Source organism: Silene latifolia, chromosome 1 (genome assembly GCF_048544455.1).
Source record: "Silene latifolia isolate original U9 population chromosome 1, ASM4854445v1, whole genome shotgun sequence".
Lineage (NCBI taxonomy): Eukaryota > Viridiplantae > Streptophyta > Magnoliopsida > Caryophyllales > Caryophyllaceae > Silene > Silene latifolia.
In genome coordinates this window covers 183079590-183151678 of record NC_133526.1, presented here as the reverse complement: position 1 = coordinate 183151678, position 72089 = coordinate 183079590, and the positions used below count along the sequence as shown (strand labels likewise).

The 72089-nt window shown below is 36.0% G+C and overlaps 5 protein-coding genes across 8 annotated transcripts; 2 read left to right on the top strand and 3 right to left on the bottom strand.

The window, feature by feature from the left end:
- Window positions 1-7382: 7382 nt before the first annotated feature.
- On the bottom strand, window positions 7383-9933 carry LOC141613115 (pollen receptor-like kinase 4). The gene is made up of 2 exons (XM_074431855.1): window positions 8872-9933; window positions 7383-8765 (listed from the first exon to the last, which is right to left on the bottom strand). The coding sequence occupies exons 1-2, from the start codon at window positions 9566-9568 to the stop codon at window positions 7567-7569; spliced, it is 1896 nt and encodes a 631-aa protein (XP_074287956.1). The 5' UTR covers window positions 9569-9933; the 3' UTR covers window positions 7383-7566.
- Window positions 9934-11652: 1719 nt separating this feature from the next.
- Window positions 11653-17808, bottom strand: LOC141613103 (uncharacterized). Of its 2 annotated transcripts, none has more exons than XM_074431843.1 (7): window positions 17239-17808; window positions 16423-16567; window positions 15370-15630; window positions 14508-14589; window positions 13524-13717; window positions 12468-12745; window positions 11653-12140 (listed from the first exon to the last, which is right to left on the bottom strand). In XM_074431843.1, the coding sequence occupies exons 1-7, from the start codon at window positions 17481-17483 to the stop codon at window positions 12134-12136; spliced, it is 1212 nt and encodes a 403-aa protein (XP_074287944.1). In that variant the 5' UTR covers window positions 17484-17808; the 3' UTR covers window positions 11653-12133. The 2 variants fall into 2 exon arrangements, with proteins under 2 accessions (XP_074287944.1, XP_074287947.1); XM_074431846.1 differs by having other exon boundaries at window positions 12451-12745; window positions 17239-17794.
- A 6187-nt stretch (window positions 17809-23995) lies between these two features.
- On the top strand, window positions 23996-31450 carry LOC141588531 (uncharacterized). Its single transcript, XM_074409969.1, has 8 exons — window positions 23996-24290; window positions 24410-24618; window positions 24667-25200; window positions 25306-25486; window positions 26335-26965; window positions 27424-27768; window positions 27859-27998; window positions 31395-31450. Exons 1-8 carry the CDS (start codon window positions 23996-23998, stop codon window positions 31448-31450), a joined length of 2391 nt encoding a protein of 796 aa, XP_074266070.1.
- Window positions 31451-35829: 4379 nt separating this feature from the next.
- On the top strand, window positions 35830-43587 carry LOC141613099 (uncharacterized). The gene is made up of 11 exons (XM_074431837.1): window positions 35830-36284; window positions 36661-36757; window positions 37480-37566; window positions 38228-38341; window positions 38980-39150; window positions 40325-40815; window positions 41812-41911; window positions 42007-42066; window positions 42327-42419; window positions 42820-42939; window positions 43035-43587. Exons 1-11 carry the CDS (start codon window positions 36259-36261, stop codon window positions 43353-43355), a joined length of 1680 nt encoding a protein of 559 aa, XP_074287938.1. The 5' UTR covers window positions 35830-36258; the 3' UTR covers window positions 43356-43587.
- A 493-nt stretch (window positions 43588-44080) lies between these two features.
- LOC141613088 (histone acetyltransferase HAC1-like) lies at window positions 44081-57786 on the bottom strand. 3 transcript variants are annotated; one of them, XM_074431826.1, is made up of 18 exons: window positions 57394-57786; window positions 56226-56266; window positions 55920-56098; window positions 54908-55019; window positions 52771-53080; window positions 52165-52590; window positions 50265-51934; window positions 49839-50135; window positions 49472-49750; window positions 48885-49013; window positions 48585-48785; window positions 48332-48474; window positions 47910-48222; window positions 47435-47574; window positions 46812-46890; window positions 46329-46721; window positions 46022-46239; window positions 44081-44652 (listed from the first exon to the last, which is right to left on the bottom strand). In XM_074431826.1, exons 3-18 carry the CDS (start codon window positions 56090-56092, stop codon window positions 44541-44543), a joined length of 4995 nt encoding a protein of 1664 aa, XP_074287927.1. In that variant the 5' UTR covers window positions 56093-56098; window positions 56226-56266; window positions 57394-57786; the 3' UTR covers window positions 44081-44540. The 3 variants fall into 3 exon arrangements, with proteins under 3 accessions (XP_074287927.1, XP_074287930.1, XP_074287925.1); XM_074431829.1 differs by lacking the exon at window positions 56226-56266 and having other exon boundaries at window positions 57394-57777; XM_074431824.1 differs by lacking the exon at window positions 57394-57786 and having other exon boundaries at window positions 55920-56244.
- Window positions 57787-72089: the final 14303 nt, after the last annotated feature.

Here is a 72089-nt window from a genome sequence, read left to right as displayed (position 1 = left end):
AGGTTTGGGGGAAAGTATTTATTTCTGTTGTGTGTGAAAAAAAATCCATAGAAATTAAAAATTTTAAAAAAACACAAAAACACGTTTTTCCTTTGTTTTAGGTCGAGTCTTGGTGAATTGAATAACAATGATGTTAAATTGCATTGTTTTTGCATTTGAATCTCAAATAGTTGTCCATGTACATTATTTTGACTCGTTAGCCATGAAAACAAAGCTCATAATTCAAGTCTTTACCGTATTGACATGCCTTATATTGATTAGATTTGACATAATTACGTTGGTAAACTACTTAAATTCTGAGGTCTATAGAGCTTCCTAGGCCAGGATCATCAATAAATTGGTCTCATTGTCAATTAGGCTTGAGTGTGGTTTCTCTTTGTGGAATGTGTAATATTAAATTGCATAAGTGTGACATTGATTTCTTGATACTTTTATTGCTTTCATTTTACTAAGTACATGTGGAGAGGCGATTCTTATCGTTTAAATAAGCCTTACATTACCTTTTGTTAGCCCGTTTGAACTCTTGTAGCCAATATTAATTACATCCTATGAGCTACAATCCAAGAATTTGCCTACCTTTTTCTAGGGACAAATAGCTTGCTTGTTTATCATGTTTATTTTGCTATTATGGTTGGGTTGGGACTTATTGTTGTCATGTGGGTATAGCAAAATACTTTTAGCGATTGTGTTGTATCCTTGTGTTGGAAAAAGAAAAATATGAAGCAAAAGAAAGAAAAAAAAAAGAAAAGAAAAAAAAAATCGAAAAAAAGAAAAAAGAAAAGAAAAGAGATTGCTTCGTTTGGTTTTGTCAAGGATCAAAAGGATGGTTGTTAGAGTCTAATGCATAGTTGGAGAGTAATTTATTAGCTCTCATACATTGTAAAGTTGAGATCATTTCTCTAAGTTGGGTTCATCTGTTATTTTAAGATTTGGTTTTGGTTAGCGCTGCGACTACCGTCTTAGCTCCACATATCCATAACGTGCTTTGGCACAAACCATTTCTATCCCTTTAATCCATTTGCCACCCTTATTGTCCTTGATACATGTACTTTTGTCTGCATATGGTGATTGCATATTAGTTGGGGAAATTTCTATCACATTAGATTGCATGCATGTTTCATAAGTTGAGTGAGTGTTTCTACTTCTCTCTATCTTCACATATAACTCACCCTTACAATACTTATGAGTGCATGAGTGAATCCGCGAGAATCCGACTAATTTGTCTTGCAAGATCGAAAGGTATTTGGCATTTGTCTATAGTATGGTGACCTGAGACTTGAGCTACGTTTTCTATTTTCCGTACCTTTGAATTTGTTTTATTGGTACACTTTAGTCATTACTTTGTTACAGATATGGTAGCTTGGGATTTGTATGTGCATTAAACAATAGCTCTGAGTTGTTTATTCGCCATTTGTATGTTTGCCTTTTGTATTGTGTGTTGCTTTGCTTGAGGACAAGAAAAGAGATGGTTTGGGGGAGTTTGATGAGTCATAATTATATACATATTTATGCCTCCCCTTAATTACTTTTGATACTGTTTTCGTGCTAGTTTATATCATTTACATGCCTTTTATGTTAGAATGTTGATACTTCCGCCTTTTGATGTTTAATGCAGGAATGATGCATTTGAGGAGCAAAGGAATGAAATGGGCATCGCGGAGTGAGCATGAAGGGATACACGAAGCATGGAACGAGAATCCATAAGAATGAAGGAAGAGAAGTTAAGAAGAAAACACGAAGAAAAGAGCTTCTTATTACAAGTGCCTACTTTGAAGAGCCATATCTCGAGTTCTACAATAGATTTTCAAGTGATTATAATTGGAAGTGAAAGCCTATCCTCTTAGCTTTCCAACGCCATAAAAATCGCTTGTTTCTGACAAGTAACGAAGAAATGGCGGCCGTTTGAAGTTCAGTGCGCGAAGCAGGAAATTGGTGCCTCGATCGAGTCAAGCTTGGCTCGATCGAGGAACTTCATGCTCGATCGAGTCACTCTCGACTCGATCGAGGAACCAACCTAATCAATAAACTTTGCAATGTCGAGAGTTGGGGTATCTGGGAATTGGTGCCTCGATCGAGTCAACCTTGGCTCGATCGAGGAACCACTAGTTTCCGCAATATTCCGCAAATTTCCTTAAGTCGGTTATGACTACTATAAATACCAAAACTCGTACTCTAGGTTATTTTTGTGCTTTTATTTCAGTAGTTTAGTATAGCTACCTTAGAAAACTCTCTCAAATGCTTAGTTTAGTTTAATTATTGTTCGGATCTATTGCCTTTAATTACGGTATTGTTCTAATCTTTCTTCAATTATTATTTCAATTGTTTGTTTATCTTTATTATTGTTCATCATATTTTCCATTACTATTATTGTTATTCTTTCTATTATGCGTAGCTAAATTCCTCATCTAGGATGAAGAGGATCTAGGTTAATTAAAAGGGGAAAATTGATTAATTGTTAAGGAAATCATATAAGTTGTCGTTTGATTGTTGTTCTTATTCTAGTTAATTGACTTAGGCCTGAGTTGTTAATTAGTGTAGCGAATTAATCCTTTCACCGACCGGGTTAGAATTAATATAGGCTGCGATAATCAAATAGATTGTATCTAATTATAGCGACCACATGTTAGAATCGATATAAAGGGCATAATTGAGTCGACCGATCTTATGACCTTAGATAACTTGGTAGATCTAGCAATTGATTAATAGACCCCATATAATTGACCTAGTGAACCGGAAATCCTAGACTTTTAATATCATCGTTTAAACCTCTTTTTATTACTCGCACTTAGTTGGTTAGATAACAAACAAAACAAACCCCCAGAAAACGGTTACCTTTAAGACAGATTTAAATATAAACAAACTAGATAATCACCGCCTCCCTGTGGATTCGACCCTGACTTACCGCTAGCTATTTTGTTAGTAGTAGTTTATGTTTACTTTGATTAAGGTGGTATGACTTTAGCCTTATCAAAAGCATTGGGCACCCACGCTCTTGGTCGGAAGAGTTGCTCCGATGCTTTCAAGGAATTGGTAAGTATTGTTTATATTGCTTTTAAAAAGTGGTTAATATATATGATTGACAAATATATACTTGATTTTACTTGTTTCCATAATAATTTCAGGGTCGAGAGGCCACCCCCCATAAGATGTTCATGAAGACGAAGAAAAATAAGAAGGGCGAGTGGGTTAACCCTCGAGCGGCTGATATTGAGGTAAATTCTTGAATTTAATTTAATATTTATTTTTATTACAAAGAACGATAATCTCTTTCTTATAAAGATAGATATATATATATCATTTCTGACGATTTTCTATTTTTCCAGCGTGATTTCCAAGAGGAGATGAGTCAGCCATTGCCACCTGGACAGTCTCGCGACGAGATTCGGGCCTACTACAAGGCTGTAGGAGGCTTTGACGAGAAGAACCGGATGTTTGGGACAGGAGATACAAGGGCCCAAATATGGTATGATCTTCCTCCTAACAAAGCTGGCCGACGGTCTTTATCTTATGCTCCTAGCATGATTTCACAGCTTTCCACCCAAATGAATGATGAGCGATCCGCTCGAGTTGCTCTTGAAAGACAGGTTCGTGAACAGGCTGAAGAAATGGCGGCAATGAGAAAGGCTTGGGCTGATATGCAAGCATCTCAACCCCCAAACACGTGTTCACAATTTACTCCACATAGACGGGATGACTTTGGGGGTGGTGATGACGGGTTTGGAGGTACTGGTGGTAGTTTTATTAAGCCTATAATAACTTAGAGCCTTAAAGTTAGAGCCTTTAGGTTAGAACTTTAGTTTAGTTAGTATTGTCGTCTAGTAGGGAGTATGAAAGACATGGTAAGACAATTCTCTTTCGTGTTTAATTTGTAAGACAATGTACAAATTTGACTATGTTTTTATGTAAAACAAGTTGCGTCTCCTTCTCTTTTGTTGTCTATTGATTCCCGCATTAGCGGTCGACGTGAAAATGGATTCCCGCTTGGCGGTCGACGATTGGATGTGTTTTGCAGGTTTTGTTTATATTAGAAACGATGCAAATAGGCATCGTGGTCAAGGGCAAAGAGTCGTATTTGAAACGATGCAAAAACGCATCGTGGTCAAGGGGCAAAGAAGTCTTTGTTTCCATTCCAGTTTTTTAATAAATCTGGCGGAAATTCCGTCATTAATTTAGAAACACTGACGGAATTTCCGTCGCTGTTTTTCTTCATCATTTTCCCAGAATTAACAGAAAAATGCCACGTGTCTTGAAACTGACGGAAATTCCGTCAGTAAAAAAGAAATCTTGACGGAAATTCCGTCACTGCCCACTTTTTAATGTTATTTTATCAACTAGACTGATCTGCCACGTGTCTAGAAACTGACGGAAATTCCGTCAGTAAAAAAGAAATCCTGACGGAAATTCCGTCACTGCCCTCTTTTAATGTGATTTCAGAAAATTACGTGGAATGCCACGTGTCAGATAACACCGACGGAAATTTCATCGAAATGCAAAAAACTGACGGAGTTTCCGTCACTTTTGACCTAGAAATAAAGACGGATTTTCCGTCAAAGATCCGTCGGTATTTTGGAAAACTGACGGAAATTCCGTCAGTACAGGTATTTTACCGACGAAATAAGTCGACCACGATTCTGACGGAATTTCCAAGAATTGAAATACCGACGGAAATGCCGTCAGTATGGCCTTAATTTTTCCGTCAGTTTCCCGCGTTTTCGTTGTAGTGATCATGATAAAAAGTACCCAAGTTAAAGGACCATAAAAAGGGAACAATGGTACGTAACAAGGGAACAACGGTACGCAAGTGATTAAAGATAACGAATGTAGGTACGTAACAAGGAAACAATGGTACGAAATTGATTCCAACTATGACGAAATAATTCTTTACTATCATCCTCTGATATTGCGAGATCACCTTCCTTAGATGCTATCGAATCATCTTCAATATTTTTCATATGTTAAAATTACAAGGAAAACAAATTAGTTTGTAAATAAAAGTTTTAAACCTAACAAATAAATCATTCAATAATACCTTCTACTTCTATCGAATCGTCATATTCTTCCATAGTCATCGTCGTTTCTTTGTGGATCTCATCTACTACATCGAAATTTAGTGATTTATAATTTTTAAAAACTGATGCATGAAATGATCGATTTCCATTACAAATAATACAAAGTAAACACAATAATACAAAGTAAACAAATCCATTGCAAATGATGGACTGTGTTCCTTGTAAATTGATTAAGAATTTTTAAAATGGAAGTAGATGTAAATGAAGAACGTGGAAGATTTTGAAAAAAATATTCTACAGTGTTTTTAGGAAATTGGAGATATGGTAAATGAGTAAAATTAGGAATGTCTTTCAATAAGGTTGTACTGCCGAAATTAGTGGATAATTTAGCAATAATTAATGAATTAAATTAATAAGAATTAATATATTATAATATGGTATTATTTGGATCTAATAGAGTACTAAATGGGCCGTCTCTCATTAATTTATTGAGAGGCGGTCTCTCCTAAGTTTTTGTGTACTTTCTATTGACTAACCCACTCCTCAAACTAAATTCTTCCTTATTTTAAATCTTACCACAACATAGATTATTTCACAACATGTGTCAACCATTTTACATTTTATCTTAAAATATTTATAGTTGAATTTCGTAATTTATTTTCGCAGTACACATTTACTCAACTCGGTACTTTTTGGTAATTAATTTCCATTTACAAACCCTTGACTTAGAGAGAATAGTGTACTGCATCCAAAAAAGAGAAAAAAAAAACAAAAAAATTAAAATCACGCAATACTGCATTCACGGATTCACCACCATCGCGACTACCACCGTTCAACTCCACTATAGGCACACTGCCGAATTCCTAACCATTGGCCGCCACGCACGCTACCACCTTCATTCCTCCCCGTAGTACCACATGTCCATCATCCCAGACATTCCGCCATTCACCCATTCAATGTCTTGAGGTACTACCAAGTCTTTGCCACACCACAATCTCATCGAATAACGATTTTGGTGCAACATTTTCTAAGATTTTGGCCCAATTTCATCAATAAGGGCTCAAATTTCGTTGAAATTATATATTATATAAACGGAAGTCTTTAAATTCATGGGTAAACCATAGAGATGAACTTGAGATCTTTGAAATAAAGGCTGCTTTAGAGGGTTTTTAATCCTTCTGTTGCTATCATTCACGCCGGCCGCCAGCCACCAGCATCCATGGTTAGATTACACGGTAAATAATTGAAAGGAAAATAATTATAACGGGAGAATGAGGGAAAATGAAAGGGGTATAATAGTCAATAGTGTACTATACGAATAAAATGTGTACTACGAAAATCAACACCCAAAAAAAATTTGTCTCCATTTTCCTCCCCTTCATTAAATTTTTTATTAGAACAAAGTTTCAAGTAAGCGTCTTGATAAAACCTGTGCATTGCACGGGTCAGAAAACTAGTTATTATTTACAAACGTACAGTAAGTTAAATGTCGATGTTACACCTAACTTTGAACTACTGAACAGGTCTTAGCGTAATGATTAAGATTGAGATATCGTGACAATGGGTCACGGGTTAGAATCTCCCCCCTTCCCCCTATATTGTACTGGCTGTGCGCCTCATCTGACACCAAAAAAAACCCGACCTTGGACTCTGTATTTTCAATTTCTAAGTTTGATTTAAAAATCACAAAATATATCGTGACTGAAGTAGTTTGAAACCTATATAACAATAGCATCTTCATAAAGTAATCTTAACATGAAGGCACAAATTGACATTTTCTTCTGATGATAATGTTAATTTCTATAATTTCTAAATGCTCTAACAAAAAAAAAACCTTATTTTTCTTCTTTGATACTCCATCTGTCTTTATAAATATCTCACAAACTATACTAGTAGAAGTATGAAAGTATTTTTCAATGCTAACACACAACTATTTAACTTTTAGTGCATTTCGCAAACAATTTTGTTTGTGACATTGAATGTGGCGAGAAATGATAGAAACAAAGGGATTATGAATAATTGGACAGAGATTTATTTTCAGTTGGGCCGAGTTTTCATTATGTATTTCAGATTCCCGTTGTTTTGTAACGGTGATTTTAGAAAAAATTACTAGCAAGTACTTTAGTACTAAATAGAAAGGTCTTATGATAAATCCTAATATATGGGGTAATTAAGCAGTTTTTAGTGAATAAAAGGGTATACGAGTAGAATTATGTGCTAAATAGGTTGATCGAGCATTATATTAACATAAGATGGTTTCTTAGAAGACTAATAGATTAGTCTCAGCTTAAGGGTTATCGAATTGGGGTACCCTAAGATTGAGAGTCGTTGAAACTTTGATTTTCCGCAAAGGGTTCAGAGAGATTGATTATGACTAAAATACACTAAATAACAAAAACTTTACATATAATCAAACAAAAAAGGAGGAGATATATTGTTTTTTAAAAAATATACATACAAAAAAAAAAAAGTGAGTCAAGCAAAATTTACAGGTTTTAGTTTTGACCAAGAAGCCTACAATTAATTTATATTTGAAATTTGATTTTATGATATAGTTTTAAGATTTCTCTTGTATCTCTTCAATTTTCTCAACAGCATCTTTGATGCTCCATCTTACATCTACATCCTCATGACAACAGTTAAACCCAATCTTCAAAAGTTTTCTCATTTCATCATTCCCACCTTGAGGACTTCCCATCTCCTTGTCGAACACGTCTTCGCCCTTCTCCTCATCACTAGCTATATCATTAACCCATGCTACTAGATTTTCACCCTTTACATTTCCAACTGCAAGAAAGTTTGTAGGAAATCTTCCTGTTAACACTTCGAGTATGAGAATTCCTAAGCTCCAAACGTCCGTTTTTTTAGTAATGCGACCATGTTTAGCATACTCGGGGCACTTGTAAGCGACCATTAGATTTTGAGCTTGTTCTTGGTTGATCAATGGTAAGAGGGCGTAGTCCATGAGAAGTGGTTTGTATGAGTCGTCGAGAAGTACATTTGATGATTTTAGGTAACCGTAAGGAACAACTAACATTGGGAGCTCACTGTAAAGGTAAGCCAAGCCTCTAGCCACTCCTTGGATGATTTTCAGCCTTGTTGCCCAATCTAGCCCTTGATCCTTGTTGGTTCGATTACCATGTAGGTGACTTGCAAGAGTGCCATTGTCAACAAAGTCGAACACAAGCAGCTTCTCTTCTTTCCTGTAGTAATAAGCAACTAAAGCCAACACATTTGGGTGCTTCAACCTGCCCATCCTCCTGATATGCTCATGGAAGTCTTCTCGTCCTATTTTGTTCATCTGCCTAAATCTCTTCACTACCAAAAGCTCCTTCGAAAATATCTCCACCTTGTAGGCAGACACAAAGTTACCGCTTTCCAAAACCTCTGCTGACGCCGTCAGTAGGGCTGACAGATCAAACACCTTCCTGTCATCTCTCACAAAATTCAACTTTCCGGGCTCTGTTGACCTCTTACTTGTGGTTTTTGGCTCTTCGCTTGGAGGTACGTAAGTCTCTTCAAGCTGATTTGCATCTTGAGACGCCAAAGACTCCTGTTTAGATAGGCCGCCCTTTTGTTTCTTTCGACATACTAATAGGAAGAGTACAATCAGCATTAAGGTTACTAGCGCTAGCAGCACAGCTAGCGCGATTATAATTGAATTACTTGATGATTTGTTTTTCGACCCTTCGGTTCCTGCACCACCCTTGTCACCGGAGCATGGCTCTAATGGTGGCCCACATAACCCCTTGTTGCCTGCATTATTTTATTAAATGAAAGATAGTAAGTAAGTCGTGTATGAAACAGACCGACCAATCCTATATAAGTTTTTGGGCAGTTAAATAGGAGGATGGCATTTAACCTGACACAAATTTCGGGTTTAAGTTCTTGAGATTTGGAGGTAGGGGACCATCCAATTGATTGTTGGCCATGTTAATGGCTGGTAATGGCTTTTGCTGAAAATTCGGAATGCTGCCATGAAACTGGTTACTCTCTAATTTGGCCTCCACAAGGATAGGCAGCGCGGCGAGAGATGATGGTATTTTGCCAGTTAAGGCATTGTTTGACAGGATAACCCTCCTCAGTGCATCCATTCCAGCAAACGCGTCATCAGGAATATCCCCGGAGAAATCATTATTAGAGAGATATATTGATCTCAGTTTTATTATACGACGGAAATCAGGGATGGGACCCTCAAAGTTGTTGTTCTTGAGGCTAATGGTTCTGAGCTCCGGCAATTGAGAAAGCGCATCAATGTCGATTTTTCCACCTAAGTGCATGTTCTCTAGCTGTAATCCCCACACCTTGCCATGATGACATATGACTCCTAACCAGTTAGAGCTGTTGCCTGTGCAGGGAGGTTTAGAAGGATCCCAGTTTGGAATAGCCTCATTATGGCTAAGGGATGATTTGAACTTGAGCAGGGACTCTGTCTCGGTTAAACCACTCGCCTGCGTCCCTCCGTATGATAATGCCAAAAGAGAAAGGATGACAATTACAAGGGTCCTTGTCGATGACGGTGGTGGGCGCACAAGCGAACCAAATGCATGCGCGCCCATGAGTCGTCTCACGGGTTTATATTTTTGTGTCGTGGTCGATGGCTACGATCGTATTGTAAAAAGTCTTTCAGGCTTGTGAATTTGTAAGAAAAATATTTGGTTAATTTCCGCCGTGTTTATATGTTATCTATTTATTCCGTGTATGTTTTGTTTTTATTTCGTAGTTTCTCCTCCGATATCGATATTTGATTGTTGGAAAATGGCATGCAGACGTGCAATGCCATCAATAGTACATGGAGTTTTGGAAAGCTAAAGGAGGTAAAAATTAATTAATAAAAAGTATATAAAAGAAATAAACAAAAAAGGTTTAAGAGGGATTTAGTGTATTTTGGTCAAAAATGGGTGGCAAAGGCTCTTGGCTTCGCAAATGGTAAAAATTGCCAGTGCATTTTGTCTTGTGAGTTATGAATTATTAGGAAATTTTGGATAATGAGTTATTTCGAGACCGATAATTAAGGTATACTTCATATCACCAAAATTTTATTATTCCTTTGTTTTCTCCATGCTAATTATAGTAATGCTATTTAGGATATCGCAAGATTGTGTGGTGATCTTAATTCACAATGAGGGGAAAATATCTCATTAAGGTTGAAATGTACTCTTCTGTCACAATAATGCAAATAATGATTGAGACGGAAAGAGTACGTAAGTTAGCAACATCTACCCAAAGAGTGGGTTTTCATGTACGATCGTGTTAAATATCGTCGACACTTTTACTAATTATCGTCGACAATTAACACATCTTTCCAATTTTGCCCCCCATTAACTTCCCCTTGTCTCTCTCCCCCTTATCTTTCTAAAACAAAAAAAAAGACGGTTTTTTCGAGAAAAAAAAAACGTAATTTAATTTACGAGCTTTTCGATTAAAACGGTTTTAAACATACGGTAACAACGATCAAGTTAGTAACGGTTTTAAAAATATTTTCGTCCAAATTTTTTTTTTTTTTAAAAAAAAAAAAATTCCGGACGAAAATGTTTTTCATCCGGAAATTTTTTTTTTTTTTAAAAAAAAAAAAAATCATTTTCTGACTTAGATTAATTTTTAACGTGGTAATCGATAATCACTAATCCGTTCTAACAATAACGATACTATTCTAAACCACCTTAAACTACTAACTAATTACAAATTTTTAAAAAATTAAATTAGTTTAAATTACTTGTCGTCGATTCCTTGAATTTGGTGGCGGCATTGAAGCGGTGGTGACGGAAATGTCGTATTTGAAAAAAAGATGTTAAAATATGGAAGGCTTAGAGTGAGGGGTAGATTAGAAAAGTAATTAAAAAATGTCGACGATAATTAGTAAAATGTCGACGATGTTTAGCAGGTTGGATTGTCCTGTTTTAAACTAATGACATGCAATAATCGAAAATTATACGGAGTATTCATTTTCTCATATAAACTGTGCAAAATGAAAATAATGAAGCAAATTTCGATTGATTTAGGAGGACTCGAATTTTGAACATGACAAATACTTCGTATTAGATTATTTGCATTAATTACTCGTTGATATTTTTAGTTTAATTAAGACGTAAAAATGTTGCTGATACTTGTTGGGAATATTGGAGTATTCGAACAATACTGCAGTAGTATGAAAGTAGTATGGACCATAGTCGAGAGTCCAGACATTTAGCTGAATCATTTTTGGGGGTCGTAGACTCAGTGTCTTGCTGAAACCGATTTTGATTTGTGGATTTTAAAAAGCGGTAGGTAAAACAGATGATTGGAACGGAGGGCATAACAAATACTCCTTCCATATCGCATCAATGGTAACATTGACTTTTTCACACTTAAACGTGAATATCTTTAGTTACACATTATTAAAATTTATAAAAAACTGATATTCTTATAGAATTCATGACGATAAATCAAACAAGATCTCACATGACTATATTTTGTTTTATAGATTAGGAATAATATCGAAGATTCCCTATGACCATGAATAATATCAAGATTCTCAATGTTACCATTGGTGTAGTATGGAGGGAGTATAAATATTTCATCTTTTGATTATAATTACAGCTGAGCGCTTTCAGACTTCGACTTCAAATAGTCAAATAGAAAGATCTTCACATTACAAAGAAAGTACACAACATATTTTATGGTTAACTTTTTACTTCACTTTTACACTTTACACTTATCTGTACCATGTTAGAAAGTTAACGCAGTAAATAAGATGTTACTACATGTTTTCATATATCTATTATGACGTATGGAACGACGAACAAAAATAGAAAAATAAAAGGCTTGTGATAAGCGAAACATTGTTCTCCTTTCTTAAGAGGTTACAAACTTAACTTGTTTGGAGTCCTTTTCCAGAGTCACCATGGACTCTTCTTTCCATTTTGAAAACAACGAGCACGACTTTAATACCTCATCTGCCATGAACTCATGAAGGAAGTTGGAACCAACGTCAAGCACCATCTTCATCTTTCTTCTCGCTGATAAGACATACTAATACCCTCAGCTCCTGCCATTTCCACTTCTACCTCGTTCCTCTTTCCCGGAGCATTATAGGACAGATTAAATACATCGGCTAACTTGTAAAGTCATTGACGGGGTGGTATTCATAACCTGAAATCAAAACTGATGACCATCAAAATTGCCCTTGGTCCCATTGTTTACACCAAAAAAAAATGTAGGCGTTTTAACCAATTCCTACAAGGAGACAAAGTTCGAGCTTTATTCTGTCCGCATGACAATTCAGCCAAGTTTCAAATGAAAGTCGAACGGGTAACCTGTCCCAAAATGGCAAGACCACAAAACCTCTCCTTTTCTTTCTCGGATTTCTCTCCAGTTATATACAGACGCGTTGAGGTGGCTTACTTAAGAGGAATAGAGAATACTCCGAGTACCAAGTAAAATATATTGCATTACTCCTTACATAAATTTGCATGTTACCTTTGCTGGTTCGGACCAGATGACTGGCCTCGCTTACATAATTTCCTCAAGATGAATGAACCCGCAACTTTTGCACCCAAACTAGTATTGCCATGAGACAAACAGATAAGGCTTCCTAGAAGAAGTAACCCATTGGCAACCATTTTCTTCGTAGGCTTCCTGCAGACTTTCTGCAATTTGGCTCCACCCCCTTCTCGTTCGACAGAGATGGACTTGCTGCTTGCACTAATTAAATCAACTGAGCCTGCTCTGCCTACAGCATCTAGCTCTGGTGGGACCTACATCCAAAGGAAATCACTAAATTCTAGCTTAATATGACAGAAGAATAGATAGCATTAACATGATCTCGTCTTCTCATAAACAATTACAACTAGATCTCAGGCAAGCTAACTTGATCCAGGATTCGAATTAACCCGAACTAAACAAAACTAATCAGGCAAGAGATGCAAATTGACTTGATCCAACCTATTCCTGACCAAACTTTGTTAGGCCTCAATATTGACCCGATCAAAACAGCCTTATCTGAAAATGACCCGCAACAAGAACTAATTTAAAATGTACCTAATGTTTTGCACAGGGGGAAAAACCCCTGAATAAATACAGCCCAAATAAGACCCAATTGCTTAAACCATAACTGCAAACTCAAAATTGACCTCAATCAAACTAAATATATATTTGTACACTGGAAAAAGACCCAGGCCCGATACGCCCGTAGTCGAAATGCATAAAAGAACTGAAATAGCCAGATCCATACCCTATCAGAAATTCAGAATGACCTCTTTGACAGGTATAACTAACACCACTAAGTTAAGTACACATGTCACATACAGTTAAAAAAAATTGGTTGAGTTCTTTGGGTGGCAGGCTGCTACTCACATATACGAATATACCAATGATAACGTTTTCACTCCAGCTCCCAGAAATTAAATGACCGAAAGGTAGGAAAAAGGCCAACCACGAAGAATCACAGACTATAAACAAGGAAAACGAAAAAAAACATTAGAAAACTGAAATTTCGCATTGCGCTTCTTGTGATAATGAACATTTGAAATTAACCTTCTGCATAAAAGAGACAGCAGTGATAGCTGAAGTTAGCCGGTGAGGGGATGAGGTATACTTGCGCAAAGCATCGTCCATCTTACACACATAACTCCATATGCCTTTTGCAAACGCCAACTTTGCCATTTCCACATTCAAACCAGCATCTTCTTGGTGCACCATTTTGATTTCACAGGCATTTCTTCCAGGTACTGCACTAATACAAATTTCACAGGCATTTCGACTCCATTAGAAATAGAAATAGACATTCACAAGTATAACGAAATAAGAAAATAATTATAATAATAATAATCCACCGAAAGCTATGGTTATTTAGAGAGAAGAAAGAGCAATATATTTGCATTAAACACCATCCCTAAGCTGAAAGGCTGCATGCTGAAAGGCTGCATTTTTGTTACCTGGTACAAGGTAAAGATGTATGCATAATTATCACAAGAAGTAACCCGTGGTTCGCTGGTTGGACACTTGGACTGGTATCTTGTGACTTTGAGGCCAAAGGTTCACTTCCCCTGTACCCTTCCCCCATTCTATTGTGGTTAAGGCAGTTCTTAGTCCTTAGTCCTTACTCGAGCAAAAAGGAAAAACCGATAGTGTATGACTAAGGATAAGGATAAAAAAGGATGTAGTAAGAGAAAACCTCAATCATCCTATCGTGGTTAAGGCAGTTCTTAGTCCTTAGTTTTACTACCTCCATCCCCCCAAGTTTATTATCACCATTTGTATTAGGCTTTTAGTGGTAAAACAATGTATCTTTGAGCATTCATTTTTCTAAATATATGTAGATCAACAAGGTACTCAAAAACTTATCGTGCCATATCAGAACTATTTTCATATTATGATCTATTAAAACTTGTAAGTTGTAACTATTGTATATTGTGAGAAAATATGATCAAAGTCAACAACTTCTATGTATTATTATGAAATATCAAACCACATCTTACTGACAGCAAAGATAAACAAAAACTTTAGGAGTGCACTTGCCTTGCCTTATCCTCCATCCAGATCGGAAGATCGCAGCACGTACATACTTCCTTTGTCTTGGTGCCAAAGGGTGCTCACATTCCTAATTCAGGGCATAGCCACATAGGCATTAGGCAGCATATCTCAGGTAGAGGGTAACTGGTTAACTGTAACTATACAGTTGCACAGTACAAATCTCAATGAGCTCATAGCAAATAATCAACACAAATTACTTTCGGTAGGCAAGTTTAAATCCTTCCCCACAGCCCCTTGCCGCCAAAACTGCAGCAGTCCTCGAAACAGAAAAAATATACTCCCTCCGACCCAGACCAAAGGTAACATAGGGCAAAATGGAGATTTTAAGAAAAGGTGAAAAAGGAGGGGTAATGAGGGAAAAAAATAGGTGGATCATGTAAATGTGGGTTTAATTGTGGATTGGTAGATGGGCCATGTAATAGCATTTTGTGTAAATATCAAATGGGCATAAGGACAACTCGGTAATGTTCTAGGCAAAATAAGGAATGTTACCTTTCGTTTGTATCGTCGGTTTATAGTAAGTATTACCTTTGGGCTGGGTCGGAGGGAGTATTTGATTTTATAAATAATTACTAGCCGATCAATGTTAACACTTGCAAAAGGAACTATCACTTTAATAGAACTCATATCAAATGCATTGTAGGCTAATTAGCTACATTTTGTATAGGTACTTCAAGACTAAGGACAATAATAGCTCAGAACGAGATGAACAGAAACGTAGAGGAACATAGAAAGAAGATTGTGAGAAAGCATTTAACAGAAAGTGTAGCAATGTCATCACTGCTCAACAGCGCCTTCTTGAAAAGCCATATCATCATTCTAATATGATGACATGGATGATGCTCACCTTTGTGAAGCAGTAGAATGTTTTATTGATGCCTTCCCAGATTTTCCATGCCAAAACATATTCTCTAGGCGTTAAAAGAGGAAATTTCTTTATCGTCCGACCAACCTCAATGCCGGTTCTTTTGTCAATCTGCAATTGCTCATGGGAAACAACTGTCTTATCCCACTGTGTTCTATACTCACAGTCCATGTAGAAGTCTCGCAATATTTCAGGAGAGCAATTCTCAAACACTGTCAAACTTGAGTATTTGAGTGGGCCGTCCTACAAAATATAACAAAGAAATAATAGTCAATATAATCTAAAAAATATGCTGACAAATAATGCAAAGTCAAACAATTCATTCTAACCAAAAATATAGCAAATACAGAAGGTCCGAAAGGTGGGACTGAGAAATGAAATGGTCACACAGATAAATAAAAGATTTCAATCTACAATGAAGCTCCACTGTAAACATGAGCATTGGTGAAAGGGAAGCCAAATGGACGCCATATACATTAAAATAAAGAAAATGAGAAAGAATATTCTTTGTGACCAAAATGTCCTCAAAGAGGAAGTAGTAAACAAACTGTGAAAAAGGCCTGTGCAGAACAAACAGAAGCCAAGAAGTTTCAGAATACGAGGGCCTTAGTTGCCTATCAAATCCTACCCAATTCGACAGATGGAAAATTTACCTTGATCTTTTTGTTTGATTTTTACAAAATTATTTTCCATCGATTTTGACATCATTTGTAAATGTCAACTTATAGATAGACAAATCAACTTGTACAAATAGCATATCCTGTAATCAGTATGCTCTCATCAAAAAAATAAAATACAAGAACCCCGAATATAAAGGGGGTCTCATTTTGAGAGTTAAAACACCCACTATCCAAAAAAAATTAGAAAGTATAGAGTAACCAGTCAAGTCAGCCCGTTTGTTGACAGAAGGGGAATACAAAGAAGCAATTAAACCACGTGCATGTCAAATGAGTAGAACGATCCAGATTTTAAGCAGACAAGGTGCAAAAGTAAAGTATTTTCTGATGCATCTCAATAGTTACACAAGAGACTTACCTTAGGTCTGCAGCATTTAGCTTTGTAGAATACAGAACCATTACTTTTCTCGATGACATTTTCCCATGTCTCAGTCTCGCTCACTTTCTCATCCAAATTGTCGATCAAATATTGCAAATCACCATTGGATACAAGTTCTGAAGTTCTGCATATGAAGCACAAGGTCTTTAGCATACATAACTGAAAATCTACCAAACAAATGAGAACATAGATAATATTACAAAATACAATAAGCTCTAAACTATCAAGCATAAGATAATGACATCTGTCGAAGCTAATATTTATTATGCCATATAAAGCACGAAGCTAACTATTGTCAAAGCTTAAGACAAGTTACATGGAAAATTAAGGTTTATCATTCACTAACAGCCACATAATATAATTCCTCTAAACTAACTACAATTCTCACGTCTTTCAGGAGTATTTTTCCCCAACAGAACGACGACAAAATCGACAAAACTTATCATTTCCCTGTTTGATAAAATAGACTTAACTGTACATCACCAGCATCACCAATCCCGAATCGAGCACACGATATATTCATACACGCTAGATTCTCATCCTTCCTACTTACTGGTTAACCCAACCAAATACCCATGTAATAACAACACTCAGACTCTCAGAGACTGTTTTCCGAATTCCGAATGACCCATGATGAAAATCGTCTCGTCAACTAAAAAAGAACACATATTTCCAACTTTCACAAATCATCAAATAACATCAAAATTCCAGAAACCCAGAAAAAACAATCATCATCATCATACACAATAAAAATTAAATCAAACAAACAATCAAACCAAAATCAGCAGAAGATACCTGAAAGAGGAGAGAGAATTATCATCAACATCATCATTAGAAGAAACAGAAAGAGGCGAAATTGATGAAGAATTAGGGTTAAATCTAGCAATAGAAGATCGAAAAAGAGGTAAAAGAAAGTTGAATAGTAAATGGTATATGAAGATGAAAGAGATTGCTGCTACTGTAAACCAACCTCCGCCATTGTTATCCCTCCATAACTCCATTGGTGATATTGTCAACAATGGTGTCACAATTTTCGCCATTTTTGTTGGGGTTTTTGAAGCTGGTGAAGATGAATTAATGATCAAATGAAAAGGGTAGGAATATATGTATGAGGTGAGGAGAAATTGGGAGAAATAATTATAGGGTTTATGTGGTGCTTAAAAAATCAAATTGATTTAATTAATTTGGGGGGAAATTAAATTGGAGGGATGGTGATTGGCATGGTGACTTGGTGAGTGAGTGATGGGATTACACCGTTGAGTATTCGTTATTATCGTCGTCTCTCTTTTCAAGTAAAGGATAATGTCCTCAAGACCTCAATTCTAGGTAGCACTATAGCACCGAAACCGATACGCACATCTACGGATACTGTACATGACAAGTTTTTTAAGTTTAATAAAATATAGGGTTTTTTTATGGGGTACCCCTCAACTATTGTCATTTCTAAGTTGTACCCTTACCTTTTTCATATTATTGATTGTACCCTTAAACTCTCGTATTAATCAATCACCGTGACCATTAGTCTTTAATCCGTAAATAGATGACGTTAACTGCTCACATGGAATGTTGACTTGGATTGGGCTTGATGACATGGCTATGACTATATGAATAAATAAATGACTACCTCTACACATTTCAAACCCTTCTCAAACAACACCCGACTACTCTTCTTGCTTTGATTTCTTTTGATTGGGTTTTAATTGATGCAAGCTTGGGCTCGGATTTGGATTGATTTTGATGCCACAACGGTACTCGATTGTGATGGCGGCTAACCCGTGGTTGCCGCGTTGGACTGTCTTCTGGGCAGCTCGTATGGTGCGGCCAATGGTGTCAAAGTCGGGTCATCGTGGCTCAAATTCGGTGGTTCAATGGTGGTTGGCGAAATGGGTTAAGGTGGTGGGTTAATTGGTAATCATGGTGGTATATAAAGGATGGATGGAATGGTGGTTTTGATTAAAAGTGATGGTGAAGGTAGATGAAATGGTTGGGGTGAATTGAAGAGGTGAGGACTGAGGTTGCTGCTGATCCAAGGAGGGCAACTCTGTGAAAAAATGGAGGGAAGCATTTGGAAAGTCAACTCATCAATCCATGTTGGCACTTAACGTCCTAAGTTAACGGATTAAACACTAATGGTCACGGTGAATGATTAATACGGGAGTTTAAGGGTACAATCAGTAATATGAAAAAGGTAAGGGTACAACTTAGAAATGTCAATAGTTGAGGGGTACCCCATAGAAAAACCCTAAAATATATATGCTCGTAGTATTTTATAGTCATAAAAGTATAATTTTATTTTTACAAAAATATTTTATATTAAATTTTAGAGATATTATACATGGTAACCTTATGTTTTTTCGTTTTCTACATGTCAACCTCATTTTCACCAAAAACGCTTTTGACTGGTCATAACTCACAACCACGAGTTCCGAAAACGACGATTTTTTTCAAATCAAAGATAATAAAAGCTGTCAATTTGAAAAAAACAAAATATCACATTCGGAACTCGCCACAAAGAGGTACGGTCAGTCAAAGTTTAAAATTTGACTGACCGTAATTCTTGCCACAAGTTCAAAAACTGACAATTTTTTTCTAGATCAAAGATCTCGTAAAGCCGTTCAATTTGAAATAAGAAATCGACGCTTTCAGAACTCGTGGCTGTGAGTTATGGCCAGTCAACGACGTTTTTGGTGAAAATGAGGTTACCATGTAGAAAACGAAAAAATATAGGGTTACCACGTAGAAAATCCCATAAAATTTAAAATAAATTACGTAAATAAAAATCTAATGGTTGGATAAGTAATAATCAATATCCCAAAAAAATACATAAAATATGCATGTATTCAAAAGATAATCATGGTTTTTATCAAAAAAGGCATGTAAATTATATCATATGATCTATATTATGCTGAGTTGAAATATTCTCGAGTATATTTTTATATGAAATTATATGAATCATATATTCATAATTATCCGTTAAGTTAGCTCTTATCTATAAAACTTGTCATGACAATAAGTTAGATGATAATTTTGTAGGTTTTGACTTTTGTGTTGGTTATTTGGTAGGTGGTGCCATGGTGTTACCTTAGTCAAACTTAAAAATGGCAAGACCTATTATAAAAATGGAGAATTTGGTCATTCGCTTCATTTTCAGAACATTCACCTTGTTAAAATCGCGATCCGAATCGTAGAATTGAAGTTATTAAAATCGCGTTTTGAATCGTAGGATCGTACGATTTTACGATCCAAAAAGTGAAAAACGATTTAAATTGTTGTACGATCGTTTTGGTGGTAGGATCGGTGCAAGATCGTTCAGGGTCACACATAATCGTGTAGGATCGATGGTAGGATCGTAAAAGACTTACTTTGTGTTACAAATTTGTGAGTTGGTTGTTTTTCTATGCTTACAAGTTACAACTCTAAATTAAAGATATACGTAATATATTGATATGATTATTAAGACTTTCATGTCATTAAATAAACTTGTAACATTATATATCACAAATTATACCAAATTGTTCACGTAAACTTGTTTATCCAAGCTATTTGTAGGATCTTACGATCCTCAATTCGATCATACGATCTGATTCTACCACCCCCTCTCCAATCCAAAGTAAGATCTCGATCCTGACAACATTGCATCCACCTAATCGTTTTAATTCATTTTTGACTTTTGTGTGTATAAAGAAAGTCACATCAATAAACGTGTACTGATCAAATTCAAACTCATGTTATGGTTATCACTTTTAGACCTTGCCATCAAAGCTAGTTAATATTTACCCCTATTACCCTGATATGTTAGTGTGGTGTACTAGAAGTTAGTAGAGGAGAGGGGGGATTTGAACCTACAGCAAGTCTTGATATAGACGGATATATCCGTCTATAGTAAGAGACGGGTCAAATACTCTTAAAGTGGTGACATATTTGGGCTCCACCACGCAAGTTGTTATCTGTCTTATGCTTAATGTGGTATGTTACTTGGCCCGTCTTTAGTTATAGACGGATAGTTGCCGTCTATAATGAGATTTTGTGTTGAACCTAAGACTTATTGGTATTATACACATTTGTCTTAATTTTTAACCATTAGACTAAGACATGTTCAGTACATTTTAACATTATTTGAATTTGTTGTGAGTACGTCTTAATTAACTCTTGTCTCTTAACCGAAGAGTGAAGATCGTCTTTAAAACAAGAATTTGTGTAATTTTGAATCAACATAAACTTCTATTAACATAATTATTTCTCCTCCGTCCAATGAATAGTTTACACTTACTTTATTTTATGAGGTAAATAAAATAAAGGTAAATTATTGATTGGGAGTCTAGGACAGAGGGAGTAGTATTAAGTTCACATGTAAACCTAAAATTCGAATGTTACTCGAATATGACATATTCATTATCCAAAACTCCTGAAAATTCATTATCCATATAACTTAGCTTGATGTGGATGTAAATGGAAATATTCATGCCTATGGAAACATGGAAAGGTATTTTGGAAGAGTGTGAGCCACAAGTGGTTTGTTGTTACTAGCAATTGGCATTGGTGCACCACATATTGATCACAAATAGATTCTTTTTTTTTTTGACAACGATGATCGTTGATCACAAATAGATTCAATACTTGTGAGTGAAGGGAAAGTAGACATGAGGAAAACAACAACTAGTTTTGCTATAGACGGATATATCCGTTTATAATTAAATACGGGTTAACTAGCTTAAAAGTGGTGACATTTTTTGCCCCACCACCTCACTTGTTGCTTGTCCTATTAGAATATGGTATTGTATTTGGCCCGTCTTTAGTTATAGACAGATATGTGCCGTCTATAATGAGATTTTGTGGGAAAACAAATACGGAGCAAGTGATTATAGCAGTAGAGATTATCTATCCCACTTTTATGTCTCATCTTATGTTCCATCCTTTTAACATCACACTTGAAATAATAAAAATGGTAGTATTATATTTTAAAGTGCTAATGGGTCATTAGCAGAAGTAATGAGACACAAGATGGGACATGAAATGTGACAGATGATCCGCTCTGGTGATTATAGTAGTATTAATAATTGTCAAATACCGAATATGTCTTAATCTTGTGGTTAAAAGGGAGGTGTTGTGCAGTAATGTTGTCAGGATCGGGATTCTACTTTGGATCGATGGGGAGGGTAGGATCGAATCGGTAGAATCGGATCGTAGAATCGCAAGATTCTACAAACTCACTAAATATAATTTTTTATTTGGTAAAAACATATAATTGAAAATCAAAACACTTATTTATTAATATTTATTCATAAAATATTGGTAATTAATGATTTTAGTATCATTGTATGAACAACTTACACGAAATTTAGGTTTTACGGCGTCATTATATAAAACTATATATTAATTTATTTTATTATGGAATCGGATCGTAGGATCATAAAATCGTAGGATCGTATTATGATCCCATCTCTAAAAAATTTCAAATTAATAGGATCGTAAGATTCTACAACTATGATAAAATCGTAGGATCCAGGATCGGTCAAGCATTTTTGGATAGTAAAATCGTAGAATCGTTGGATCGAATCGCGATTCTGACAACAATAATGTTGTGGACAATAGGTTTGAAGTTTGAACCCATCGCTCCTCTAATGCAACTAAAACTAAGTGCGGTCTTTGTTAGAATTTTTTTTTTTTTTTTGTCAAATACGACATTGCAAATTACTTTTTTTTTTTATTACATTCATTTTTGTACTTCTTATTCCAGTAGGTTTTGGTCTTTTGGACATTTAATTAGGATAGTTTTTATAACTCTTGATATATAGTGTAGAGCTGATCAAGTGATGGTCGACCCGCTTGGCCCGTCCCGCTTAGCCCGCTATTTAAGCGGGTTTGGACATTAAAATATATTAAATTATCAGGTAACGGACAAGGAAAATAGGCCCGCTATAATTAATGGGCGGGTATGAACTAAGAGAAATGCCCATGGGCCGGCCCGCTAGGCTCGCTTTAAAAAAATGTTTTCCAATTTCTATTAATATTATAACTTCATTAACATAAAAAAAAAATTATTACAACAATATGCTAATTATTTTCTTAGATAAATTTAAGCAAAACGAAGTTGAGCCTAAAAAAATCATAAAACTTATTTTGTTCTTTATAATAGGTAATTTTTTTAAGAAAACAATAGAGTTTTTTTTGCGGAATTACTTTTTCACACATGGATTTTACTTTTTTCACATACTTTTTTTCATTATCTTTCCATATAATACAATTGCCACCTAAAACCTAAGAAAATTAACTCTTATAACAATTTTCCTAAAAACTAATCTAATTGATTTAAGGAATTGAACATTGGATCCTAATTCTCAAATTAATGAAGGAATTTTCTTGTTTATCGATTATTACTATTATTTGTTGAGTTTTATTTGATTAACCAAATTTTGTTTGTTTGTTAAAGGATGAAATTAGGGTTTGTTGATAATTGTGTTAATTAATCAAATTGGGGATGTTGATGGTTCGTGGTGGCTTGCGTGGTGGGTGGTGGAGAAGAAGGTGGTAATTAATCAAATTTGTGATAATTCTTCAAGTTGATGGAAGTTAAATTACTCAAAACAAGGGTTAACAAAATTGGATTAGCCAAGATCGCAGGATTCCAAATTATCTTTTTTTTTTTCAATTTGAAATACAAAGATCAATTGAAGTTCGCATATTACGATCTATAGTACACAATTGAGTTTTGCATATAATGATCTGCAGCATAAAGTTCAACCCCTGGCCTTGTTCACTACGAATCATAATTGAATGGATATTGCTACTCCACGATTGGTTGTTCTATAATACTACCGTTTTCTAAGTCTCGGCCGAATATGGCTTACTCGGCCGAGTATGGTAATACTCGACCGAGTATACTCTATACACGACCGAGTATCCGGTCTGACAGATTTATTTCCGCAGTTTGATTAAAGATGATTAGAGTTATAAAACGGGATTTACATTTTCACTTTTACTTTTTACAAAACCTAAACCTTCAAATGTAACTCTAATCACCTCTAATCTCCCTCAAGATCGTGGATTGTTCGTGAGTCTTGTTCATTCCTCTCTTGCGTCGATTGCGTCGGTAAGCCTCTAGTTCTACAAGTTTTGTCAGTTTGTCTTTTTAGGATTTACCCTAGTTTTGTAATTTGGGGAAAAAGTGAAAGAATATTATCGATATTCTTAGAATATTCGGTAATATGGTATATACGTAATTGGAGGAATGTAAATATTTGAGAAGATTATTTTGTTATACTGTTACCTTTCTTATAGGATTTTGCTTGGACTAGAAGATTGTATTAGGTTGTATATATACGTAAATATGAATTAATAAGACTATCGAGCTTTTCACTCAACACAAAACTCTCTGTTTCATAGTTTCACATGGTATCTCGAGCAGTTTTCGATCCAAATTTCTAAATGACTGGAAACGGTGAGAAATCTGACAATAATAAAAACAAAAATATGAAAACCATTCCCATGAGTTCACCATTATACCTTCATCCATCGGATAGCCCGAGTCTCTCACTTACACAAATCGTATTTAATGGAGAAAACTACGAATTGTGGTCAGACGCCGTCAGAAACGGTCTTTGATGCCAAGAATAAATTGGACATAGTAGAGGGAACTTTCAAAAAATCGAGTGGTGATGAAGGAGAAGACAACCTCGAGTCGGTGGCTTGGAGACAATGCAACGCCATGTTGAAAGCATGGCTACGGAATGTTATAGATCCGAAATTGCACGCAAGTATTGTGTTCACAGCACCTGTGGCGGAAATATGGGCAGAATTGAAGGATCGCTACTCAGGCGGGAATGCTTCAAGAATTCACCAATTAAAAGGCGAATTAAACGAGTGTAAACAAGGGCGAGAGTCCGTCGTCGAAAACTACACTCGTTTGAAGACCATATGGGACGAGCTTGCTAACTATAGCCGAGTTTCAAATGCACATGTGGAGCAGCCGCTTCATTAGCCAAAGAAAAGGAGGAGAAGAAGGTCCATCAATTTTTGATGGGACTTGATAGAACCCTGTATGGTAACCTTCGAACTCACTTACTGATGGAGGACCCAATTACCACACTCGCTAGAGCCTATGCTTTGGTTCTAAGAGAGGAGAGACACACCACTGTGACACGAGCACAAGAAGAAAAAAATGAGGCGGCTATGACTGTGAGAGGCTACGGACCAGGCAGAGGGAATCAATGAGGTTTTTCAAAGGCAGAAGCCAAGGAAGAAGAACCACCACGATGCAGCCACTGCGGAAAATACTACCACACAGAGGACACATGCTACGATAAACATGGGTATGAGACCATCAAAGCTCGTGGCAGGGGTAGAGGTCGCACGGGAACCGGAGGAAGAGGAAGTTCAGCACGAGGAGGAGGACGCGGTGATGACCGTTCTCAGTCAGGTGGAGTTCGTGCAAATGCTGTAGGAACGAGTTCGTCGAATTCGAAAGATGCAGACACAAAAAATTCAAATATTCCTTTCACAGAGGAAGAAATAGCGCGACTTCGAACACTGTTGACGACAAGCCCAGAAGGTATTGAGAAATTAAAAGGTATCAAAACTACAATTGTTAATGAATGGTTAATTGATAGTGGTTGTTCACACCACATGACGGGAATGCGTGAATGCTTGGCTTATGTTCGATCAGAAGGAGCTTCTTTGGTGGCTTTACCTGATGCACGAAAAATCGAAGCAAGGGAACACGGGGAAATTAGGCTCGGGAAGAATTTCGTGCTAAAAGATGTGCTATTTGTGCCAACATTAACTTGCAATTTAATTTTCGTTCGACAGTTAATAAAAGAAAACAATTGTATAATAACGTTTCATCCCGACTATTGTGTTATGCAGGACCGGTCTACGAGGACGGATATTGGGAGGGGTGGACATCAAGATGGGGTTTACAACTTTCGAGAGGCAAAAGAAGAAAGCGTGGCAAAGACGGGTTTGAAGGAGGATGCTCGGTTGTGGCATAAGCGCTTGGGTCATCCGTCAAATAATGTCTTATCTCGTTTTTCATCTTTAATTGATGGTAATTTGGTTTTGAACTCTAGTTATGTCTGTGATCCTTGTTGTAGGGCAAAACAGACTCGTTTATCTTTTGACTCGAATAATAAGAGGTGCGGTGTTTTATTTGGACTAATTCATTGTGACATATGGGGTAAATATCGGGTGGCTAGTTTATCACGGGCTCATTATTTTTTGACCATTGTCGATGATCATAGTAGGGTCGTATGGATATATCTCATGAAAGAAAAAAGTGAGGCAGGAGAATTGTTGAGGGTTTTTTGTCATATGGTAAAGACCCAATTCAATAAAATTTTTAAAATTATACAAAGTGACAATGGTACAGAATTATTATCGGGACATATGAAATATTATTATGAAGAAAATGGCTTAATTTTTCGAACTAGCAATACCGATACACCCCAACAAAATGGAAGGTTAGAGAGGAAACATCGTCACATTCTAGAAAAAGCGAGAGCCTTAAGATTTCAAGCCAATTAACCGATACATTTTTGGGGAGAGTGTGCTATGACAGAGGCCTATTTGATAAATAGGACACCAACACCTTTACTTAAGGGGCGTACACCGTATAAATTTTTGTATAATGAAAAACCCGATTTGAGGGGAATTAGAGTCTTAGAGTGCCTTTGCTATGTTCATAATAAAGACAAGACCCGCGACAAATTTGATGAGCGTGGGAAAAGATGCATGTTTTTGGGTACCCCCACAACAAGAAGGGTTGGAAAGTGTATGATTTACGATAAAAGAAAATGTTTGTATCACGAGATGTCATTTTTTATGAGCACGTTTTCCCTTTCGAAAAAATTAGCAATACCGAATGTAATATTTTTAATCACAACCAACATACTGTAGACCTTATTGATACCATGGTTCCCATGGATCATTTGGAGACACATGAGTGCTTAGAGGATATTACAAGTGAGAATATAGGAGGGGATTTCGAAACCAGGGGGAGTACACAAAGTGACGGCAGCAATGAACCAGAAACTCCCATGGTTGACGAACTTGCAGCTCCTAATACGAGTAACGACGAGAGAAATGAGAGCCGTGATAAGGATAATATCGAAGAAGAGAAGCTTGGCGGGGGTGCTAGAGATAAGTTTGAGCCATATTGGAAGCAAGACTATGTCTGCAAGTCCACGAAGCTGCTGAATTACATTGCCGATGTTCACTCCAAACACGAACCGTTCTCAAAGACAGGTACTCGATATCCATTAGTTAACTACGTTGTTAGCAATTGTTTTTCTAACTTTCACAGGTCCTTCATGGCAAAAGTGGATGAAATTCAAGAGCCCCGTAATTATCATGAAGCAGCGAAGGACGAAAATTGGAGGGCAGCCATGAGAAAGAAAATTGATGCGCTTGAAAGTAATGGGACATGGAAGCTGGTCGACTTACCTAAAGGAAAGAAGCCCATCGGATGCAAATGGGTGTACAAAGTGAAGTACAAAGCTGACGGGACCATAGAAAGGTATAAAGCGAGGTTAGTTGCTCAAGGATTCACTCAAATTAAAGGAGTGGACTATCACGAGACATACGCAGCAGTGGCAGAAATGACGAGTGTAAGATGCTTGCTAGCCGTGGCAGTGGCCAAGAATTGGTTAATTGAACAATTGGACGTGAATAACGCATTTTTACACGGCGAATTAGATGAAGATGTATACATGCGAGTTCCATAGGGGTTCGAAGCGAATGGGAAAAATAAAGCTTGTAAATTGCTCAAGTCGTTATATGGGTTGAAACAAGCATCCCGAAATTGGTTTGCCAAATTGACTAATTCGCTACAAAGGTACGGGTTCATTTAATCTCTAGCAGATTACTCTCTTTTCACATATAATAGAGGTGATGTTTTCATTGGTGTACTCGTGTATGTAGACGACATGATAGTCGTGAGCAACAATAATTCTGCTTGTGTAAAGTTTAAGTCTTTCTTGAATGAAGCTTTTGGTATAAAGGAGCTAGGCAAGCTCAAGTATTTTTGGGAATCGAAGTAGAGCATGGGAAGCAAGGCCTATTTCTAAATCAAAAGAAGTATGCTTTAGGCATCATCGATGAAGCGGGAATGACGGGGGCAAAACCGGCACATACTCATATCGCACAACGACATGAGTTGGCTTTAGCAAAGGAGCATGTTCTGAAAGACATCTTGAAGTATAGACGAATAGTCGGGCAGTTGGTTTACCTCACAATCACGAGACTTGACCTCGTGTATGCTGTGCATATCCTCTCGCAGTTTGTACATGAACCGCGAAAAGAACATTGGGACGGTGCATTGAGAGTTGTGAGGTAAATTAAGATGAATCCAAGCAAGGGAATAATAATTAACAAGCATAACGATTTGCAGTTGCGTGGCTACTGTGATTCCGATTATGCTAGTTGTCCTATTACGAGAAGATCGCTCAGTGGTTATTATGTAGCACTCGGCAATACACCGGTATCATGGAGGGTGAAAAAACAAGTAACCGTGTCAAAGTCTACGGCCGAGGCAGAGTACAGGGCAATGACAGCGGTTACAAGTGAGTTAGTTTGGTTACGATCCTTTCTTGCATCATTAGGTGTTTTTCATACAACACCAATGAAGTTATTTTGTGATAACCAGGCCACTTTACACATTGCTAAAAATCCGGTATTTCACGATCGAACTAAGCATATAGAAATTAATTGTCATTTCATTCGACAATATTTGGTGGATAATTCGATCGTCACGTCTCACATTCGAAGTAAGGAGCAAATCGCTGATCTATTTACAAAAGCGCTCGGAGGTGAGACATTCAACTATCTGCAGTGCAAGTTGGGACTTGGGTTACCACGTGCTCCAACTTGAGGGGGAGTGAAAGAATATTATCGATATTCTTAGAATATTCGGTAATATGGTATATACGTAATTGGAGGAATGTAAATATTTGAGAAGATTATTTTGTTATACTGTTACCTTTCTTATAGGATTTTGCTTGGACTAGAAGATTGTATTAGGTTGTATATATACGTAAATATGAATTAATAAGACTATCGAGCTTTTCACTCAACATAAAACTCTCTGTTTCATAGTTTCACAAAACGGGAGATTTTGCATGATTGTAATTCGATTGTATGATTATTGGTAGGTGGAGAGTTCGTAGAGGAGCCGTTCTAGCTTTCTTGTTGACTCGTATCAGATTTGTGCTAAGGTAGGGTTTATCTACTCAGTTGATTGCGTAATTGAGTTAAGTTGCTGATTGTGATTTTGTGACTTAATTGGTATGATACTGTTGTTGTTGATTGTATATTGGAGTATTGGAGTTGAGATGATTGTTGATGATTGCGAGGTGCGTCCTCGGCTGAGTGGGGTCACTTGCGGGAGTGGCTTTACGCCCTTGATTCGTCCTTTGTGGAACCCGCCACAAGAGGGAATGTGCACATTAAGGAACATGGGTTGTCGCTCGTGTGATGAGCAGGGCTTAGGTGGGCAAGACTGCGGTCCCCCACTGGCGGCGAGGATTATCTGTTGCGGCAGTAATCTGACAGGGCTACACACTTAGGTGTGTAGTCAGTTATGAGATGTGATTGGGAGTTGGAGATTGATTGTGGAACATCTGTTTTACCTTTGTTGCATTTGGCTTACTTTAGTTATGCAGTGACTGACCCCGTTGTTGTTTTGTAAAATCTGTGGTGATCCATTCGGGGATGGTGAGCAGATTGTGACAGGTGATGATGGTCTTTAGCTATAGGGATGAGATGGGGAGTCATCACTTCGAGTCGAGCTTTCGTTGTGACGAGATTAGCTGTTTAGGATTTCAGTTGTTTTGAGTTTTATAGACATTTATTTTGGTTTGATTTTGGAACAATGTAATCGTTAAACTTTATATACTTCAATAAATATTGTGGAATGGTTTCTTTTGATATACTATTATATCCTCGGGCAACCGAGACGGTAACAGTCTCTCATGCTTGGGTAGTCCTTGATAAAGTACCCTGGTATGTGGGGGTGTTACATGTTCATCCTCTGGCCTTATGCTAGAGTTTTTGGTGATCTGCAATATTGGGTCACCATTATTAACTTCCTTCACAATCGTCTTGGCGATCTGCCATGGTGTCCTTGAGGTTTAAATTTAAATTGACATTAGAGCGATTAACACAGGACAGGGGACCGACAGAGTATGGGGTAGGGCGGAGGGTGGGGAAGGTAACAGTATGTATGTGCAAGGTTCTGAGCGAGGAAGGGTAAGCATGGGTAAAATATGTGAATAGAAAATGATAAGGGTAAAATCGTAAAAAAACATATGTGAAAGAGTAAAATCGGTATGTGAAAAAGTACATCTTTTTTTGTTATAGCTTGATCCTATGATCTCAGGGGTAGGCCCGCCTATTTTGATGGGCGGGTATGAACAATCAAAATAGGCCCGCTATAATGAACACGGGCAACAAATTTAGGCCCACCGGACAAATTTTTTAAGTTTAGGCCCGTCCATGCCCGGCCCAAACCCGCTCTTAATTACCTTTAAGACTCTAATATATTGGAGACTATAATAATGAGAAACTTGCTTATAAAAATCTATAAAATACTATTAAAAGGCATCTTAAAAAATGCCAACTAGACAAAGGCACGTAGAATGCGGAAAAGCCACATAGACATTTACATTGCTACCTTGGTTAAGATTGACACACGCCTACCCAACCATTCTCCACGCAAACATCTATACTATATAGTTAAAAGGCTACTTATACCATTTAATTTTATTCCACATGTCATTTTTAGATTAGTTAATATTAATTAATTTTAATTTATATTGCTTACTTGATTAATGACAATTGACAATATAACATTAACTGTCCTGAAATTGTACCACTTAAAATTAACACCTACATCTATTTATTTAAGATCGTTATACAAACCCTTTTAATTAAAATAAGATAATTGTGAAGTTTAATAATATTCTTAAAAGTAAAGGTGTGACATTTTATTTCAACCACTATTTAAGATCAATAATAATAATAATAGTAATTTTCATTAACATTTTTTCCTATTTGTTTTACCTCTTGAGCTCCTCACTAATGAATTATCTTATTTAACAATACTCATAACTCAAAAATAAATGAAAAGGCAAATTAAAAGATGTGAATCAATAGTTTATATGGCTATTAAACCTACAATAGTTTTCATTCACTAATCCTCCATTTAATAACTATTACTCATGAACTTCCAAATTACAAACTATATTTCATGTTTGAATTAAAAAATTTCAAAAAAAAAAGATGTAACTTACCAAAATTCACATCAAAATTTCTTAATTTACAATTAAAATTCCCATTTTACAATAAAAAAAATGTTAGTGAATCGATTAACATTTTTTATAGTAATATAGCTCATTAAAATTACACATTTATTTATTTATTTAAAATTACACAAATATGAAAAGAAAAACTAATGAGTAGCTGAATAATATTCTTAAACGTTAAATTATGGCATTTTATATTCAACCATTATTTAAGTTCAACCAACGATAATATTCACATAAGTCCAATGATTTTCATAAAGACATCGTCGAATTTTCTCACAAGTCTCTTCTAATTCCCTACCCTAGCCTAACCGTTACTCCATTTAACTCTCATACTAATTTTGCAATAATTCCTACCACCATAAAGATTATATAAATCAACCAATTATATACAACCCTTTGCATGTTTTTGTTTTTTTTCCTAATTAATATTTATGTCATTTAAAGTTTGTGAACACTAATTTTAGCGTACATCATTTAACTTCCAAATTAGCAGTATTTAGCCTCTCCTATTTAAGATCGTCTCATTTATTTTCCTCCAAAACAATCATTTGGGGGGTGGTAAAAATTTGCAATACGAAGTATTTTCTTTAACTTGAATTTGAAATGATGAATTACTAATTTCTGTATTGTTTTTGTTGTACTTTTGTTTTGTAGGCGGTACAAAAGGAAGACATTGTGGTGAAGTCGTATGGCTAGCGGATAATTCTTGATGTCATGCACACTTCACATGTAAATTCACTTTTTTATACAACTATCAACTTCAATATTTCAATTTGGTTTTAAAGTTTTCTAATTCGTTCATAATAAAATTCTAAAATTTATGAATTTTTATTAGATGATGATCAAAATTAAAGAATAGGAATATGTATCAATGATGAAATAAATTCTGATTTCATTTGATATTCACAACAAAAATGAACTATCTAAATTTTTAATTTTCCTAGAGATAACCCGTGATTTTCACGGGTAACAAAACTAGTTTGTCATTTAAAAGGTAAAATTAAATAGATTATCTATTTAAAGCAAAATCATAACATTTTTTTTATTAAAGTGCGTATAAATTGACGTATAGGACACACTATAGAAGTACGTAATAGGCATATAATTCGCTTTAAAAGACAATGCTTTACTAATTGTACAAAATGCCACTGAGCTTTTCTCTATCAATAAATCTCCCTTGTGACGGATATTACCGTCACAAATGAGAATCTGTGTTTCTCTATTTGTTATTTTGCGTCTAAGCTCATCATTTACACTGCTTTATGATAATGCTTTTCATTGAGTAAATTTATCAGGAAAAAATCTTATATAATTTGTAGCAGAGTAAATTATACGATTGTATGACCTTCAGGCATAACTATGATATGAAATTAAGAGGGGTGGAAATTTGTTGGAAAATTTCAAGGAGCTAACAATCGATATATATAACCTTTAAAAAAAATTCTAAATTTTCATTTCTTAAGGAGTTAGTGCCTCTGCAAGCCCCTTTGTTTCACTCCTCTTTTAGCCTTTAACCTGTCAAAAATTTAGGAAAGGTTCTTTGGATGTATGAGGCCCCTAACTTGCTACTCCCTTTATTTCGGTCACTTGTTCATCAAATTGATTGTGAAGGATAAATTTAGGAAAAGTTCTTTAGATTCATGACCAAATTGAGTGTAGAGGACAAATTGTTCATCAAAAGTATTCCCAAAATAAAAGATAAATAATTAACTGAGACAGTCAAAAATAAAATAGATATTATACAAATAAGCGCGATGAAGAGAGTATTATATTTCATGGGCTTAGTTTGAGGCCTTGGAGCATCGATTACTAAACATGAATCCAACAAAAGAACTTCCGCATGCTGTTACATTTATTGGGAGAACCCACCTCGAAAGCTAGCTCAAAGGGTGGTAGAACCCAATTCTATATAAACCCCACACAAGTCTCTTTCATAACTAATGTGGGACATTTGCAATGGATCGTATCATTCCACCACGCTCCGCATCCACGCGCCCTCGCCTGCTGGCTTTGCGCTAGAACCTTCTAGCCCCGGACGGACACTGATATGCCGACATCACTATCAGCGGGTTGTGCGCTAGAACTTTCTTTCTTGCCCTGGGTCAAACACTGCAATGTCGACGTCACCTCCTAGGGCGCGAGGATGCAAAAGGGTGGTGGTTAGCTCTGATACCATTGTTGCATATATTGGGAGAACCCACCCCAAAAGCTAGCTAAAAGGGTGATATAACTCAATTCTATATAAACCCCACACAAGTCTCTTTCATGACTAATGTAGAACATTTGCAATGGATCGTATCACATGCCGCATTGGCTTTTGTTGACTTGTGTCATTTGCTAAAGCATGCCAAGTTTCATTGAATAATAGAAGTAGTATTTAAATCCATATAATTTCTGAAAATATCAAAAACATAGGATTCATTTATGGATCTTTCCAATTGTCCCGATTCTCGAGGTATCAATCGAGTTACGAGTCAAAAGTAAAATATTAACTCGTTTATTTTCAGTAAAAAAATTACTCTATAAACCCGTAAATTATTGTGTAAGACCTATTTTTAGATAAGACAAACCTATTAATAAACTAATAATAAGCCCAGCAAAATTACTTAATAAATACCCTACATAAAGTTGTATTTTCATCTTAATTACTTAACATTTTAATTTGATAACTTGTATATTGGAAATGTTAGATTTCATTACAAGATACTCCCTCTGTCCACCATCCCAATCAATAGTTATCTATTTGTTCCGGGTATGAATTCCGAAGCAGGTTTGTTTACCACGCTAGCTTTGTCGAATAATGCCTCTTCTAGCCTTGACTGCTCTCCTCGGCCTCTCCTGCGACAATGAGCAAACTGAGGGCTTGGCTTTGTGCCAAGCGTACTCACTCCGACGCTCAAGTCAGTGAACTTACTGTGATTAAGTAGTATGTAACTTGATTACGGGTATTGTAGAGAGATGAGAGAGATAATACCAATTTAAGTGGTTCTTAGGTTCGATTCTGGATCCCTTCCTCAATGAGGATTGAGGAGTATTTATAGACTTTCACCTCTTGTCACGTAGTGGCCAAGTGGGCCAAGTGGCATAGCAGGTGGAAAGACTGATCTACCCTCGGCCGAGGGACCCATGGCAGGCCGGCGAGCCTGGTTGACTCCATGCCGAGGGTTCTTGGATATGAGTACGCGGGTATGTGCCCCGGCTGGTAGGTTGCCATGCCGAGACCCATGCTGCAGGCCGAAAGGCTGCATCGGCTGGGATGTCCAAGTCATTGGATTGCTGTGGATATCTTTGACCTCGTTCAATATGTTGACTTGGTCAGCGGCACAGAATATGCCCCATCACTATTGATTTTGGCAAACAGACTAAGGAGAGAAATGAGAGTGATTTGGACCACACAAAATCATAATATCTCACTTGTCTTAGAGATGACCCATAATAACTTACTTAAAATGGAAGTATATAACTATTGAGGGGGTGTTTGGTTGGCTCTCTTGGAATGGATTGGAATGGATTTGCTCCATTCCAATGTTTGGTTGGAGTATTTTGGAATGGAGTTAGATACCCAATGGATTCTAACTCCATTCCAACCCCCTAGAATCTCATACCCAACTTCTACCCTTGGTATCAAACTCCATTCCACTCTTGTACAATTTTAAGATGAACCAAACAAGTTTATGAATGAATGGATTTAGAACCCCATACCATTATGGATTCATATTCCAATCCATTCCATTCCATGCTAATGAACCAAACGCCCCCTGATTGATATACTCTAAAAGGGAAATAAATAACTATTTAGTATTGATCGGGATGAAGGGAGAATGAAGTTATCAATATAAATCATTAAGGGGGTGTTTGGTTGGAACTTTTGGAATTGATTGGAATGGATTCAGTCCATTTCAATGTTTGGTTGGAGCATTTTGGAATGGAGTTAGATAACTGATGGATTCTAACTCCATTCCAACCTCTTGCAATCTCATACCCACCTCTTCTCTCAAGTTTCCAACCTCATTCCACCCAACACATTACTCACTCCTGAATTGAACCAAGCAATTTTAAACATATATGGGTTATAACTCCATATCTCCTTGGAGTTAGAATTCATTCCAATTCATCTCTAATATTTGAACCAAACGACCCTTAAGAGTTTTGTTTGTGTTAACCCAGAGTATCCCTTATCGACAGTTGGGGCAACCTCCATTAGGGTACTGAAGATAGCTTAATGGATAGATCACTTCCAAATTTGATTTTTTCATTCCATAAATCACCAAGAGTTTAATGTAATAAAATCTTATATTTAGGCATTCCTCTTCTATTAGACCCGTCACCCAACCTATGCTATTTAAAATAGTTTTATAAAAGAGGTAGAAGATATTCAAATCAAGACCGGATAAAAACATACTCAATAAAATTTTGGCCAGTTTTTGAAGTGGGTTGAACCCAATAAATGACCCAAGTGGCTTTCAAACCTACCAAACCATAAATAACAACACGATTTAGTAAACGGGACCCATACCCAAAATTTTTTGCAAAAGAGGGTAAGGGTGAAACTATTTGTAGTTAGTGGATCCCCGTAGGACTTGAGAGCAAAGCCGCTATTTCAAGGAGCGGCTTTGCTTTTTGTATACAAATAAACAAAAAAAATCGGATAAATATATGATACTTTGTGTTAAATGAGTCAGTACGTTAAAACCCCGTTGATATAAATACTCCGGTATCGATATTTTGTACTTGGGAGTCGGGACCAACGAAGGAATGAATATCAATATTGTCAATTGTAAATGTGCACAACTACCCTACTCATAAATAATGATAGTACCATCTTATTTCCATGTTTATGAACCTGTATTTGGTGGGCGTGATTTCTGGCTAACAAACAATTAAAGGTAGTAATTGAATTGAATGAATTGATCAATAATTTAATAACTCCAAATAATTAATAAAAGTAAATTTTTATTTAAGACGAATATATCAATTTTTATATAAAAGGGGTTAAATAGATACAGAGTACAGTCAGTACTTATTAGGGAATGACTAACTCTCGTCTTAGCCTATCTATTTGAAGTAGTATTTGACCCGTTTTACATTTAAGACGGTTTTTTGTGTTTGTCGAAATTTGAAAAAGACTGTCAACTGTTCATTCACTTACGCATTCACATTCATTCATTAAATGTCAATTGTACTACATGTTGTGCTCTTCTTCCTTTACTTAGTCACATGAAGTATAGTGTATAGTTCACTTACTCTCCATCTTTCTCTTAGATTTTGCTCTCATTTTCAGGAAAAATCCCAACTTTATAGCAGATTCTTTATCAACACATTATCTTTATTTTTTTTCATCTGTTGTTTGATTTTAATTTGTGGGTTTTGATGTTTTAAAGGTTTTACTGTGTGAAAATCGCAATCTTTTGGGTTAAAACCCTGAAATTGAATTGTGTTTGAAGTTGTTTTGGTAGTAGGGTTTCGCCATTGTTGTAAAGATTCAAGCTTTCTTGGTGTATTAATCCATGAATTAGACATGGCTGAAACTTCTGCTATGAATATGTAAGTTGCCCTTTTTCTCCCTTTATTGTAATTTTGTGTTAAAGTAAGTTTATTTGATTTATTTCGTTGGGTTTGTGGGTTATTTGAAAACCGTCTCTTTGTATTGCTAACACGGGTAAGACTGCATACATACGACCTTACCTTAACCCGCAATTTGCGGGAGCCCTTGAGGCACTATCCTAGATAATGTATTACTAATGTTGTTGTTGTTGAGGTTGTGGGCATGTTTGAAATGATTAGTTTTCCCTCCATTATGTTTGGGTTTGATTTATTCAATGCTGTGTTTTATCTGGATTGTAAGTGTGTTGCTGTGGTAGTTGAGTTAATTTTCTTAGCTAACAGATATTGCATTGTCAACTGTGTAATTTTTCTACAGAAATGAGAATGCCCTTCAGTTTGCATCTCTTGGCACTGCTGCTGATGATCCAGATATCAGGTTAAATGAAGGTCTCAGCCATTGGTTCTCGTTCAAGGCGAGTTCTCTACTCATCTCAAACTATTACTTGTGGTTGACTGATTGTTGACTGAAACTTTAGTCTTTAGGTTCCCTGTAGAAATTGGTTGAAATTTATGTTTTAAAGGAAAATGTGGCTTTTTAGGGATTTCCCTTTCGACATTTTTGGTTCAATGTATGGGTTTATATGACGCCCTTTCCTTCGTTAAGCTGGGAGAAGTTGGAACTCAGGTTTTTGTTGGGTGATTGTGATATGGTATTGTCGGGGCTAAAGATGGTGAGATACGAGGAAATTCAAATGTAGGGGATTTTGCAAAGCCTGTTAATGATTGATTATTAACTCTAGTAGTTCCTAAAGAGGGTCATGGATTAAAAGAGCAAATAAGAAAGCTTGGTTATGGACTTCCACATTGTTTAATGATAAGTACTCCCTCCGTCCCGGTCATTTGTTGTCGTTTGGTTTTGGCACAAAGACCAAGGAAAGGGGAGGGAGCCAATTACTAAATGACAATTGGAATAAATTGAGTGTGAATGATCAAATTACTCATCAAGTTCCTTCTTAAAATAGAAAGGACAACAATTGACTAAGACACCCTAAAATGGAAAAGGACAACAAATGACCAGGACAGAGAGAGTAGTACTTAGTGTAAAACTGCTTAATTATAACGATTACTTAATTGTTCTTTTTAGTTTCTCAATTGTATACTTTGCAATATAGTAATGATGATCTTTGTCTTACAGGCGAGTGGTTTTATTAAAGCTCGAAAGTCGGGATACTATGAGAGACGTGATGGTGCTTGCTCATACAAGTTTGAGCTTGAGAGAGATGTAAGCATCTATGTCAAGTCAATCCCATTTAGCAACATATATGAAGAAATAAGTGTCAGTGAAGTATTATGATATTATGCATATGTGTTCATATCGAATTACACAGCCATGGTGGCAATTTTTACTTGGTGATAAAATGGCCAGAAAATCTTAGCAGTTGGAAATAGAGTGTTGGACAGTTACAAAATTGGCCAAAACAAAATGGACTGTACAATAGGTTTTCCGATGGAAAATTACATGGTAGACAGTGCCCTAACTTTAGGGCCATAATTAAAATATTGAAAGTTGATCCATACAAGTATTCAGGTTAGTTGAATAAATAGTAAATTATTGGTGGGATAGAGTTGTGTTTTGGATCTCCTGAGGGATCTTAAAGAATAGCAGCAGTTTGATTTTATCTTTCTATTCCAGAAGGCTTTCTGTTCGTAGCAATCACTTTGGTTTTATGCAATTCATTTGTTTCTCTATCGTACAATAGCTATTGTCAATACCATACTTAAGATGCTAATAGGCCATTGTAACCTGTAACTTTGACCAGACATAGCATTCGCTTGAGTTTATAAAATCCTTAACTATTGATGCAAACTCTTGGCAAGATTGTTATCTTATTTCTCGTATTTGGAAAGATAGATCAAGATTCTGATGTAAGTTCTTCCTTCAGGTTCGTAGTTTACAACAACAGTTGCAGGAAGAGATTGAACTGCATGCTACTTTGGAACATGCTATGAAAAACAAGTTTGTTGATTTTTCTACACCATCACACTTCCCGGAGCATGTATGGTAGACCTAATTATTTCACTCTTGTCATTTTTTTCTCTAGTCATTTCTCGACTAGACACATTAAACATGTTTGCCTTTGATTAATTGAATTACTTTTGAGGATTAAGGCATGGGAGCTTTGGTTTTCACTCTATAAATCAATATTAACCTATACTATTTAGCTAATAGCTATGTGCCTGTGCCTGATATAGTGATATTTAGGCGAGCCAAGACTCTAGGTGCTGTTTTACAGGTCAACTGAGACAACGAACATGCCTAACCACTATCAACTGGATTCCAATTGGCAATTATTGGAGTTCGTATTGTCAACTAATTAACTAACAGACAATCTTGCTTGTGACGGTCACAAGCTTGTGACGGTCACAGCCCCCCTCCCACTTGCCCTCCCACTTGCTCCTTGTGAGAGGTCACAAGCTTGTGACGGAATAGTGCCGTCACAAATGAGAATTTGTGATTAACTTAATCTCCTCATTATTTCGGCAGTGCTGTAATGTGGGTAAAGTATGAAATGTTTGCTTATATAAGTCATGGGTTTTGCCCTTTCGATGCCAAAATATATTTGTGACACGCTTACAACTACTTGTAATATTGTTTCTTTCTTAAATGCTTATTATTGTTCTGATAACCACACAGACAATTGATCTGCTGACAACTATTGTAACATTAGAAGACACGGTTTCTAAACTAGAAGAAAAAATGCTATCCCTCCAGTTTCAACTTAGCCAAGAAAGAAATGAAAGAAGACTCGTAGAATATCGTTTGCAACGTTCATACTCCAAGAAGACACCGTCACCTTCATTGAAGGTATCTGCCACCTAATTAATAATTATGTAAACTTTACAAAACTGTTACTTTTCCATCAATTCTTGGAGGTTTTTGTTTAAATTGTTTTTTACTTTTTTTTTGCATGGATATGTTATACCTGGACTTCGGAAAGTAATTTGTATTTTTATGAGGCGACATTTGGTTGATAGTGACAGAGAGGGCACAATGGAGGGAAAAGATACATGTGGATTTTTAGTATTTGATGTGTTTTTTTGGACATATTTAGTGTTTTTATTTAATTTTTAAAAAAAATTATTTGTTCTTCTCTCCTTTATTCACTTTTTACCAACCACTTTCTTATATATTTTACTTGGTTTACTTTTAAGGCATTACGGATCCTTAATTCTATTTCGGTTTTCAAAATCGTTTTAATCTCTATTCTCGATTTAAATTTTAAGTTTCTATAAAAGAAATACGGAATTCGATTTTAAAACCTGTAAGTTTACCTTGACTTTGTATTACATTTCGCTCTCCCTTTTGTTTTTCATTTTTCCCTTTTCTATTCGCATTTTGAGGTGTGCGTTCACCCATGGACGGTTGGTTCTAAAGGATGATTCATGTCAGCCGACCCCAAATCATTTTGGGATTAAGGCTCTGATGTTGTTGTTGTTGTTGTTGTTGTTGTTGACATTTGGTTGATAGTGTTAAGGGTATACCCAGGGAAGAGATCTGGAAATCATTACGCCAGCAGTTCTAGTCAGTTTGGTACTTTAACTAATAGTTCATAAAATTATTTTATTTTAACAGTTCAACTAAAATTATTACTGAAGTTATAGAAGTATATCCAACTTTAGAAAAAAATATGTAAGAGAATTTTCTTAAGGATTCCTTTAGAAACATCCGGTCTTTTGAATTGACTTTGCCATATGTCTAAAATGCCGAATAGGCGTCAGCTACATGATTGCTCTATGCCTTTGGTCTCATGCACCTTCTTGATGATCATTGTTGCATTGCACGATTTTATGGGTTTGGAGGTTACCGTGACCGCATTTTTAGGTAACGTTGGCCGCATTTAGCAAGATTAAGCTGCAACAGCAAATACTGCGACTGCGAGCGAAACTGAGATTTTATATTGTCGTTGTATGTTACAGTTTACAGGATGACTTAGATTTTCTCGTACAATATTTGATGTAAACCAACCTGCAAATTTCAGGAGAATCAATTTTCTAAGGAAATGCACCCTGAAAATTCCGCGCCTGTGAATTCCGGTAAGCTTACAAAGCAACCTTCGTCTAATCGTCTTTGGAATCACCCTAATCTACTATCAGAGGAGATGGTGCGATGTATGAGAAGTATATTCATCTCTTTGGCGGAATGTCCCCCTTCATCAAATTCGACCACAATGGACAGCCCTCGGCTTACAACAATGGACAATCCTCGCTCACCTCATGCTCAACATTCTAACACACTGCCATGGTCGTTATCTGAACACTTGATGGTCCCCATGTGGGCCAAAAGCCCACAGATTGAGTTGCCTCATGATTCTGAGGTGCTGGGGGCAGAAAATGCTTTTGATCCTTATAAAGTGAGTGGAAAATTGAGCTGGTTGGACATTGGGAGGTATGAATTTGCAACAGAAGTTTTTTGGATGTCCGTTGGGAAAAGGCAGCTTGAATATGCTGCAGGTTCTCTTCGGAGATTCAGGTAATTATATAAGATATTTTAACCTAAATTATATGAATCTGACGTGAAAAGAAGTAGAGGAACATAGATTCTGGAGCTGCTTATATCATTTTCGGCTTTCGCCGATATGTTTAGTTTTTCTAAAGATCTAATAACTGCAGAACATGTTCTCTGAAAATGTTTGTTTAGGTTGGTCATTATAGTTAAGAATCCATGGCCCTTCCAGTTTTAGTTTGCCCGTGCAAATAAAGTTGGGTAATCCCGTCATGGATATAGTTTGACTTAGTTCAGTTATTTATAGAGTAACGTCCATTACTTCTAAACATGGTGATTTAGAATATTTTGGCACAAATTGTTGTGTAAAGCGGTCTTGTCAAGTCATCAGCAACACCAACTCATTAACAGCAAGGTCACTAAAAAACTTTCTGAATATGTCGCCCTTAGTTTTATTTTGACGGTCTGATATTTTATTCTCCATACTGATGATGAACATTTATTTGAGAGGAGTAATTCTTGAACTAATAATATGTGTCTGTGAGTCTGTCAATCATTATAAAATATTAGTTAAACTATAATTGGATGTTACATAAATACTGTAACACAGAGAGCAGCTAATGTTTTTGTCTAGTTCAATGAGCTACGTCAGATGCCGTCCTTGCTGTCCTCTTGTTTGTTATCATGCGACACAATATGTAATTATGTATAACTTGTAGGACACATCAAGTCCTTTTATTTTAGATCAGCTCTTAGCTGATTGGTTCATTTGGTTTTATAGTTTATACTGTAGGACAGTATTAAAGGGGACAACAGCTAATATTTTGTCTAGTTCAGTGAACTAGGTCAGATGTCGTTCTTGCCGGTCTCTTTCACTATCGCATGACAAACAATATGAATGAATAACTGGTTTTCATGTAGCTTATTTTGCATCCATGTAAAACTTGCATAACTTGCCAAGATTTTTTCGGAAGACCAACGCATAGCTGATTTATTCATTTGGTTTTCTTGTTTGGAGGACAGAATACTTGTTGAGCAACTAGCCAAAGTCAATCCTATCCTCTTGAGCAGTGATGAAAAACTAGCTTTCTGGGTCAACTTGTATAACGCCTTGCTGATGCACGTCAGTTTCTATATTACATCTTAGTACATTTGAGTAATTGAATTGTCTAGATACCAACTTAATACGAGTACATTGTTATGTTGTGTGCAATGCAGGCTTATCTCGCATATGGGGTTCCTCGAAGCGAATCGAAGTTCTTTTCATTGCTTCAAAAGGTTTGAGCTTTCTTTAAGATTGTTAAAGTGATCTCATCTCATTGGTTTGCGCTCAATTAATAGTTCTGCGGATTGTGAAAACAGTCCAATATGAGAAATAAATCAGCTGCATGCTTAAAGAATCAGACTACAGTTTTATCACTTTTATGCTATCGAGAAACGAAACTGATCAGGCAAATTCCCAGGGTGACATCACACTGATATTTATCGACTCCAAGATATTTAGATTCCTAACTCTGATTTCATATATGGTTTCTCAGGCAGCCTATACAGTTGGAGGACATCTATTTAGTGCTGCTGTCATTGAATACGTGATCCTGAAGATGAGACCGCCTATTCACCGTCCACAAATTGTATGAATCCCCTTTATAGTTTTTCGACATGTTCAATAAAAGTATTATTACTTCTGCGCCTCAAGGGTTGTAGCCTAAGGATGACGGGTAAGGAGGGTCTCATGTAAGCAACTTTACCGTTTACCGATTTGTTAGGCAAAACGGAGACTGTTTCGCAATCACCCATAATGATAAATCATATTAAGAATGGCATTATCTGGATGCTGCTCCACTGTACAAGACACACATCTAGTTTAGTCAGCTGCTTCTCTACAGTACAAGAAGCGCAACCAGTTTTATCGGCCTTTTTGCTTTATTGCGCCCCATAGTTGATATTGTTTCGACATTTTCATACGTTCTTGTGGATAGTTTTTCTCTACCTGTAACGTACAGGATGTGATGCATTTATTGTTGTCATTAGGCTTTGCTTCTCCCTCTCCACAAGCTAAAAGTATCAGAAGAGCAAAAGAAGTTTGCAATCGATTCATATGAACCAAACGTTGCATTTGCTCTTAGCTGTGGGATGTACTCATCTCCTGCGGTAATGTCCTGAACTTCCTACCTGATATCTGAAGTTCCAGTGTTCCCTCCATACTGGAGTATTTCTGATACGTCTTTTCCTACCTTGTCCTTCAGGTTCAAGTTTTATCAGCAAAGAATGTCAGAGATGAACTTGAAGCAGCACAGCGTGACTTTATTCGGGCATCAGTCGGTGTGAGCTGCAAAGGAAAGCTGCTAGTGCCAAAGATGTTGCACGGGTTTGCCAGAAATTACGTTGATGACTCAAAATTGGCTCAGTGGATATCACGGTACCTAACTCCTGAGCAAGCTGCTTTTATCGAGCAAAACATAACTCAAAAGCGGCAGAAACTTTTTAGTTCTCGGAATTGTGGCGTTCTTTCGTTTGATTCTCGATTTCGTTACCTCTTCCTGCCTGACACGGTCCGCCAGCAATGATATGCCCAGTCTTTTGGATTGTTAAGCCTCGACTTCGAGTGTTTAGGTTTTTAGCCTAATAATTATCCACTTTGAAATGTAAATCACGAACTATAGAGGCATAAAGTGGGTGGTTTTTGATCTTTAGGAGCATATTTTACTATGGTCTTTTGGTAAGTATGATGTATATACCAGAACAGTATATTTGCAATCCATTTTGCGAATAAATATAGAATCGCAATTTGTTTGTGTACAGTTGTGCATGAACTTACGCACACATTTTTTAACCAAATCGACCTCAAGACTCATGGCTGGACATAAATTGTAGCGAAATTTCAATCCGAGTCCTGATGCACCAAGGTATTTCTCCAAATTTGAACTTGGTATTGGATGCGTACATTCTCAAAACCCCAGTTCTTCAGAGAAGGGATGGTAGTTTCTAGCCCTTCTAAACTCGACCCAACTCAATGGCCTATCCCAAATCGGCCTGGCTTGATTCCAAATTTTTATTAAAACAATTTTAACCCATCTAAATAAGACTTAATTCACCCACTTTGATATTTGACTTTACCCAAGGCAAACGGACACATACGGTTTGCCTGCTTGCTTGAAAAATGACCCCATTCACCCAGCTTGGACACAGTGTTGCCTCAAGCTCGACACAGAAGACCCGTTTGCCAGCATACTTATTGCAATGTTAGTACTTTCACCATTGCAATAACTAGAGGTAATCTGCCAGAAACAGATGGTCAAAAAAAATATGAACTTTATTAGGGTATAGGTAATTTTATACCTGAAACTTGTAAAGAGTTGAGTAATAGTACATGAAAGGCAAGGGTACATTGACATTTAACTCCCTTTTCCTTCCAAAATGAAAGAAATATTCTCCAAAAAACAGATATATAAGAGATTGAGAAACTATATTACACTTGCCAGTTGGCAACCGTCAATGGTGGTGTCCCAGGTAAATAAGCTGAAAGAATGGCCGATTCTTGTAAGCGAAGAAGTCTTGAATCTTGAGAGTGAGAGTGAGATTGAGCAGGGTAATTTAGTAATTTACCATATACATCCCTTCTGTAAGTTAACTTTGTACAGGGCTTTCCAGGGCACCTCCATTTTCTAAGCACTGCGGTTAATCTCAAAAAATTTACCGACACCAAAATTTTGTCAATCTTGAAAAGATGGCTAACTATGTACATGGATCTACTAAGCACTGCCAGCAACTTCCTTAGCCCTCTGCCTCATCATCTCCATAACAGCTGCTCGTCGACGAGAATCAGACTGTTGTTGCAAGCGTCTTAGATGTTCTTTCAAGTCTCTGGAGATGGCACAATAATACAACATAAGATAATAGTTTTTATTATATTATAATAAAGAAAATAAGCTTAAGTCAACAAGGGGTCTTAGCTAAAATAAAAACTATCCCGATTCCTGGGACGAACGGTAATTGGGTAAAATCTAAAAATGTAAGCCCCAGCTGCCTCGGCCCATGAAGAGGCAAGATAAAAAAAAATAAACCCGACAGACCGAGTGATGAAACCAAGAAAATGTTTTGACAACTCCGGGCTCTAGACGCACACCAAAACAATGCAAGAAAAGCACAATTCCAAGTAACTTCCCGTCAATACTTTCAGCTAACCCCACGAGGAGTAAAGGAAACTTGAGGGCTTAAACTGTTGGTTTGTTTCCAATTAGATTAGACTTTCCCTTATTTTTTCCTTCTTTCCATTTTTCGAGAACCATTACAACGTGGCTCCCAAAATAAATAAAAAGTCAGTTCAAGACCTAACGCCACATCATTTTAGGCCAAAATAACGATGTTTTTACACTCCAACATTATGCTGCATCTGAAACTTATATCCAAATCGGAGTAAAATAGTAATAATGCTGAAGCTGAAGTAATCAAGACAGAAACTTCAATTTATTTATTTTTTGTGCTCAGCATAGAAATGCGGCGGAATGGCTGGTGTAGCTAGTTTGGGGGCATAGAGGTTCCGATAAGTAATGAGTTGTCAAGGTCTCAAAGAGATATACAAAACGCAAACGAGAAAATAATTGTACAAGGATTGTCTCATTAGTCAGGTACATCTCTAAGTTTCAGAAATTCAGCATTTCCTACAGACATTTTTAGCCTTTAGCGGAATAAGTTAGCAGAGTTAAAGAGCAAGTCAGTGGAGATATTTTACAGGTTAGGTCCATAATTGGAAAATAAAATAGTTGGGTTCCTTGTCGCAAACTTTTAAATAACTCCGTTCTACTTCTGGATACGCCCAATTCTCTGGCGGAACATTCATAAATCTTAACCAAAAGGAATACTCCCTCTATTCAACTCCACTTTGCAAGTATTCCTTTTTCGTCCATTCAACTCCACTTTACATATTTCCTTATTTGGCTAAGAAAATGACCATTCTATCCTTATTGAAAATCTATATTTACAAAAAATGTCATCCATACCCCACACTAATCCACCATAAAACTCCACCTTTATATTTTTTTAATATTTTTAACCTCTCCATTCTCTTTCCATATGTACTTTTAATAGTTTTTTTAATCCGCTCCTTAAAACCCGTGCAAAAAGCAAACTTGCAAAGTGGAATTGAATAGAGTTATTTATCGCGTTGAAGAAAGAAAGACGGAGAGACCAATGGGGCAAGACTTTGTCATGGAACTAAGAGATATGAACAAACCTGCATCGAGGTACATGACAGGTCGATTCTCTACATGCTCGGGCGTGAAGTCGAAGAAGATACCACATCCTTTTACAAAGAGCGCATCCCCCAGAAGCACGAATCCTACACTGTATTCCATGACGAAAAAGTGCCTTAACTTTCCGACAGTTTGGATACTGGCAAGTTGAAGACCGGCACTGTGATGCGTGCACCAGTAAATCAAGCATTTTCCGCAGCTGAAACCACACATGAAATTATATTAACAATATACTCAAAAACACTAAAACGTTGTTTGGATTGAAATATTGGGAAGAAAAGTGGATACCTGTAGCACACGTTGTTGTCTAGCTTCTTTATTCTGAGCATCGCGGTCAGCGATGGAAGGATGATTAGTCAACTTATGAGGATGATCAATACCCCCATCCTTCTGGTAACAACCATTGCACACGTCATAGTCTGGACATGTTTCACACCGCCAACCTTGGCCCGTCTCAATATCAAGGTGACATTTGTTGCATGTGGTCACAAATGCTGGGGCCGTTGGATTATGAAGATGGTAAAGCACCATCATAGAGGAGTGCTTAGCGCGACGCAAAGTATCATATTGGTAATGATTTCCTTGGCAAAGACTCAGGAATGCCTGCCGTGTATCAAAGAATTCACTCTCAAGAATTTCGTCTTTGTCCTTGGTGTCTTGTGGCACATCAGTGATTTCAATCTGAAAAGTAAACCATTTGAAACAGTCAGCAAGGCGGATAGTATGAAAGTTGACTAAAAATTAGGTATCGCAATGCATGTGTTAACTTACTTTCTTCAGTCCATGTTTGTCCTTCTGATTGATGGGATGTCTGTCTCGGTCATCACGCCTTTCTTCTTCAACATAGCACCTGCAACAGAGCATTACATTTAACCACAAGCCACCAGTCCAATCAAACACACATTCAAAACAAAAGTATCATAGTCCTCTTGATCAAGTGTTTCTTTTTGTTTGATGTAAAACAATAAAAAATGATATGACACCAATGCCTCATCTATGATGGAGAATGGCCTAGAGAACGAGTCATTCGGGCTGAATATAAGTCAGGCAATTTCAGGTATGCCTTCATTTGAGGTCAGAATAGCTCATTTCAGGTTCAGATATGTTTCTCATTTCTAAAGTGGGTCAGTTTGGGGATAGTGTAGTTGGTCGTGTTGATCCGGGGTATTGTGTACGGGTCTAATGGCGGGACAAGGGAAGCCCGATTTAAGCAACGAAACCCTTATGCTCAAACATATGGAGACTACTCCAAATTACCCCTATTGAAAACACAAGCTTCACACCATAAGAAGCACAGATAATTAGTCAGAACATTTTTTACCAAGAATGATAGACCGGTGAAAATCAGAACATCCACAAAAGTACAAAATCAAGAATAAGGGATAAAATCTTACCTGTCACAAAGTTGAAAATTTCTACATAGCTCACAAGCCCAGCGATTTCCAGAGACCATTAGTGTGCAGCAATGGGTGCATGCATGCTGCAGATGAACCATAATAAAGTCTTCCTTCATTGGCGCAATTGATTCACCAAGCTGCAGGAGACACAAACGACAAGTATACAACACATTAAATACTAGAATATCAACCAAAAAATGCAGTGAGAAAAGCTGATACCAAACAGTATTACTATGGAGTAGATCAAATATAAATTCATCACCCTTGCACAACATGCACATTTTACTTTGTTTTCTTTTGAGCAAAGTCTATATCAGCACACATGGAAGGGGAAAACAAATGGATAGTAATCTCGGAAAACTGTTAGATTAACTCTCAGAAAACTGCTTACAGCCTGAACTGAAGTAGAGCCGAGAGAGTAACAACAATGCTCAGAAAAGAAAGGATTTACTAGGTTACTGAGAAGAATTACCTTATGCATCAGAACAACATCTTTAGATGCATTAGTGGAGAGATCCAACTGCCCAGATGCTTTAAGAGCCCTCTTTGTTATTATTTTTTTTGTTGGTCCTTTCTTGTTCAGCTTCCGACCCTCCTCTTCCTGATTAATCTGATAGATCAGATCCTCAGCAGCACCCGGCCAATAATCGCCATCAAAATATGGCAGCCTAGCGGCAGTGACCTTTGCTTTGCATTCACCAGTTTGTATGAAGAAATGGTCATATAGATTAGTAAGCTCAACCACAATATTTTCCCTTGAAGCTTTCCTTAACATCGCCAAGTACCTGAAACAAAATTAGCCATGCACCATAATTTAGGAAGCAATCAGTCAACTAAAAACTTACGTAATAGATGAAGTACCAAACAATATATATGATGAATACATGATCATACCATTCCCTTAATTTATCGGATTTTGGCGTCTTCTGGATCTCCGGATGGCAGTAGAGGATATAATCTTCGCCCTTCAAAGGAGGACAAGCCCATATGTAACAACTTGCAAAACCTCGCTTTTTACAATACTCAAGGTACCCAATCTGCAATTGAAATTGTTTTCCAAGAACACGTGAAGTAAGTTAGCAATGAAATATCAAGTATGAAATTTGAAAGTAAGCGGACTTAAAACACGTGAAGGCACAGGACTTACCAAGATTTCATGATAAACAAATGTACGAAGAGCCTCTCCGGTCGCTGTTTTTACGTCAGGTCTAAAATACTTCACAGAGTCAAGGTATGACAGATAAACACGTCGTTGATTTGGAGGTAGACATTCTGAACCAAACTCTTGAACATACATGCCGTATAAACACACTTCAACTCCTTCAATCTTCTGAAATAGCAAAACTACCTGAAAAACTAGTTCTTAATCATACTCGGACAGGCAAAATAACATACCTCGATTTATTTGCTAATAAAAGTAAAGAGAAAAGCAAACTTTGAGCCAGACCTTAGATTTGTAAGGGAATTCCAAAGGATAATTCTCATCACGAAAAATCTCAAGAAACCGTGGCTTCACTTCCAACTTCTTGTCAACTGATGACACAACCCTTACAACTACACCTTCTACTCCTGGAACCTGAAAATTACCACATGCACATATAGAATTAGAAATTACCAAAATGATACATCAAAACATAAACCATTCTTGAATTATCTCACATTATCAATGGTAATAATGGAGTATCTAGTAGTTCTTTCTTTTCTTGTCAAGGTTAATGCAACAGCATTTTGATTTTTGAGACAGTATCGGCCACATTATGATACAGTGACTGAGGTCAAGTTACAACGACCGACAACGAGATCAAGGCTCAAACCAAGATTTTACCCTGTCCAAAAAGTAAGATTTCTGCAGACTATTTAAAGAAGGAAACGCCTAGGATATAATATGCTAAGTCTTGAGTTTCATACTTGTTAACAGTACTGCAAAGCATAATTTATGGACCAAGAAAACATAAAGTTCAGAAGAATTAAATCATCCAACATCCCAGTACCAAAGAACATTAGTCTTAACAAAGAACATCGCCAACAAAGTACCTCATCATAAGTTTTCCCTTGGCTTCTTGCTCTATCTTGTCTTTCCTGTTTCAGTCGCTTAGCCAATCGCAGCTCTATGTGGTCACTGAGAGCTGTTCCCGGTAAATCTTTTGCCCCAAGAACAGCACTTTGTGGTAATGGTAGACGCTCACCTCGTTCAACCTCTTGCATATAACAATTAGGACACGTATATTCAGCTTGACCGCCATCGTTTCGCCTTCCATTAAACAAGGCACATATCTGATGTTGCCAGGCTTCACATTTATCGCATTGCACCCACTGCACAAGATGGCATAACATAAATATACAAGTATTTTTTTTCCTTTTTTGGTTTCACTAAGATGCAGTTAAATAAAAATTTAAATACCCATTCTTCCGTCTCTTCATCATTTTTCTTCTTTTCCATTCTACCTTTGGCAATTGCAGTTCCGTCAACTGCTATTGTATCACCACGAGATTCATTGTAGCATGGAATACAGATATAGTGCCGTGTATCACCAGCTCCCACAGTATAATACATAGCATTCCTCTTAATTCGTGCACCACAAGGAGTACAATAAACAGGTGGTGGTTCAAATGAAAGTTTCTCAACTGCACACAACTGACACGAGTTTTCACTCATTGTTTGTTCCATAGCTTGATTTTTCTCTGCTTTTGCTTTACTCTGGAATAAACAACAAAAACAACAGAAGACAGATATCAGTAACAATCATTTATAGCTACAGACTTTAATTTGTCAACGTTAAGATTGCAGATATAACCAAGCTGTGAACTTCTAAGGACAGTAACAGACCTGCCCAACCCACTGCCTAAGGCCAGTGATGTGCTCCTGGACTTGCTCCGGGGTAAACAGTTCAATTAAAGATACTCCTTTTATCGCTGGCTTTCCAGACTTTGTTCCAGGTCCTTGTTCAGAAGGCTGGACCACCTTTTCTATATTTGACTGGCTACTATCTTTTTCAAGTTTGACAGCTTCTTTGCTAGGCAAGGAGTTGATATTATTTAAGGCAGACCCACCATCAGAAATTGTATTTTTCATCGCAGTACCTCTGTGGTTTAATTGACTAGAAATCTCTGCCTTCACAACTAGAAGCTCAGGCTTTTGCAAATTACTATCATATTTTTCATATTCATTTGAGTGTTCACTCTGGCGCCCATGAGGCGCACTAATAACATTTCGTACAGACAAGGTTTCATTCTCGGAAGTAAGAGATTGAGAAGGTAGCTCTGACTTCAGTCGTTTGACAGACGGTTGATTCTCTGGGGACTCCACAACCATTTCCGAGGGCCTGATAGTCACTATAGCTTTGGCTTCTCCATCTTTTGATATTCCTAAAGACCCATTAATTGGACGCTGCAGCCCATTTGTATCCTGGCGGGTACATAACTTTTTGTGTGCACGTATGAAATTCTTGTAAGGCACACAAACAGGACATGTGAGATCCCTGCAATTCCTTTGGTGAATACGCAGTCTTCTTGTGTGAGCACACCGAGGGTACGAGCAAGAAATAACCTTACAACTATCCATGTGCTCTATTAGCTTTTGTACTGTAATGCAATGAGATTCTGGACATTTTCCTGCAGGGGCTCTACATCCACGTGCATGATCTAAGAACAGCAGCCACCTTACTTGGTTCTTATATTGCCGATCATGATGAGGATTTAAAGAAGTACCAGCACCACCTAATCTGGGTTGACTCATAACGCTTCCAGGTGCAACAACTTGGCCATTGCTAGAGACTTCAAAAGACACATTAATGCACTGAGCTTCTTCATGCCCAACAATTCTCTGTCCAAACTCCTCTTGGACATGTTCATCAGAATGAAAATGATTATGAGGTAATGCTTCTGGCTGTGCTCCAAAAGGCTGACCACTAAACTCATTTGCACATTCGTCAGCAATCATAGGCTGAGGACCAGAAGAAAAAGAGGGTGATAAAGGATTCCTAGGAAGGTTTCCATTTGAATTGTACTGAGGTTGGCATCGCGACTCGGAAACCTGGATCTGTCCGAAAGAACCTTGTAGCTGAAAAGCTTCGTTTTGGTGCTCCATTCCATTTTCTGACTTCACGTGACTACCAATCTCAAAAGCTGATTGTGACTGAGATACCTCATTTCTTACAGCACTTTGAGACAGTTCAGTGGGCTGCCTTTGTTGACGATATGCAGTAAACTGTTGTTGGGACATCTCATGGGGCTGCGGCTGGTACTGTCTCATAGAGGACTGGGAATTATTCTCTCTAGGAGAAAGTGAAGGCTGAAATTTTGACTTTTCAACCTGGTCTACCAAGTGGGGCCTAATATATGAAGGCGATTGAGAAGATTGGGCATTGAATTGGTTGTTCAATAAGGAGCTAGGTCGGGATGTTGATGACATTCTCACATGATTTCCATTCTGACTATTCATCAGTAACTCACCAGAAGCGCCAGTATTGTGGAAATTTCCAGATCCAGAAGAATCACCTGTGATACAAACAAGTTAGAGCAAATGGACACTAATCAGTTCTGTGGTATCAGATCTAGGCCATGACCAACCACATTTAAAGACGACTTTGAGGTGGTATCGGCCGTATTCATGGCGAAAAGACCAAGATTATACCATAACAACCAATGTCATGATAAGTCTCAACCCGAGATTAATATCATGAATCATGATTAGTCCTCAAGAAACAACAAAAGGGAAAAGAAAGAACCTTGCACAATAGGCTGATGTAGTGGATCATGAGTCTGTGTCAGAGGTCTAGATGAGGTCAAATAGCCATCAGATGAGCCTGAACCATTCACAGTATTTCCGAGACTACTGCTTGAAGTACCATTTTGGAACCGCTGCTGCATAAAAGATCTCATTCCGCTTCCCACACTGTGTAACATTTGAATATTTTGACCACCACCTTGTCTTTGAGAGACCTGTTGTGATATCAGCGAAGAATCAACATTGGGAAATATACCATTGTTGTTAGAGTTCTCCGCCTTTATTAACATTTGATTATTATTGCTCCCAGAAAATCCAGGAGTTGGAATCATTTGGCTCGTAGGCCTCTGTGAAACCATCATGTTATTCCCACCAGAATTCATGGAAAAACTAGATGCCGATTGCTGATAACCATTAGATAAAGATCCTGCAAAACAAATTTCCGTATAAAAAGAAGGCAACATAATTAACCAACACCACTATGCTAAGATACACTTTGTTTTTTTATATATGACAAGAATGTTTAAATAATTTTGAGAGATATTGAAGAGAAGTGAGTAAACAGAACTGCACAAACAACATATATTTTAAAAAAAATGAAAATAACCTTCGGCTGTGCGGAAAGAACCACCATTCATATTGGAGAATGATCCATTGACAGTTGGCATATAGCTACCAGTGCTTGGGGTTGAAGATGGTGTTGTCCCTGTGTTAGCTGTCATCATTGATGGATCAAGTGCTGTTGACACCACGACACTGGAACTTCCATTATTTTGCAAACCAGGAGTTGGTATCATAGTACCAACAGGGGTGGGAGTATTTATGAATTGTGAATGCTGAAGAACATGATTTGTTGTAGGCCGTCTAACAAACGCAGTCAAACGACTCTCGAGAGTATTCATATTCATATATTCCTCCTGCCAGCCAACGCAAATAAGGAACATAAATGATTTAACTCTAAAAAGATACCAACCATCATATACAAGGATCGTCACCTATACACCACTCAGTTTAGATGGTGGTAAGTTCTATATCACTAACTAAAACTTACAAAGTAACAATTACCATTAATACAACAACAACAACATCAAAGCCTTAATCCCAAAATGATTTGGGGTCGGCTGACATGAATCATCCTTTAGAACCGTCCATGGGTGAACGCCCATCTCAAAATGCGAATAGAAAAGGGAAAAATGAAAAACAAAAGGGAGAGCGAAATGTAATACAAAGTCAAGGTAAACTTACAGGTTTTAAAATCGAATTCCGGATTTCTTGTATAGAAACTTAAAATTTAAATCGAGAATAAAGATTAAAACGATTTTGAAAACCGAAATAGAATTAAGGATCCGGAATGCCTTAAAAGTAAACCAAGTAAAATATATAAGAAAGTGGTTGGTAAAAAGGTGTAATAAAGGAGAGAAGAACAAATAATTTTTTTTTAAAATTAAATAAAAACATCAAATACTAAAAATCCACATGTATCCTTTCCCTCCATTGTGCCCTCTCCGTCACCATACTCTCCTCAAGCCCCAGAAATCTCATATCGTGCTCTATCACTCTCAACCATGTCTGTCTCGGTCTCCCTCTACCCCTAGGGACCTTTTCTGTTCTCCAAGTCTCCATCCTCCTAACTGGTGCGTCTATAGGTCTCCTTCTCACATGGCCAAACCATCTTAGTCAATTTTCCATCATCTTGTCCTCTATTGGCGCCACTTTTACCTTTTCCCTAATCACCTCATTCCTTAATCGATCTTTCCTTGTATGTCCGCACATCCACCTCAACATACGCATCTCCGCCACACTCATCTTTTGAATGTGACAATGTTTCACGGCCCAACACTCGGAACCGTAAAGTAAGACAGGCCTAATTGTCGTGCGATAAAATTTTCCTTTTAATCTTTGAGGCATATCTTTTATCGCATAAAAACCCTGAAGCACTCTTCCATTTCAACCATCCCGCTTTAATTCTGTGAGCCACATCTCCGTCTAGATTCCCCTAACAACTCCCTTGCCAGATCCTTTACAACAACTACCATTAATATGGTAAAATAATCGTTGTCTATCTTAGTATGAGAGCTTTTTCAGTTTTTCCCATCTACTAGTGGTTTTTATTTCCCAGTATGAGAGTTGCTACTGTTTGACAGTTCAAAGCCTGTCATCTTAGATCGGTGCTTAAATAGTTCATCAAATGGTGCTACAAATCTACATTTCCATCTACAATCTATGAGGTCAAATGAAACTCATCCTCCTCAAAATCTAATAGGATCCATAGTTTTAGTAATTTACTTTTTAAGAAGCGTTGTTGAAGACTTGTACAAAAAAGAGTGCTAAAATATAGGATGTGTTGACGCATCTCATCATAGTTTTAGCAATTTTCATTTTAAGAAGCATTGTTTTTATTGGAACTACATAAATATGTTATGTACGGTTCTAAAGGATGATTCATGTCAGCCGACCCCAAATCATTTTGGGATTAAGGCTCTGATGTTATTGTTGTTGTACATAAATAAATATGTTATGTATTCTGTCGTATCTGATACCTTTTACAAATGTCTTTTGGCCTTAATATAGGTTCTAACTAGGACTTACTCGCTCGGAATATTTTTTTACAACATACTGATATTATCTCAAACTCTGAATCAGCCAACCCAAAGCATCCTCAGAACAACCCACATTGAATGAAGGCAAATTTGATCAGAAGAAACAACAAATAGATATTCCAGGATAACATGAGAGTGGTATACCTTTGATGTAGCTGACTTAAAAAGTCCCTCTTCCAAGCGTCTAGTTACATCTTGACATTTCTTTACTAGAACCTCACTGGGGTGTGGTTGTTTCCGCATTAGAATCTCAAAGCTGAAGAAAACATCAAACAACACATTCAGTGATCAGTAAATGAAATCATGAGATTGAGGAACAAGGTTAACAACCAACCAACTAAAATAATCTTCCATGAGAAAAGGATGGTAAGATCTACTACATACAAATTACAGAATGCAGTTTTAAGCATCTTTTGACACGGAAAAAAGTACAAGTGTACAAGTGCTAATTAAACCTACAATATTTACAGAATTTCGTAAAAACACCGCAAACATACAGATACCAACATCGTGGCAATTCAAAAACACCAAAAATATATGAGTATTTCTGCGCACTTGGTAAACCACACATGCAGAGAGAGATGACAAGGCTAGCAACCAGTACGCATATGTAAACATGAGGGTCCTCTAAGTACACAACGGTATAAGGCTAATCAGCTTCGTACCACTTTAAATAATGAACAGAGAGTCTGTCCAAATATAAGGTTCACGAGACATTCAGGTTGAAATAAACAAAGAATGATGCAACCTTCTTTATACCATTATTAACATTATTAGACGCCCTACAACAACAAGGTCAGCTACAAAGTTTTTTGTTTTAAAAGGCGTGAAGGTGCATCAAGGTCATGACTCATGAGGGCTCAAGGCGACTAGGTAAAGCACAAGGCGAAAGCATAATAAACCCGAGACACATTATTTTTGAAAACAATTTGGATTTTCAAAATAAGAATGAGTGAATTAATACCCATTTCTTGGAGTTCAGCAAATGTGTAAAACATGTGGGTACTGACGCAAAGAGAAGTAATAAACGGACTAAAATCTTTACCATCTGCGCACATAAGTTAACTGCTCTATATACCTTTATAAGGAAAATATATCTCCAACATACAGAGACAAAACATGTACAGAGAAACAAAAACTGAATTAGAGTTCTTACATTTTCTCTTTCACAAAGTGCCTTATTCTAATAACTTCTGCGTCCCTCATTGATGGATTACTCTGACCACTTAAATTTTGCATTGGTGTATTGAACAAATTCCCGTTCTGTTGCTGAAGTCCAGGCATCTGACTACCAGTCTGATTAACCTGACCAGAGAACTGCCCTGACATGTGCGTCTGAACATTCATTTTTCAGCAAGTAGTTAGCCAAGATCAGTTTCACACTTTCAACAGAGGATATTTCAATTCATAATTCATCCAAGTATCTTCTATTGCTCATAAATAAATAAGCTTCCCCTTACACCTCAATGTCAAGGACAGTAAATGAGCCACCCACCAAAGACACTGCAACAGAATAATAGAATAAGATCTTTGGAGATTAATCAGCAATCTTAACTCTTTCTTCATAGAATAAAAGCTACAGCAAAAATGTTTGCACTATGATAGAGTCGTAGAGAATTACATAAAAAAGGGTACTATAATTAAGCATGGTAACAGTTTTAACATCATACGAGAGAAATATTACAGCAATATCAGCCATAAATACATACGCATTTATGCATAAAAACGAATGCAAAGCTTATTTCTTTGGCTTAGCAGTATAGTTGAATGGATTTCAAAGACAAGAAGAAGAACAATAAAACTAAAGCCAAATGACCCACTAAACAATATCCACTCCCATAATTTTGAGTGTCGGTCATCTCACAACCTCACAGCGATGTCAATACAAGGCCACATGAAATGTAACATTCAACTCATGAGTGATGACTAAAACCTGAAATACTTTCTTCCATAAATTATCCAACGAAGAGAAATTAATACACAAATATGTCCTCACCAACATAATGCCATACAGTACAAAGGGTCGGGGGATTAAACTTTGTGATCTATCGTCAAGGAGACCTCCATCTTAATAACTAGACTAAGACTTCTGCATTAAGTATTTAAACGCATTACTGCCAGCAGAAGGCAATTAGATAATTTGTTTAGATTGTGTCAACTATATCCATGGTAGTGTTACACAATGTGGCAAGACTAGTGCAAAAGGCAAGTTCGCGATTGCAACTTTGCAAGTGTTTAAAGAACTCCGAGTTCACAACAACAGAACACAAATTACGAAAGATACACACATGATCAAACATCCCCATAGAATCTCCTTACACCACTCACTCCACAAAAACAACAAAAAATACCACGTTTCTTCGTTCTTGGTCATCTAATACCGTGTTTTCAATCAGCTCAAACACAATATACTTTCAGTAACATTGGATACAAGCTAACATTTTCCCCAATTAAAACAACCAATCAGCACAAAAAAAAAAACTCAAACTTTTAGCATCAATTCAACACTATCCAACAAAATACAAACTAAAAAACAACAATCATTACACCCTAACAAACAAAATCAATCAAAAATCATCAAATTCACACAATTACCAATCAAATTCAATCAAACAACAACAATCACATACCTTCCAATCCGCAGTAACTTAATTAAATTGATCGTGAGCTGAATACCTAAAAATCCTCCAATTAAACCAAATTCCCCAAATCAAATCCACCGTAATCACTCCAATTCCCAAATTACTAATTCAATTGCAAGAATTAGGGTTCGTCGGAAAAACCCCCAATTTGTGAAAATTGAAGTCAAAGTTTTGGCGACAAATTGAGAATAACTAATTAATTAATTAATTAATTAAACAATAAAACAAGAAAGTAAGATTGAAATCGGTGTATGCTTTGATGAAGATTAAGGTTAACAAATTGAGTAATCCGATGTTTCTCTCTTTCCTCTCTTGTAGATGTTGTTGTCCTTGTTTACTCTTGTTTTTGTTTTTTGACGTTTCTTTGACTTTAGACATCACACTTTTCTTAGTTGAGTTAATAAATTGAGTTTTTTTACTATTACTATTATAACGAGAAAAAGGATTGTACATCGGATGTACTACCTCATACTTAATGACTTTTTGAGTTTTTGTGTATTTTTTTCGAGTACTATAGAGTTTATAAATTACATTTTAGTTTTATGATGTCAAAAATCAAATTTTTTTGAGCTTTTATGTAATTTTTTTGAGTTATAATGTAACCTTTTGAGATTAAAATTTAAGTAAATAAACTCAAAAACTTTAAAATAAAATTCAAAAATTTTAGATTAAAACTCAAAAACTTTATTTTAATACTAAAAAAGTATACCATCTGATGTACTACATCAGATGTATAATCTACTTACTGCTATTATAACTAGGAAAATGGATTTTGTTTAGAATTTGTAAATTAGAACAATTAATTGATTAAAAAAATCTATAAAACTATATTAAAAGGGTAACCTTAAAAGGCCACGTAGACAAAGCCACACAGGCGAAGAAAAAGCCACGCGTGCATTACGAATGCCACATCTGTAAATCTATATAATTTATACTATATAGTTAAAAGGCAACTTAATACATTTAATTTTTTGCCATGTAGTATTATCATAATTAAATTCTATTAATTTATATTGTTAATATTAAGGCTACTTTAATAAATTTATTAAAATTCATTATAAGGTTTAGTAATATTTTTTTTATGTGGAAACCACAAGATCATGATTTAAATTATAAAAATAAATTAAGAATTTAATCTCATCATTTAAATCATTCAATTTGTTTATCTAACTCCTCCTTAACCATAAATATAGTAGCTAAAAGGTCTTATATAGTAAATAAAAAATATAATAATTTGGATTATAAAGCTACTAATATCTACAAATTTATAAATATAATTAAAAAGAAAACTAAAATATCTATCATCATCAATATGTCATATTTTAACTATATAGTTAAAAGGCAGCTTAATACATTTAATTTTTTGCCATGTAGGATTATCATAATTAAATTCTATTAATTTATATTGTTAATATTAAGGCTATTTTAATAAATTTATTAAAGCTCATTATAAGGTTTAGTAAAATTTATTTTTGTGTGGAAACCATAAGATCATGATATAAATTATAAAAATAAATTAAGAATTTACTCTCATCATTTAAATCATTCAAGTTGTTCATCTAACTCCTCCTTAACCATAAAGATAGTAGCTAAAAGGTCTGATATGTAGTAAATAAAAAAATCTAATAATTTGGATTATAAAGCTACTAATATCTACAAATTTATAAATATAATTAAAAGGAAAACCAAAATATCTATCATCATCAATATGTCATATTTTAATTACATATACAAGATAACTTTCTAAACGACTTTCATGCAAAGTGGAGTTTACATGAAAAAAAATAATAATAATAATAATAATAATAATTTATTAATAAATTATTATTATTATTATTATTATTATTATTAATGCAAACCTTTTACATACCATTTCTCATTTTCCCATATTTATGTTTATATTAAACTTCATAATAATGAAAAATGGATGCTCAAAAGTCATGAACTTGATCTTTATTTACACCTATATTAAATTTGTTAATAATGAAAAAATAATATTTAATAGCCATAAAACGCATCCTCAATTGTTTATATATTTTTTATGGAAGGCAAAATTTGTAAGCAGAAAATTTCTTATCTCTATCGTTAGTAGAATGGTATGTGTCACCGATATTATTAACTAATTTTTTATATTTTTTTATTGGAAGTTTCATTGGGTTATGAAGTGTTCCTCACATTTTCAATTTCGCGTATGTGTTTGTTTTGTTCTCATTTAGGTGCTATAAAGATTATTTATTGTGTTAAACTCTTCTAAGGTAAATATACTTACATCTCTACGATTTGATTATCATTCCCTCTTTTTTTCATTACTTAAGGTGAAACTAACTTTTTTTTTTTTTTTTTTGCAAGAAAAGGTACATCCTATTCTTATTCATCCATGAAGGGAAAAAGAAAGGAATGGAGTTTCTTACAAAGAAGTAACCAAGCTAAGCATAAATAGAACTTAAATGAGTAGTAACCATCCTACTATCCTTAGTATGCCTATTAAGAAGGCGGACTCTGACAGTAAATTGTAGTTGCTTGAGCAAAGTAGGTACATCAGTTTCATGACCTGCAAATATGCGTGCTGTTGGAATATATGTCCTCCGACAATAATGCGATCACGACTGTTGATCATGATGATCACATGTTTAAGTCTCATTAAAATGAATACAATTGGGAAGTAATATTGTTCTCACAACCGTCAACATATATCGGTAATGATTGGCTGACTAGAGTTTGACATTACTGTCGTGTGACGGTGGTGATCAGTTGACCCCCTAGGTCATACCTAAAGGGCAATACTCTTAATTGATTATTTAATTAATCGTATAATGTTACGAGTTAATTAAATTACTTGAAAATTGACGGACGATTTTGGAAGTAAAATTTACGTAACATATTGAAATGTGATTAAATAAGGTACGGTCTGAGTAATTAAATTGTATCATTACTCGGATGAAATAATTGTTTAATGTAACAATTAAATTGAATGAATTGATATAAATACAATATGTTGTGATTTATAAATTGGTAAAATTTTTGGCACAAGTAATTATGAAATTACTAAGTCGATTTTGTATATGACGTATTTTTATTAATACGTTGATTTTTAATATGATAAAAATACATAAACAAATATATGTGACATGTGACATGTAACATATAGACAATTGACAAAAATAATATGGACACCATATTATGCAAAGGGCCGAAAATTAGAAGGTGTTTAGCTAATTATAAGTTGTTTGTAATTAGTGGAAAACACAATGATTAAAAGGAAACCTAGCCATGCAAGCCTATTGTTCCTTGTGAAGAACAATTTCTCCATGCATTGGCTCCCATTTTTCTCTCCTCTTACACGGTTTTGGGGAAGCAAATGCCATCATTGTTTTTCTTATAATTTTACCTAATAACACTAAAATGTTTTAGTGTGTATTCATTCTAATCTTCACTCATCCAAAATACAAGTTTTAGAAAGAATAAAATCCTCCTCATCATCTCTCTAAAAACCGAAAATAATATAAGAGTTTATAAATATTTTTGGTTCCATTTTTCTACCATTGATTAATATTATAACTAGTATTTGTAATATTAATTATAATTAAGAGAAGCCTTGGGTATAAAGCATAGGGAGAGATCTTACACTTAGATCTTTGTTCTTCCATTGGAATAGCTCAAGAACAAGAAGAGATAGGTGATCTCTCTTGTGCCCTAATAGCCGAAATCCATTTTGTAAGGACATGATTTCTCCTCTATTTATATTATTGTTTGCATGCATAAGATCCGTTTTAATTTTATGACAAATTAATTTAGACATATAAGAGTATGTTAATATGTATATGAATCTACATTTCCTTCAATCGGTATCAAGAGCCACGGTTGTTTGCATGCAAATTGGTTAAAAGTTTTTCCGAGTTATATGAATAACAAATAAAACTTGTAAAATTTGTGTTATTATGATATATCACGAAATAAATACATGCATGTTAATATTTCTGGTCCTAAAATGTTTTAGGATTTTTGGTTAATTTTACGGATTTTTATTGTTCATATTTCATTATAATGACATTTAAATGTGATTTTATGAGTAAAAATGTCATTTTTGGACGAAAATTATCTATACTTCGAATTTTAAGTTGATTTTTGGATATGTTATCACACATATTATTTTGAGATAACCTGTAAATTTTCATAATTTTTGCACTTGTTATGCTCGAAAAATGATTTTTTCATTATTAAATTCGGATTTAAGAGAAAAATAGGTTAATATGAGTTAAATTTCGAATCTGGTCATAGAAAATTTATATGTTGTCACATACAATTGTACAAGATGTGTGTAAAATAATTGGCTATAAAGAAGTCTTTTAGCATGATTTATGAATTTTTGAAGAAAAATGACATAAATAGTGACATTATTAGTGAAAATTAATAAAATATAATCTATGACTTAGGAAAAACGTATAATGTTTCATTTTATTATCTTTTTCAGATCTAAAATTGAAAAGTTAGTGAAAATAATTTTTTCCATGTTTTTATGATTATTTTATTATAAATCGATAAACCGCAACATTGTTTTTCCGGAAAAATTTCGATATTTTTTAACCTAAGATTTTGAACATTATGAGTGTCATGGATTTTTCCAGAATGTTCATGAATTTAAATTTCAAATTTTGAATTTATTTGAAATTTTTGGATTTATTTGAAGTTTAATAGCTTATTTTTATAATTTTTGGTCCATTTATGAACAATTTTGTAAATAAAGGTTAATTATGGTCAAATTATTAGTGAAGACTATATTTTGAGTCCTAAGAGGTTAGGGTAATTAACTTATGCATAAATATGAGTTTATGTATTTTTGTGATTATAAAATGTTGAAATCACGCAAATCCGTAAAAACCAAGTAATATACGATATTGGCTAATTAAAAGGCGATTTAGCATAAAAATTGAGCATGTTCATACATATTATAATGCTGCATTTTTCTTTATGATTGTCATAATTTTAATTTATGTAATTTTGAATTATGTAATTTTACTTAGTATGGCCTTAGTTTTTAATTGGTATTTCCCGAAATGTATGGGAATATCGATTCGGTTGTAATTTTATTGTGATCTCGTATCACCGTTTTGTAATTTAATAGATTTATTTTTATTTTAGTTACAAATGTATAATAGGAAATTATGTAATTTATTTTGTAATTTTATTCATTCCGGAGTTCCAAAAGACGGATTACTTCAAGAATGGCGATACATAAAGACGGTGTTACCTCGAGATGCGTGTCACAACCGAAGTTCAAGGGACCAATGGAGTTGGTTTCCGAATATGTAATAGATTAATAGTTTTTCTATTTTAGGAAAGGCCATACTAGGATTTATTTTTCTTTATGCTTGCATTTTATTTTATGTCACATGCATCGCTAAATCGCCATAACTAAACATGCATTGTCTTTTATCGAGTTTATCGACCGTGTCAATTAGAATTATCGTAGTTCACCGCTTTAGTTCACTTAAAACGTGATAGATAATAAATTGACATGACCTCTCGCTAAAACTATCAATTGAGACATAGCCTTACCAAATAGTAGAAACCATGAAAACCTATTTCGTGAGGGAGTGCACTCGGCCACACCGGGGTACAAACCTTGTTACGTAGGGGAAGTGGGTGATGAATGTTAATCCACCGAATTCATGTTGATGAGGGATGTATCGGCCCCACCGTGCCCAAGTTAATGTGGGTTTGGATCATGGACACATTTATTCGAAATTTGGATTGAACTCAACAAAAGTATTTGATAAGGGATGTATCGGCCCCACCGTGCCCTTGTCGATGTGTTTTGGGCTATAGATAATTGTTAATGTAATATTATCGACCAAGAGTTCTAAAAGTAGAATCGATTAAACGTTAATCCACCGAGTTATATTGATAAAGGATGTATCGGCCCCACCGTGCCTAAGTCGATATGAATTTGGGTCTTGGAATCATTTATCTAGTTGGATAGAGGTCACTAGAAAAATGCTTATAACTTGTTTAAATCATACATTTTTACGAGTATTATTAAAACGACAATTGTTTTACTCCTTATATTTTGTTTTGTAGACCACTTCTTATTCATAACAAATGGCAACACCAACTCCTAATGCTACACCACTCGCTACTTCATCTTGGCTCCGATCCTTTATGGATCGATGTAAACTTGAAAAGAATGGGTCAAATTTTTCCGAGTGGGATGCCCAACTCAAATTAGCCGCCGAGGGTGACGACAAGCTTCGTTACCTTACCGAGGCCTCTCCACCCGAACCCTCCACTAGGTCCACCGCGGCCACTAGGGAAGCCTATGAGGCTTACCAAAAGGAGTCCGCCGCAATGAAAAATGTATTAATATTTGCGATGGAGGCGGAACTCCAAAGGAGAGCCTTCAAAATGGGCAATGCTAATGAGATTTACTCCAAACTTGTGACCATGTTTTCACAAACTCCGCGGATCGTCCAATATGAGGCGACGCGTCATTCTTTGATCTCGACTTCAAAGAGGGCCAAAAGGTTAGCCCTCATGTGCTCAAACTCATGGAGCTTGTCGAGACCTTGAAGATTCAAAAAGTTGAAATCCCCAAAGAACTCATCGTAGATAGGATTCTACACTCCTTGTCTAAAGTTAAGGCATATGTGCAATTCCGGGTGAATTTCAACATGCAAGACAAGGATGTGTCTCTTGAGGAGTTGCACAAGTTACTTGTGCAAGCCGAGAGGGACATGGGGTTAAATGTGAACCCTCCCAAGGATGTGCTTAATATAAGCGCAAAGAGTAAGGGAAGTTCAAGAAGAGTGGAAGAAAGGGTAAAAAGCAAGCTCCCACATTCACCAAAGCTAAGTCTTGTGAAGCTAGCACATCCAAAGTCAAGAAGGGTCCTCTTGACAAATGCCATTATTGTAATGGCATGGGACATTGGAAAAGAAATTGTTCCAAATACCTTGGTGATATCAAAGCTGGAAAGATCACTCCAGGTAGGGTAAATGACTAACCTTCTTTTTATGTTTCAAATTCAACTATGGTATTATGATGCAAAGTTGTGATAATGTATCTTCCCTTTTTATTGTAAATAGGGCCTCCACAAGCAAAAAGACAAGGAAAAGAAAAACAAGCATGATAAACCATGGATAAGCTAAGGATAGCTTTTATGGAGCCTTGTTTTTCATTGTCTTATTTTAAGTTATGTTTTGAATTTTTAGAACTTTAAGTTTCCGTGTTCGACATGGAAAGGTATTTTGGATAATGGTTTGTATTTTGGATGATGGTGACTTGGTTTGCAACCCAAGTCACCCGTTTTATCATTTATCCTTTATGTTCTAAAATTTCATCTTTAAATGCTTGCGTTTTGAAACATAAGATTATTCACTAAAAGTGATCTAATAGACAATTATAATGACGGGTTTCATTATATGTCCACATGCTTAAGGCTTGTGTATGATCATTTATAAAGTGACTTTGAGTCTATGAACTCTCTTAAAGGTATGTCAACCACCAAGTACACATATGAAATCAATAACAATTAGTCAACCTATGAGGTAGTCCTCCTTATACTTCAACATCATTAATTTGTGTCTCATATGCTATCTTTGAATGCTTAGTGTATTCATTCTAAAGATAGAGTGGGAGAAAAATGAGGACACAACACACAAGGCAAGATATAATTGTGTACTTGTGTAAATGAAGATCTACGCAAGAGAGAATGATTTGAATGAAGGTATATCTATTTACATAGTATACCAAATAGATGAGATCTATAGTCTCAAGTTAGTTCTAAATGACTTAAGAGACCAAGTGAAGTAATCATAAGAGTTTATTCTCAAGATAACTACACGAGGAGACCAAAAGAAGTTTTGGAAGAAAAATGACTAACATAAAGTCTTAACAAGCTTTTGACTAAGGTTATGAATCATTTGACCAATAGTTTCAATCATGAGTTTTACTTAAGAGCCTAAATGAATCATAGTAACATACTAGTTATGATCAAGTTGCAAAGATTGATATTCCGATATCTTCAATAGCCAACGTTTTAACCACGCAAATGTCATTGTTTAACCTCGCTATGAAATGGTTAAACCTCCTTCCGAAAGGGTATTCCGAAGGACCTATTCTAAATATTATTTGTATTTGAATAATGACATTGCTACACATCATTATAACATGAGTGTGTTAGAGATTTAAAATCTCTTTCCGTAAGGTTGAGATGAGACCACTTCAAAATAGGCATTTTGAAAGGATATGATGGGAACATATATGGTTTTATCCTAGTAACTTGGCAAAGCGATTTATATTTATATTCTTGACAAATTTCGATTGAGAAGTCAATTTCGAAATATGTAGAATTGAGTGGGAGTTAGGAAATTCTCATGTGAAGACATGGGATTTAGTGGGAGCTATCATCCTTGAATGTATAAAACTCATTACTCATTAAAGAATGACGAGCTAATACCTTCTTTCATAAAGAAGCTTTCGAGTTTTCAATTCTGGATGAAAATGGACAATGATGAATCCAATTACATCATGGGATGTTGGATTAGTATTAAGAGATACACATCACATCAACATACGCGTAGGTTATTCGTATGAATGAAAATGGGATTACCATTAGCAGTCATGGTAGTTCATTGAACCTAAGAATGGTTGATCTCATGATTATTAGTAACTAATGTTTCCGCCATTAGAATAATCATGTACATGTCCAATTATAAATCATATGCATAAGAGCATGATGATAGACTTGGTGAGCCAAAATAGAAACGTCATGAATTCTCAAGTAGAATCCGATGAGCGATTTCAGTGTTTGACGGAATGTTCTATTGTGTGTCAAGAGGTTGCACATATTGTAGAAAATCCGAACACATATGAGGATTTATGAGAATCCCAAATCTTTCAAGCCCAGAAAAGACAAATGAGAAGTTTTGGAAAGATGCTTGGTTTAGTAAGAGGTTATTCAAAACAATCTTTCCTAATAAAGCTAGGACTTGTGAGAAGTACTAAGCTAATAATCTTGTCAATTGTTACAAGATTCTACAAAACATATACCTAGTGCATTGTGTGTGGATGGAATACTTGATCGGTACAAGTTATATTATTCATCGCAAATTCGTTCGTTATGAGATGAGCGATGAGAAAGTTCTTTCAAGTTAAAGAACCAAAACCAAGGTCAAGAACCTTAATGTGTACTTGGTAAGATTCATGCTATGAGAACATGAATGTGAAGGAAATTGCAAGTGCAAGAAGTTTGAACACATGGACACATGGGATGTTAAACTTCTATTGCAATCAATAAGTGTTTACACTTATGATAAACATCACAAGGTTGTAATATGATATTGACTACCCGAGTGTGATGTCGACATTTGTCGTTTGAGTTATTATTAACTCACTTGGTACATTGTTATATCCAAACGGGTTGTGGAGACAATTGAACCCCGTTAAAGTGAACATGGATTAACATTGTTTTTGCCCATAGTTACTTATATGAGGTGACGTCTCGAAGTGACTAGAGTGTGATGTGATTGATGGCAAGTTCAAGTGCCATAGAGTCATGTGAGATGACTAGTCGATCACATAGGCAGATCTGTTACTGAACTTTTTGTCGGGCCTAATGACCGCTTATAGAGTTCTCGCAAATTTATATAGCCTGGTCGTGGCGAGAGCTACTATAGTATTCAAATGAGTCGATTCTTTTGACTAAAGACTATTCGCCTAAGATGGCACGATTTGATTAACTTTGATTTGTGTTACTACGACCTTCGTAAATGGGGTCAAATGAGCATATTTTGGGTTATGATGGCTGTGGCTAGTCGAAGGGAATGAGTGCGATAGGAATTGTCCACCCCTAGTCGGGGTTATAACAATATCTCGGGGCCACTCGAGGAGTAATGAATTGGAAATGCGTGGCCACGCTCGGAAGGTATCCCGAGTGGATAAATCCGGTCAATCAGTTATTCTCCAGATCGAGGAAACCACTCTCGATATGATCACTTGCAAGTACGACCTGAAAGACACCTTGCATTGAGTGGGAGATAGTAATAGGACAAGAGAATTGGTGACGCACACTTGTCGAGGACAAGTGGGAGATTGTTGGAATATGTGTCCTCCGACAATAATGCGATCACGACTGTTGATCATGATGATCACATGTTTAAGTCTCATTAAAATGAATACAATTGGGAAGTAATATTGTTACTGTCAACTGGTCAACATATATCGGTAATGATTGGGTGACTAGAGTTTGACATTACTTGTCGTGTGACGGTGGTGATCGATTGACGCCCTAGGTCATACCTAAAGGGCAATACTCTTAATTGATTATTTAATTAATCGTATAATGTTACGAGTTAATTAAATTACTTGAAAATTGACGGACGATTTTGGAAGTAAAATTTACGTATCATATTGAAATGTGATTAAATAAGATACGGTCCGAGTAATTGAATTGTATCATTACTCGGATGAAATAATTGTTTAATGTAACAATTAAATTGAATGAATTGATATAAATACAATATGTTGTGATTTATAAATTGGTAAAATTTTTGGCACAAGTAATTATGAAATTACTAAGTCGATTTTGTATATGACGTATTTTTATTAATACGTTGATTTTTAATATGATAAAAATACATAAACAAATATATGTGACATGTGACATGTAACATATAGACAATTGACAAAAATAATATGGACACCATATTATGCAAAGGGCCGAAAATTAGAAGGTGTTTAGCTAATTATAAGTTGTTTGTAATTAGTGGAAAACACAATGATTAAAAGGAAACCTAGCCATGCAAGCCTATTGTTCCTTGTGAAGAACAATTTCTCCATGCATTGGCTCCCATTTTTCTCTCCTCTTACACGGTTTTGGGGAAGCAAATGCCATCATTGTTTTTCTTATAATTTTACCTAATAACACTAAAATGTTTTAGTGTGTATTCATTCTAATCTTCACTCATCCAAAATACAAGTTTTAGAAAGAATAAAATCCTCCTCATCATCTCTCTAAAAACCGAAAATAATATAAGAGTTTATAAATATTTTTGGTTCCATTTTTCTACCATTGATTAATATTATAACTAGTATTTGTAATATTAATTATAATTAAGAGAAGCCTTGGGTATAAAGCATAGGGAGAGATCTTACACTTAGATCTTTGTTCTTCCATTGGAATAGCTCAAGAACAAGAAGAGATAGGTGATCTCTCTTGTGCCCTAATAGCCGAAATCCATTTTGTAAGGACATGATTTCTCCTCTATTTATATTATTGTTTGCATGCATAAGATCCGTTTTAATTTTATGACAAATTAATTTAGACATATAAGAGTATGTTAATATGTATATGAATCTACATTTCCTTCACGTGCATTGCGTTCCTGCCAAACAGTGTATATGCAAGCACTAAGACAGCTACTATACCACCCAGCTTTCCAGTGTCGTCTATGCTGTCTAAGACTACACCATTGCAGTTCCTTCTTCAGATTAGAAGTCCTACCTTTAAGACCCATCCAATTCAAGACTTTCCTCCATAGGTCCCCAGCAAAAGCACAATCAAAAAATAGGTGAGAATGAGTTTCCATGGCATGCTTACAAAGAACACACCAGTTAGTCAGATAGAGCCCCCGTCTGCATAAACTGTCAACAGTAGGAAGCTTGTGTTGGCCAGCTAGCGTGGCAATGAAGTTGTGCTTAGGGAGAACAGAAGGATGCCAAATCACATGTGCCCAGCGTAGCTTTGGATAATGTGTTCTGATTAAGTCATAAGCTTTGTGGACCACAAATTTACCATTCTTAGAGACACATGCTGCTAAAGCCTGTTCAGCAGCAATGCCCGTACCAAATTTATCCAAGAGCAGATCCCTGACGTGCAGGATACTCCTCCAGCTTTCAGAGTGAACAGGTTTGACAGTAGCTGTCCAAATGGTTCCCTGTTTCACAGCATAAGTTTTATGCCACAAAGCCCAAAGGGAATCAGAAGAGTGAAGCAAGTTCCAAATCCATTTACATAGATTTGCATTGTTCCAAGAGAGAACTTCTTTGATGTTAAAACCACCTTCATCCCAAGGTGAGCAGCACATAGCCCAGCTTTTCATATACATTCTCTGATGATCCACACTGGACTGCCAAAGATAGTTCCTGCAAAATTTGTTAATGATTTTAAGAAGGCCCTTAGGGAGACTCAGGATACTGCACCAATAATTTTCTAACCCAAAAAGAATGGAATTAAGGAGCTGTAGTCTCCCAGCATAGGAAAGTAGATGATTGGTCCAATGAGTAACAGCATGTTGAATCTTATTAAGGAGGGCAGTATACATAGCCATACTGAGCTTGCTATCATTTAGGGGCAATCCAAGATATTTAAAGGGAAATGACCCTTCAGAATAGCCAGTAGCTTGTTGAATCAGAGCCTTAACATCAGTGTGAACCCCACCAAAGTAAATTTCAGTTTTATCAGGATTAGCCACTAAACCAGAAATAGAGCCAAACTTATCCAGAGTATGAGCCACAGCTGTGACAGAAGGTACATCACCTCGCACAAAGATCATAAGATCATCAGCAAATATAAGGTGATTGAGCTTGATCCTTGCACATTTAGGGTGGTAAGTAACCTGATGAAGAGAACAAATTTGTCTCAGGTATCTGGAAAGGATCTCCATTCCCAAAACAAACAGGTAAGGGGAGAGGGGGTCACCTTGTCTCAGTCCCCCAGCCCCTTTAAAAAACCCTACACTCCCACCATTGATCTTCAAAGTAAACCAGGTACTGCTGATGCATTTCATGATCCAACAAATGTACTGATCAGGGAAATTTAAACTGTGAAGCATACTTGCAACAAACTGCTAGTGAATGGAATCAAAAGCCTTCCTTATATCAACTTTAATTAAGCTCCTGGGAGTGCAATTGCTAGTATTGTATCCTTTAGTTAGAGCTTGAGACAACATAATATTCTCAAAAATATTCCTCCCTTCAACAAAAGCCCCCTGCTCATGGCCAACAAGTTTGGGAAGGAGAGGTTTAAGACGAGCAACCAGGATCTTGCTGATAGTTTTATAAAGAACAGTACAGCAAGCAATAGGGCGAAAATCCTTAACAGAGGTAACAACATCTTTTTTGGGGATGAGAGTAAGAACAGTAACATTAGCTTGTTTTGCTAATTTACCAGTAATGAAAAAAGTTTGAATAGCTTTGATAAAATCCTCTCCCACCACAGACCAAGCAGACTTATAAAAACCAGCAGAGAACCCATCATGCCCAGGGCTTTTATTGTTTCCAATAGAAAAAAGAGCCTTCTTAATTTCCATGGCAGTGACAGGAGAACAAAGATGAACATGATCAGCATTATCCAGACAAGCCCCTTGTGCAATAAAAGCTTGGTCAAGGTCTTGAATGTGGTGCTGTGTTCCAAGAAGTTCAGTATAGTAAGCAACAAAAGCAGCATTCACCTTATCAACCCCACAAACAGTATTACCATGGTGATCAGCAATCTGCCCCACAATACTTTGTTGCTTCCTTTTAGCAATCTTAGCAAAAAAATACTTAGAAGAACAATCATTAAGTTTAATTCCCTGAATCTTAGCTCGTTGATGTAGCATTGTCAGTTCAGCTTGTTTTAAAGAAGTGTAGTCATTGAGCAACTGAGCTTCAGTGGCCTGCAAACCAGTGTCATTAGGAGAAACACTGAGAGCTTGCTGGCAAGTTTTTAAACTGATCTCAGCATTAGCAACCCTCTGGGAGAGATCAGAGTAATCCTCTTTATACAGTAGGACAAGTTCCTTCCTTACAGCAGCCAATTTCCTAAAGAATTGATAGATAAGAAAGAAGATTATCTGGAAACTAACTTAATAACGATAATATTGCATAAAACAAATTCCACTATTATTGTATTACTTTTTTTTAATATGTATGATTTATTGAAGAAAGAAGATTATATGGAGAAGTGAAATACTAAGATTGCTTAAACAACTATATTTTACATACTAACTAAAGATTGGTGACATCAACGTAGAACCGTGGATGATTAATAATTTTTTGAGCATTTATTATACTCCCTCCTATTCCGAATAACTGTCTCATTTGTCATTTCCATCTATTCACATAACTGTCTCATTTGCCATATTTGGACATGTTTTTTTACTTTCCTACCCTTAGCTCTTTTCTGTATTTACCACTCCAACCATCCCTAAACCATCATATTCAATACTTTTCATTATTTAACTCCTATATTCTTACCCCTATACAATAATTTTCATTATTTTAAATCCATTCCTTAATTTTCGTGCCATTGTCCAAATGGGACAGTTATTCGGAATAAGAGGGAGTATATATTTTGAAATATCACAAAAAGGTGGAAAATTTGAGGGGATGACATAACATTTTTTTGTATAATATTGTTTAATAGGTGAAGTATTCGGCAATAATGATCCAATTGCTGTTCAAGTTGTTGCTGCTTTAAAATTTTTAGTTCCGCAATTTATTATTGTATTAGCTTCTATTTTATGGGGGTATGAAATGTTAGTTTTGTCATAACATTTTTAATTGTGTATTTTATGTTATTTTCAGAATTGTTGATGAAATTTTGATATCTAATTTGTGAGGGTGCTCTATTTTTGGGGATCTTTGTTTGATAATATAGTTTTGTTTAATTTGATTATATGAATACTTATATTATTAATTTATTT

Bases quoted from the DNA above. Each gene is read 5' to 3' on its own strand.
- LOC141613115 (XM_074431855.1), bottom strand. From the start codon at position 9,568: ATGGGCGCGCATGCATTTGGTTCGCTTGTGCGCCCACCACCGTCATCG. The intron at 8,766-8,871 runs GTTAAATGCCAT...AAAATAATGCAG, and splicing joins AAACCCGAAATTTGTGTCAG to GCAACAAGGGGTTATGTGGG.
- LOC141613103 (XM_074431843.1), bottom strand. From the start codon at position 17,483: ATGGCGAAAATTGTGACACCATTGTTGACAATATCACCAATGGAGTTA. The intron at 16,568-17,238 runs GTATCTTCTGCT...CTTCATATGCAG, and splicing joins AATTCTCTCTCCTCTTTCAG to AACTTCAGAACTTGTATCCA. The intron at 14,590-15,369 runs GTGAGCATCATC...GCCCTGAATTAG, and splicing joins CATTCTACTGCTTCACAAAG to GAATGTGAGCACCCTTTGGC.
- LOC141588531 (XM_074409969.1), top strand. From the start codon at position 23,996: ATGGAGAAAACTACGAATTGTGGTCAGACGCCGTCAGAAACGGTCTTT. The intron at 24,619-24,666 runs GTGAGAGGCTAC...GGTTTTTCAAAG, and splicing joins AAAATGAGGCGGCTATGACT to GCAGAAGCCAAGGAAGAAGA. The intron at 25,201-25,305 runs GTGCTATTTGTG...TGTGTTATGCAG, and splicing joins AGAATTTCGTGCTAAAAGAT to GACCGGTCTACGAGGACGGA.
- LOC141613099 (XM_074431837.1), top strand. From the start codon at position 36,259: ATGGCTGAAACTTCTGCTATGAATAT. The intron at 36,285-36,660 runs GTAAGTTGCCCT...ATTTTTCTACAG, and splicing joins GAAACTTCTGCTATGAATAT to AAATGAGAATGCCCTTCAGT. The intron at 42,940-43,034 runs GTAATGTCCTGA...CTTGTCCTTCAG, and splicing joins GGATGTACTCATCTCCTGCG to GTTCAAGTTTTATCAGCAAA.
- LOC141613088 (XM_074431824.1), bottom strand. From the start codon at position 56,110: ATGAATGTTCAGACGCACATGTCAGGGCAGTTCTCTGGTCAGGTTAAT. The intron at 55,020-55,919 runs GTAAGAACTCTA...TGTTTTCTTCAG, and splicing joins CACTTTGTGAAAGAGAAAAT to CTTTGAGATTCTAATGCGGA. The intron at 49,014-49,471 runs GTACTTTGTTGG...GGTAATTTTCAG, and splicing joins AAGGGAAAACTTATGATGAG to GTTCCAGGAGTAGAAGGTGT.